This window comes from Lathyrus oleraceus, chromosome 7 (genome assembly GCF_024323335.1).
Source record: "Lathyrus oleraceus cultivar Zhongwan6 chromosome 7, CAAS_Psat_ZW6_1.0, whole genome shotgun sequence".
NCBI lineage: Eukaryota > Viridiplantae > Streptophyta > Magnoliopsida > Fabales > Fabaceae > Lathyrus > Lathyrus oleraceus.
This window is the reverse complement of record NC_066585.1, coordinates 18,545,899-18,617,987: the sequence shown is the minus strand read 5'-3', so window position 1 is coordinate 18,617,987 and position 72,089 is coordinate 18,545,899. Positions and strand designations below refer to the sequence as shown.

At 42.0% G+C, this 72,089-nt stretch overlaps 2 long non-coding RNA genes across 4 annotated transcripts; both read left to right on the top strand.

The window, feature by feature from the left end:
* The first annotated feature begins 14,422 nt into the window (after positions 1–14,422).
* On the top strand, positions 14,423–15,629 carry LOC127106892 (uncharacterized). 3 transcript variants are annotated; one of them, XR_007795529.1, is made up of 3 exons: positions 14,423–14,436; positions 14,664–14,879; positions 14,994–15,629. It is a non-coding gene; the product is annotated as an uncharacterized LOC127106892 (long non-coding RNA). The 3 variants fall into 3 exon arrangements; XR_007795527.1 differs by lacking the exon at positions 14,423–14,436 and having other exon boundaries at positions 14,503–14,692; positions 14,793–14,879; XR_007795528.1 differs by lacking the exon at positions 14,423–14,436 and having other exon boundaries at positions 14,449–14,879.
* Positions 15,630–64,174: 48,545 nt separating this feature from the next.
* Positions 64,175–65,044, top strand: LOC127106891 (uncharacterized). Its single transcript, XR_007795526.1, has 2 exons — positions 64,175–64,294; positions 64,409–65,044. It is a non-coding gene; the product is annotated as an uncharacterized LOC127106891 (long non-coding RNA).
* Positions 65,045–72,089: the final 7,045 nt, after the last annotated feature.

Genomic DNA, 72,089 nt, shown 5'->3' with positions numbered 1-72,089 from the left:
ACACGAGAATATAATACTTCCTCCATTCATTATTCTTTCTCTCACGAGATGCTGCTCTAACGTGGGAATATTTCGTGTTCTTATCTTGTGTAATATCTGCTTATTGTTAGAAGCAATATTCATTACTATAATCATACTATATTGCTAAGATATTTCCTCAAGTGACTTGTGAAGTCTGAAAAATTGATAGGGCTAAGGGATCATTATTCTCTTAGACGGTTGTTTGTGTAATCTTTCAAGATTAGTGGATTAAGTCCTTTTTGAAGGCGAAATCACCTTGGCCAAGTGGACTGGAGTAACTTTGAATTTCAAGCGAACTAGTATAAAATTTTGTGTTGATATCTTTTGTTTCTGCGTGTGTCTTAATTAGAAAAAGTTTTTATTCTCCTAAAACAATTCAAACCCCCCTTTCTTGTTTTTCTCTACCTTCAGAAGGAACATGATGCTAATGCTATTTCGCAAGAAAAGCGTAGGAGATCTCCTAGAAGCAGTCAACATCATCATCATGTGGCGTCGGTTACCCCGAATATTAATCCTTCTCTAGTTATTCAGTTAGCACCAAGTTATCAACCACGGTTTCAACAACGTACTCATCAACAGAATCAACAAAACTGTGTCTAGAGACTAGCATAATTTGATCCAATTCCGATGTCATACGCAAAACTATTTCCTCCTTTAATACAAAAGAGTTTGGTAAAAACAAGAACTCCGTTGGTTATTCCAAAGGAACTTTATTGGTGGTATAAACCTGATTATCATTGCGCATTCTATCGAGGTGCACCCGGTCACGACATTGAGAATTGTTTTTCTATGAAAGCTGAGGTGAGAAGATTAATGCAAATTGGTATTTGGTCTTTTGAAGACTCTGGTCCTAATGTGCAAGCCAATCCTTTGCCTAAACATGATGGTACAACTGTGAATATGGTTGGGGGTGTCTTGGAAAGTACCATGTTTTTCATGTAAATCTAATTAGAAGATCCTTGGTTGAGATGCACATAAATTTTTGCGAATTGAGTTATTATGAGCATGATTATGCTTCTTGCCATACCAGATCAAGAAACCCTCAAAGGTGTGATATGGTGAAGAGAGACTTGCAAGAGATGCTGGATCAAGATCTCATTTAGATTACGAGAGATAGGGATGAAGATGAGTATGAGTTGAATGTCATAGTTCCCCATTACAATATCCCATATCCTGTTGTGATTGCCTATAATAGTCAAAAGTTTGTTGTTTCTCTGTTGGTTATTCATTTGGAAAGTCCTACACCTTACGAATCTGATAAAGTTGTTCATTACAAGTAAAATGCTACCATGTTGGAAGATGGAAAGGAAGTTTATATTCCGTCTTTTTCTTATGTTGTGAATATTGTTGATTTAAGTGGTGTGACCCGAAGTGGCCGAGTACTTGCTTATGCGGCTCCTAAAAGAATTGAAGGTACTTCGGTAGGGAAGCAAACTCAGGTGGAAAATCTCATTGTACAGTCTGGCCAGTCCAACGGTCTGAACTAGAGGTCTGATGAGGATGAAGTGCTAAAGTTGATTAAGAGAAGTGAGTTAAATGTGGTGAATCAGTTATTGCATACCCCATCCAAAATATATATCTTATCTTTGTTGATGAATTTGGAAGCTCACTGAGAGGCTTTGCAGAAGGTCTTGGAGCAAGCCTATGTGGACCATGATGTAACAATTGTTCAGTTTAATCGCATTGTGGCCAACATTACTGTGTGTAACAATTTGAGCTTTAGTGATGAAGAACTGCATGAGCAAGGGAGGAATCATAATTTGGCTCTGCACATTTCCATGAGTTGTCAAAAATATGTTTTGTCCAATGTGCTGGTTGACACTGGCTCTTCTCTAAATGTTATGTCAAAGTCTACTATGTACAAGCTCTCTTATCAAGGTGCTCCGATGAGGTTCAGTGGGGTTGTTGTGAAAGCCTTTGATGGCTCGAAGAAAACTGTGATTGGAGAGGTTGATCTCCCGATGAAGATAGGTTTGTGCTTATTCCAGATCACGTTTCAAGTGATCAATATCCACCCCGCCTATAGTTGTATCCTAGGTCGTTTATGGATTCAAGAAGCTGGGGTAGTGACGTCATCTCTTCTTCAAAAGTTGAAATTTATAAAGAATGAAAAGTTAGTGATTATGGGTGGTGAGTAGGCCATGTTGGTGAGTCATATCTCTTCATTCTCGTATATTGATTATGACAAGGCTGTGGGGACTCTATTCTAGGCTCTTTCTGTTGATAATTCTGTTAAGAAGAGTGGGGCATCCATGACTTCTTTTAAAGATGCCCAACAAGTTATGAAGAATGGTCAAGTCGTTGGATGGGGTCGAGTTGTTCAGATTGTTGAAAACAAGAACATAGTTGGCTTAGGCTTCTCTCCTGGTTCAACCAGTAGAGAATTAAAGCATATTCAATAAGTTTTCCAAAGTGTTGGTTTCATCAAATCTAAATACCAATCTATTGCTACAATTCTGGAAGACGATCAAGAGCAAGAAGCGTCAAACTTTGTGACACACAGATTGATGTACCATAATTGAAATGTTGTTGATGTTCCCTTTGTTATTTGCTTGTCAAAGTAATTTGTTTTTGTCATTTAAAAAAAAATCCTTTCATTATGCCCAAGGTGAAAGTGAATATATGTAGGCTTTGTTTCAAATCTTATCATCATTAATAAAATGTTATTTTGTTTATCTATATTATGTTTTCTCTTTTATCTTTTTCTAGAAAATGGTAACATAAACAACTAAGATAATAATCACTTTTTATATCTGTGTAACAATGTGCATTTATTTGTTCATATTCTAAAACCAAATATAAAATCATTGCTTAGTCTTATCAAGATATTCCAGGTCTTGATACTGATATTGTGGAGCATAGATTACCATTAAAGCCAGAGTATGCGCCAGTTAAACAGAAGTTAAGAAGAACTCATCATGATATGGTTGTTAAGATCAAATAGGAGGTTCAGAAGCAGATTGATGTTAGTTTCCTTATTACTTCTGAGTATCCTCAATGGGTGGCTAACATTGTGTCTTCTCCGAAGAAGGATGGAAAAGTTTGGATGTGTGTTGATTATAGAGATTTGAATAAAGCTAGCCCAAAGGATGATTTTCCTCTTTCACACATTGACATATTGGTAAATAATACATCTAAGTTCAATGTCTTCTCCTTTATGGATGGTTTTTCCAGTTATAATCAGATCAAGATGAAACCCGAGGACATGGAAAAGACAACATTTATTACACCCTAGGGAACATTCTGCTATAGAGTGATTCCTTTCGGTTTAAAGAATGTTGGTGCAACGTACCAGAGAGCCATGACTACTATTTTCCATGACATGATCCACAAAGAGATAGAAGTCTATGTCTATGATATGATTGCTAAGTCGAAGACTGAAGAAGATCACATTTAGTATTTGTTGAATATGTTTCAGCATTTGAGAAAGTTCAAACTCCGTTGGAATCCAAATAAATGTACTTTTGGTGTCCGTTCAGGAAAGTTGTTGGGTTTCATTGTCAGCCAGAAAGGTATTGAAGTAGATCCTGATAAAGTCAAAGTTATCCAAGATATGCCTACACCAAAGATATAAAATCAAGTTATAGGATTCCTTGGGCGCCTGAATTATATCTCCAGGTTTATATCTCACATGACTTCCACATGTGGGCCAATCGTCAAGCTTCTCCGTAAAGTTCAAGGTTGAGTTTGGACAAAAGACAGCCAAAAAGATTTTGACAATATCAAGGAGTATCTGCTTGAACCTCATATCCTGTCTCCTCCAGTGGAAGGAAGATCGTTGATCATGTACTTAACAGTGTTAGAAGAGTCCATGGGTTATGTACTTGGACAACAAGATGAAACTGGTAGGAAGGAGCATGCCATATACTATCTAAGTAAGAAGTTTACAGACTGCTACTCTCGGTACTCCATGCTTGAGAAGACTTGTTATACTTTAGCTTGGGCTTCCAAACACCTGCGTTTATATGCTTAATCATACCACTTAGTTGATATCTGATCAGTCACCATTTGTGCTATAATTATAATCATGTTAACAGGTGAAAACAGGCGAGTTAGTTGCATTTTGCATACAATTTAAGTGGTTTTTACACCTTCTTAAATTATAATCATACCACTTAGTTGATATCTGATCAGTCACCAAGGAGAAGCGAACAGAATCGGAAAGAAGATTTCACGGTCCAGTAGGCTAGCTACGTCCCGTAGCAGGAAGCCCTGATTACATAAAAGAAACCAGGTCAAACAGAGACCTACTATGGCCACCTGTAGCACCGACTATGACCCGTAGTAGAGGGGCCTAGAACAAAAAGCAAATACCCACGGAAATAATGACCTACTAGGGCCACCCGTAGCACCTGCTATGTGCCGTAGCAGGAGACCTGGCAACAAACTTCTAAAATAGTGGCATGCTACGGCCACCCATAGCACCGACTATGGGCCGTAGCAGCCATGCATGAAAAAAGTTAAGTTTTGAATTTTCTGTATTATTCTTAAGTGAGGGACAGTTTGTTCAATTTAAGGGCGAATTAGATGGAAATTTGTGGATCTGTTTGAAGAAAGAAAGGACTTTTCTATAAGAGGGAAAAAATTTAGACAAGAAGGGGACCTTTGCAGAGAACAAGAATTTATACAATTCAGAATTCGAGAAATAAAGGTTTTGGGAGAAACACGATCTTTCATGAGCGGAAGCAATTGAAGATCAAAGTTCATCTGAATACTTGTAATGTCTCTATTTTATATTTTGCTTTGCTTGAATATTATGAGTAGTTAAACCCCCTAATTCTAACGGGGTGTCCCTGATTTGAATTTATAATGACTTTGAGTTTACATTTGCAATGATAATATTATTTTTCAGAATTACTGTAATCTTTTGATGTGTTTAATGATTTCTCTTTCAGAACAGTTGAGATTGTTGTATGATTATCAATTAGGTTGGACTGTCATTTATAATGTTTTCATAAGATTATTCTGTAGTAGATATCACCTAGCGCTAGAGATACACTGTATGAACCAGATTATTCTCGATATATTAAAGCTTAATTTCACCGATAATTTTCTATGGACATAGAGATTAGGGATGAATGATTAAAGGATTTCTCACCAAGACCTTAGGAGAAAATACCCTTGAGAACTGCTAGTAATTAATTGATATTTGTTGATGCAATAGGGACTTAGAGTTGTTATGGGGAAAAATTATACACCTTCCTTGGCATGTTCCTTTAACTTGAAAACCCTTTTTACAACATTATTTATTTTAGTTGCATTTATTTTTATAAATTTTAATCATAAAACCCCAACACAAGGTTTTGTTTAATTGAACAAAAAATCTAACTCAATATTTGCGAGTAATCCTTGAGATCGACATTCGGGGAGCTTTCTCCATTATTACTATACATGCAAAATAGTATAATCAAGCTTTTGGGAGAAACAAGATCTTTCATGAGCGGAAGAAGTTGAAGATCAAAGTTCATCTGAATACTTGTAATGTCTCTGTTTTATATTTTTCTTTGCTTGAATATTGTGAGTAGCTAAACCCCCAAATGCTAGGGGGTGTCCCTGATTTGAATTTGTAATAACTTCGAGTCTACATTTGCAATGACAATATTGTTTTTCAGAATTACCGTAATCTTTTGATGTGTTTAATGATTTCTCTTTCGAAACAATTGGGATTGTTGTATGATTATCAATTAGGTTGCACCGCCATTGATAATATTTTCATAAGATTATTCTACAGTAGATATCACCTAGGACTAGGGAGACCCTGTATGAATCAAATTATTCTCGATATATTAAGGCTTAATTTCACCGATAATTTTCTATGGAAATAGAGATTAGGGCTGAATGATTAAAGGATTTCTCACCAAGGTCTTGGGAGAAAATACCCTTGAGAACTAATAGTAATTAATTGATATTTGTTGATGCAATAGTGACTTAGAGTTGTTATAGGGACAAATTACACACCTTCCTTGGCATGTTCCTTTAACTAGAAAACCCTTTTTACATCATTATTTATTTTAGTTGCAATTATTTTTATAAATTTTAATCATAAAACTCCAACACAAGTTTTTGTTTAATTGGACAACAATTTTAACTCAATATTTGTGAGTAGTCCTTGGGATCAACATTCATCCCCATTATTACTATACAGGCAAAACAGTCCAATCAAGGTTTTGGGAGAAACACGATCTTTCTTGAACGGAAGCAATTGAAGATTAAAGTTCATCTGAATAATTGTAATGTCTCCATTTTATATTTTGCTTTTCTTGAATATTATGAGTAGCTAAACCCTCCAATGCTATGGGGTGTCCCTTATTTGAATCTGTAATGACTTTGAGTTTACATTTGCAACGATAATATTATTTTTCAGAATTACCGTAATATTTTGACGTGTTTAATGATTTCTCATTCGGAACAATTGATATTGTTGTATGATTATCAATTATGTTGGACCTCCATTGATACTGTTTTCATAAGATTATTCTGCAGTAGATATCACCTAGGACTATGGATGCCCTGTATGAAACAAATTATTCTCGATATATTAAGTCTTAATTTCATCGATAATTTTCTATGGACATAGAGATTAGAGCTGAGTGATTAAAGGTTTTCTGAACAAGGCCTTGAGAGAAAATACCCTTGAGAACTGGTAGTAATTAATTGATATTTGTTGATGCAATAGTGACTCAGAGTTGTTATAGGGACAAATTACACACCTTCCTTGGCATGTTCCTTTAACTTGAAAACCCTTTTTACAACATTATTTATTTTAGTTGCAATTATTTTTATAAATTTTAATCATAAAACCCAAACACAAGTTTTTATTTATTTGAACAACAATTCTAACTCAATATTTGCGAGCAGTCCTTGAGATCGACATTCAGGGACGCAATCTTTCATGAAGGGAGGCAATTGAAGATCAAAGTTCATCTGAATACTTGTAATGTCTCCGTTTTATATTTTGTCTTGCTTGAATAATATGAGTAGCTTAACCCCCAAATGCTAGGGGGTGTCCCTGATTTGAATCTGTAATGACTTTGAGTTTACATTTGCAATGACAATATTGTTTTTCGGAATTACCGTAATATTTTGATGTCTTTAATGATTTATCTTTCGGAATAATTGAGATTTTTGTATGATTATCAATTAGGATGGACCGTCACTGATAATGTTTTCATAAGATTATTCTGCAGTAGATATCACCTAGGACTATGGATACCCTATATGAACCAGATTATTCTCGATATATTAAGGCTTAATTTCATCGATAATTTTCTAAGGACATAAAGATTAGAGCTGAGTGTTTAAAGATTTTCTCAACAAGGCCTTCAAAGAAAATACCCTTGAGAGCTGGTAGTAATTAATTGATATTTGTTTATGCAATAGTGACTCAGAGTTATTATAGGGACAAGTTACACACCTTCTGTGGCATGTTCATTTAACTTGAAAACCCTATTTACAGCACTATTTATTTTAGTTGCAATTATTTTTATAAATTTTTATCATAAAACCCCAACACAAGTTTGTGTTTATTTGAACAACAATTCTAACTCAATATTTGCGAGAAGTCCTTAAGATCGAAATTCGGGGAGCTTTCCCCGTTATTACTATACAGGCAAAATAGTACAATCAAGATTTTGGGAGAAACGCGATCTTTCATGAGTGAAAGCAATTGAAGATCAAAGTTAATCTGAATACTTGTAACGTCTCCATTTTATGTTTTTCTTTGCTTGAATATTATGAGTAGATAAATCTCCCAATGTTATGGGGTGTCCCTGATTTGAATCTGAAATGACTTTGAGTTTACATTTGCAATGACAAGATTGTTTTTCAGAATTACCGTAATCGTTTGATGTGTTTAATGATTTCTCTTTCGGAACAATTGAGATTGTTGTATGATTATCAACTAGGCTGGAATGCCATGATAATGCTTTCATAAGATTATTCTGCTATAGATATCACCTAGGACTAGAGATACCCTGTATGAACCAGATTATTCTCGATATATTAAGACTTAATTTCACCGGTAATTTTCTAAGGACATAGAGATTAGGGATGAATGATTAAAGATTTTCTCACCAAGGTCTTGGGAGAAAATACCCTTGAGAATTGGTAGTAATTAATTGATATTTATTGATGCAATAGTGACTCAGAGTTGTTAAAGGGACAAATTACACACCTTCCCTGCCATGTTCTTTTACCTTGAAAACCCTTTTTAGAACATTATTTATTTTAATTGCAATTATTTTTATAAATTTTAATCATAAAACCCCAACACAAGTTTTTGTTTAATTGAACGACAACTCTAACTCAATATTTGAGAGCAGTCCTTGAGATCGACATTCGGGGAGTTTTCCCCATTATTACTATACATGTAAAATAGTACGCTTGCTATTTTTTTGATCAAGTTTTTGGCGCCGTTGTCGGGGACTGCCAAAATATAGTGTTTAAATTTAGTTCAATTGAAATTTTGTTGCTATGCAACTAAAATTTCATTTCTGTCATTTAATTTATTTAGACTTTTATCCACTAATCTGCCTCTGATATTTTATGTGAGGTAAGACCTCAACTGAATTTTCTTTTAATGCAGAAATTGAAAGAACTTTGCGTGCAAGACTCAGACAAGCTAGATTAGCAAAGCTAGAATCGAACAAAGAACAACCAATTCTTTATTCAGAGCCAGAAAAAGAGCCAGAAAGAGAGGCCGAAACGATGGGTGAAAATCCACCACCATCGGAAAGACTGTTAGGTGACTATAGGATGACAAATGCATCAGGCGGTAGGATAACTATTGTAAACCAACCGGTGAATGTGCCAAACTTTCAACTGTATTCCAACATTATTGATCAACTTGAGAGGAAACCTTTTTCGGGAAAGAACAACGAAGATGCCAAAAATAATTTACAAAGGTTTCTAACTATGAGCACCACTCTCAAAATAAAGGGGCACACGGAAGAGGAAAAGAAGCTACGAATGTTCCCATTCACCCTATCCGAAGATGCAGAAGAACGGTTCTACTCATTACCTGCTAGGAGTATTACCACTTGGGAACAAATGGAAACCTCCTTTCTGAATGAGTATTCCAGCTTCAGTTTTTCTCGGGAAAAGATATAACATCATGAACTTCGAACAAAAAGAAGGCGAATCACTTGGTGATTCATACAAACGATTCAAGAGGATACTTGTTGCTTGTCCTACACAAAACTTAGATCAATAAAAGCATATGCAAATGTTTGTCAATGGTCTCCAACTGAAAACTAAACAATTAATTGATACAACAGTCATTGGCTCATCAAAATTCTCAACAGCCACAAGTATTAAAAATATCATTGAAGCAATAGATGCAAATGAACACTTGAAGTTATATGATAGGTGTTTAAGCAAATCTGAAGGAATTATTAATTTGAAGCTTGAAACCAACAAAATAAGAATCGAAGACACAGTTGTTGCAGAAGGGGAGAAGAAACTAAAGGCTATGAATATTGGTACCTAACATGTAGCTCAAATTCAGCCAATCTAGAATGTAAACTGTGAAATTTGTGTTGGACCTCATTTTACTGTATACTGTGTTGCAACTGTGCAACAAGTTGAATAGATAAAATTTCTGAAGCAGAACAACCCTTACTCTAACACTTATAATCCAAGGTGGAAGAATTATCCAAACTTTTCTTGGAAAGATCAATAATGGAATGTTCTAAAGCAGGGTCCCATTTAATATTAGAACCAACCACAACAGTACCAACAACAACAATCATACCCACAACAACATCATCAATATCAACAACAAGCACCCAAAAATGCTGAATTGGAATTTGCCATTGAAAAGATGGCTGTATAAAATTCCCAGTTCCAAGAGGAAACCAGAAATAATCACAGGAACATGATCGCTTCCATCAAAAATATTGAAGTTCAGATGGGTCAGATAGCACAACAAATAGAAAGTTCTCGAATACCAGGTTCCTTACCAAGTGAAACAGTACAAAATCCAAGAAATCACTCGTAGAACCTGCTACGGTCACCCGTAGCACCTGCTACGGGCCGTAGCAGGAATCCCTGATTACATAGAAGAAACCAAGTCAAGCAGATACCTACTACGACCATTCGTAACACTAGCTACGGGCCATAGTAGGGGGTCTAACACAAGAAGCAAGTATCCACTGAAACAGTGGCCGGCTACGGCCACCCGTAGCAACTACTATGGGCCATAACAGGAGACCTGGCACAAAACTTCTAAAACAGTGGTCTGCTACGGCCACCCGTAGCACCGACTACGGACCATAGCAGGCATGCGTGAAAAAGTCCGGTTTTGACTTTTCTTATTATTCTTAAGTGAGGGACAGTTTGGTCAATTTGAGGGCGAATTAGATGGACTTTTGTGGATCTGTTTGAAGAAAGAAAGGCTTTTTTCTATAAGAGGGAAAATTTTCAGACAAGAAGGGGACCTTTGTAGAGAACAAGACTTGATACGATTCAGAATTCGAGAAATCAAGGTTTTGGGAGAAACGTGATCTTTCATGAGCGGAAGCAATTGAAGATCAAAGTTCATCTGAATACTTGTAATGTCTCTATTTTATATTTTGCTTTGCTTGAATATTATGAGTAGCTAAATGTCGCATTACGCGAAAAACCGGCGGGAAAACAAGAACAACAGAGCCGCCACCGTGCGTTATTTATCCCAAAAGAGGGAAAGGAAACGCTCAGAGTAAACCTGGAAAAGACATGGTCTCGCGACCAAAGAGAATGGGATCGGGAGTCGGTTATGCGAAGGGAAGGTATTAGCACCCCTACGCATCCGTCGTACTCGACGGGATCCACGCACAAAAGGAAGGAAAATGGTTGCTAAAAACGCTGCTCACAATCATCTACACAGGCTGAAAGAGACACAAGAGAACAAGAGACTGACTCGGCAGGATATCGTATCCTGGGCCTACTTAGTCTATCAAGCATAGACATCAGAGTCAGAGTAGTTCGGACTGGGGAAACGACACATGCTCGCTAGGATGTCGCATCCTATGCATACGTATCTCCTTTGGACGAAGGAGAATCAGAGCATTCGTAGCTCGGCTAACACGCACACAAGCAAACACAGGCAAAGGCAAACGTGGAGCCTGAATGCCAATCACTGGGCTTACATCAGCATCCGAACCAAAACACACACAAGGAGGCAAACGTGGAGCCTGAATGCCAATCACTGGGCTTACATCAGCATCCGAACCAGAACACACACTGGAGGCAAACGTGGAGCCTGAATGCCAATCACTGGGCTTACATCAGCATCCGAACCAAACACACGCACACTGGAACCCGAATGCCACTCGATGGACTTACATCAGCTTCCAAGCACACAACAACACAAAACGAAGACACAGGCAGAAGAAAGGTCTCGATTGCAACTAGGGCAAGAGAAAGGGAAGGTCTCAATCGCAACGAGGGCGAGAGAAAAGAATTGGTGTTAGTTGTTAGTTAAACTCGACAAGACATCGCATCTCGTGCCTACGTATCTCATCTGGACATGAGAATCATAGTTGCCGTAGTTCGGCTAAACTATTCCTGTTGGTTTGTGTTTTTTAAGTGGATAACGTCACTACGCAATCTACCGAATGCTCGACCTTCGGAGACTTACTCACCTGTAATAGAAGGAGTTAACGGATCCTTAAGAGGGGATAATGTTTGTTTGTGTTTTAGGAAAGCTCAAGTAAGAAAGGAAGTCCTATACGAAGGAACTGTGCTACCTTAATTGACATGCAAACGAGACTATGCGGAGTCTAGCAAACCTAGGGGATACAATCACACCACACAAACATATACAGCATGAAATAAACACACCAACAAGGGGCTCAAACATCAGGGCTAGGCTTTAGTCGAGGGGTCATATCAACCTCAACAAACAAGCCTCTGTATCGGGGTAAGGTTAGCTCTTAACCTTGCCATTGAGGGGCTAAGGTGAAGCTGATGAAAGGTGAGTGAAGATGAGACTTCACAGTTCTTATCCCTGACCAGGGAGAGCTTCAGACAAAGGAGCGTGGGTCCAGAATGGAGGGACCCTTCTACGCTCAAGACTCTGACTCGATTGTGCAACACCACAAGATCTTGGGTTTGTGTCCCAATGCATCAACACACAGCCGTGCGAGCAGAGGGACGACTCAACAGAATAGTGGGGGATAGATTGCATATCCCTTGGCTTCCACCAATTGCCTTAAATAAGGACTTTCCCTGCCTGGCACAAAATGTAAACAACCACAAACATCGCCTCTTAAGGAGGACTTCAGACAGTTGCCTGGCCAATTAACAGGCCAGGTCTTCCAGACTACATGAAGTCAGAAGATTATACCTCAGTGGTAAGCAACCACAAGCTAGCAAAGCAAAGTTCAAAATGAACTCAAAGCCACTTAGGTACCTGTGAAAAAAATCTAAAACAATCAGTTAAACTGTATAGACAAACAACCAACAGTCAATATTAAACAGACAGACAAAGCATCATCAGACAATGAGCAAGGCACAAGCACAAGTGAATTTGTTCTCAAAGCCTACAAAACAACACAATGTTAGCCAACATCAACCAATAATCAGGCTTAAATGAATGAGGCACTCCAATCATGGCAGTGTGCCCTTGAACCTGAAATCCATAATCCAAACAGTGAGTCCAAACCACTAGGTCAAAGCCTAGGGTCAAAAGAGGGAAAAAATCCAGAACAGAAGCTGATACTCCACATGAAATTCATTTACTCAAGTGATAACATGTCCTAAAATTAAGGGAGCATGCAAGACCGAATTATTTCTAAGCCTAGGGGTAGAATAGTCATTTCACAGTTAGGGAGTAATATTAAACTAAAATTCTATTATGAGATCCTAATTAGAATCAATTAAAATCTAAGTTAGATTTAATATTCTAAAAAATCCAAGAGATTACCTAATTCTAATAATATTTCTAATTGTTTCTAAAATTCTAGGCTAATATCCTAATTAACTTTTTCTAATTATTAACAGCAACTAAACAAGTAACCTACTAACCACACCTACTTATTTCAAAAAAAACTATTAGACTATTCTAAACATCATGCTAAATCAACAAATTCTAATTCTAATTTGACAAATAAAAATGATAAGATTCTGAAATTTATTTCTAATAATATCACAATTAATCCTAATTACTAGTTAACCTAATTAACTATTGTAAAAACCAAGCCATGGATTATTCAGAAATTCAGCAAACTGGGCCTAAAGGCTAAGCCCACACTGAGGGGGTATGGATAGCGAAAGGAGCATGGAAATACCGAAGGCTCGGGCCTAAGGCCCAACCAAACCCAAGGCTGCATCAACGGGATGTATATCCCTTCTTCGCCTTCCTGTGAACAAAATGTCTCTAAGGAAAAATGGAAACAACGCGTGTTTAAACAACTCCGCCACGCCGGAGCTCATCGCTGGTGACGGCGGAGCTCCTATCACCCCCAAAACCATGTCAATACAGCGAAATTCCAAACCGAACCTACGCACGGGAATAGTTTCCCTTAACTCTCCATAATCCGTCCGAATCGAGGATGTCCTTCCAAGAAACCAAACTCTCACAGGCGAAATCACACGGAGGATTCGCGTCAACTCAAACAACTAGCTTAGGGTTCACGATCTCTAAGAACGACTCCATAATACGGTGGCGAATTTATGCCGAACTAAAGGGAAAAGATAAATACCTCCGATGTGAATTCCGACGAGGATGAGCTGAAGAAGATGGACGTGGTTTTATTGACGGTGAAGCGCCGACGATGACCGAGTGAAGTAGACGCCGGTGTTGGATCCAGAGGCGCACGCGAGCAATCGAGGCGTATAATGAGTGATTTCTCCGTGTCGGACTTCCGTTTACATTCAGCCACAAGGAGGCGTTCGTCACCGGTTCAGATCGAACCGATACCGGTATTCCGAAGTCGTTAATGATGTTCACAGGTGATTATCCTTCCTCTTCCGTATGAATCTTTTACGCTATATTCCTGCTTCTTCCCTATGGATTCTTGCGGTTGTTTCTTCTTCTTCAGTTTCTTTCTTGGAGTGATTCTGGTGAGATGTTGATTGTTGATGGTGAAGGTGTCGTGAATTTGTTACGGTAGTCGAAGATTCTGTGAGTATGGTTGAAGATTGACACAGTGAATGTCGTTGAAGAATCGAGGTGGAAGTGGAGGTTGAAGCGGTGGTTTAGCTCTGCCGTGTAGAGCTTCGAATGATGAAGCTCCCACAACAATGGAGGATGAGCGTGTACTGAAGGTGAGGATTGAGTGCAGAAGCTTTTTGGGAATCAGGGAAAAATCTTCCGAACCCAATGATTGGCAATGATTGCCTCTTATATAGGCTTGATCCAAGGGGCAAATTGGAGAATTGGATCTGGGTTGTTAGATCCTGATTTTTGCCAGCTGGATTTAAGTGAATGAGAAGGTGAGTTTTGAATTAAGTCACGTGGGATTTAGAAAAATGAATAGCACGCTTCACTCTTTGATTTTTTCACTGAAGTTTGGATATTCTCATTGAACCAAATTGGTTTGGATCCCTTAACTTCCTGAACTGCTTATTGTTTTGGAACTCATTGCTTTGAACTGAACTGCTTTTTTTTTGGATTATATGTCTGTGTTGGTACGCTTAGACAACTTGCTCTGTTTCTGCAGGTTTTCTTGGTTTTTGATTCTGCAACAGGGTAATGGTTACGACTCAAATTCCATTTCTTGCCTTGCATTGCCAACTGTTATGGATTTTGCTGGTGTAGCCATTAGAATCACCTTGATCCTCTTTTGCAGGTAGCTCTGAAGTTGCAGTGGGATGCTTGGTTGATATGACTTAGCTCAAGTCAAATGTTCCAACTCTAGTCATTATGTATTGATCTGGTATGTATGGTTATGTATGCGTTGGACATGTTACCGTTTGTTTTGCTTGCTACCACATGATGCTTCTAACCCTGTTGTGCACTATTGATGCTGAATGGTGTTATGGATATGCAGGTTAGGTTCCTTGTAGCATGGCATTGCAGCAGGATAGGGTGTTTTAGTTCCCACCATTTCAGAAACTACACAATCAGAGATACAACTGTCACCTGCTAGGGAAGGTTTAACCACAACTCTGCAACATGATACGTGTCGGATTGCAGGTTGTATGCCCATGAGTTACTGCAGGAACGTGTTTGTAGCATGTAATGCATGTCCTGTTTTGGGTCTGCAATAGGGCTTGCTTGGATGTGACCAGCCTGCTGCAAGAATGTAATTTACTTGCAGTTTAGCTTGGTGCAGCTGCTGGCTCATGCTAGTTCTGCACAATAGGGTCTGCACCGTAATTCTGGTTCAGTTCCTTGCCATGCTCACTCCCTTGGCCTTGTTTCTTTTGGCAAGTCATGCTCCAACAAATCCATTTCTAAATGCTCTACATTACTTGGTGTTAATTGCCTTGAATTCTAGTATGTGGCTCACTTTTATGCAGGTTTTTGGTGGTATTTAAATGCAGAAATTTGGTTTTGGAATGCAGAATTTTTGCTGTATTTTATGCAGAGTTTTTGTGTGTTTTATGCAGAGTTTTTATGCAGAATTTTGGATGCACTTTAATGCAGAATTTTGTTTATGCAATGCAGAATTTCTAATGCAGAATTTTGTTAAATGCAATGCAGAATTTCTAATGCAGAATTTTGTTAAATGCAATGCAGAATTTCTAATGCAGAATTTTGTTAAATGCAATGCAGAATTTCTAATGCAGAATTTTGTTAAATGCAATGCAGAATTTCTAATGCAGAATTTTGGTTTTGTACAAATGGATATGGGTATGATTGGATAATGGCAATTGGTTTTAAACGGATAAACTAAATTGGATATGATTTGTGTTGAGTATTGGATAAAATGGATTATGGTAAAAAAATGGATATGAAATTGGATAATGATTAAATTGGAATAAAAGTGGTTTTGAGGGATATGGAATTTGGATAGCCGTTAAAAAATGGTTAAATGGATTTGGTTAACTAGAAATGGATATGGTAATGAACGGGTTCTAAAAATAAAAGTGGATTTAGATTTTGATTAAATGGATATGGGTTAAACCAAATGGATACAAATGGATTAATGAACTTGGATTAAAATTGGATAAATGGGCTTAATGGGCTTATGAGATTTTCAAGATGAGATATGGATATGAAAAAATGGTTAATGGGATAAACTTGTGGGCTTAACAAAGGGAATGAATGGGCTTAATGCAACCACGATTAAATTTCCACAACCAAATCACCTTTTCAGTGATCAACTAGGATCATCCAACTCAACTTGAATTTCCAAGATTAATTCGAGAAAAAGAACGAAAGGATTTCTTCTTCAAGATAAGTATTTGTAATGACAAACGACCTTCTTTGGGACATGAAGGAAGCGTCTCAAACCATCTCTCGACCTCCTAGCCCTTAGTTGACTTACAATTGACTTGTATGGACCTTAGATAACTTGGTCACGCACTGTGGACTTTGAGCCTTCAACACTTGGCCAAAATGCATCAGAAAGAACCTTGGATCACGTAAGCCCTCTAGAACACCCATAGACCTTTTCCATCATGAAAATCCCTTGCTCTCTTGCACAGATGACTTCTTCTGATCAGTCTTGCCTGATAAAATGCAATATGCTATGCAATGCTAAGGCAATGTTAATGACCTAAAAAATGAAATGGATGTACAAATGGGAGGGTGCAAATTTGAGGTGCTACAGCTGCCCCTATTCAATCAACTGGGAACCCGAATGGATGAGAGCAACGACTGTCAGACTTTCAGGGTAAACAGGGATTGAATACCAAGAACCATAGAAATTTGCACACTGCTGGGAATTTTTTTTGTTTTCTTCTTTCTTTTTAGGCTAAAGCACATCCCGACATCGACACACGATGAATGGGAACAACAATCATCTCAACTAGATGCCAACGGACAACTAGGAAACACTCCACGTTTACCAAAACCAACGGAGAGGTAACTCAACTCTACTGGGGATAACCAGGAAAGGATACAACCATACGTCAGCGGACGTAATGGGGAAAAACTCAACGTTTACCAAGACCAACGGAGAGGTAACCAATCATTAATGAATGACTGGAAGGATAGTGATACAACCATACGTCAGCGGACGAAATGGGAAAGACTCAACGTTTACCAAGACCAACGGAGAGGTAACCAGACATCATAGGATGAATGGGAAGACTCGACCAGACGTCATAGGACGAAAGGGAGACTCAACGTTTATCGACACCAACGGAGAAGGAGAAAACTCAGCCAGACGTCATAGGACGAAAGGGAGACTCAACGTTTATCGACACCAACGGAGAAGGAGAAAACTCAACCAGACGTCATAGGACGAAAGGGAGACTCAACGTTTATCGACACCAACGGAGAAGGAGAAAACTCAGCCAGACGTCATAGGACGAAAGGGAGACTCAACGTTTATCGACACCAACGGAGAAGGAGAAAACTCAGCCAGACGTCATAGGACGAAAGGGAGACTCAACGTTTATCGACACCAACGGAGAAGGAGAAAACTCAGCCAGACGTCATAGGACGAAAGGGAGACTCAACGTTTATCGACACCAACGGAGAAGGAGAAAACTCAGCCAGACGTCATAGGACGAAAGGGAGACCACAACCGGACACCAAATAGGACATCTACTGGGGATTCTGGCTGGGAAATCAACCAGACATTAATGAATGACTGGGAATAGGGTATACAATCAGACGTTCATGGATGAATGAGAAAAACACAACGTTTATCGAAACCAACGGGGAGGTAAATCCACTTGGGGAAGGGTACAACTAGACGTCATAGGACGAATAGGAAAAACTCGACGTTTATCGACACCAACGGAGAGGAGAAAACTCTGAGGGGAATCATATGGTATTACCAAATGATCTGTAGGGAATAAGCAACTAGACGTCATCGGACGACTAGGAAAAACTCGACATTTATCGACACCAACGGAGAGGAGTTTCAACTGGGGACGACCCTATGGGGAAAGATATCAACTATACGCCAACGGACGCATAGGAAAAACTCGACGTTTATCGACACCAACGGAGAGGAGGACTCTTCTGGGGAGAGTGAACACAACCAAATCATCAACGGATAATCGGGAAAAACTCGACGTTTATCGACACCAACGGAGAGGAGGAATGCTTCTGACTAGGGAAGGAAGGACGACGTTACGAACATCGAAAGATGATATTTACCGACATCAAAGAAGACCAGACACTACGCATGACTGGGAAAGCACCGAAAGATGGTGTTTACCGACACCAAAGAATACCAGACATTACGCACGACTGGAAATCACCGAAAGATGGTGTTTACCGACACCAAAGAAACAACACACGCGGGTGCTGACAGGATGCTGGCATCTACCAAATGACAGGGCAAGGCTGAACACTTGCGGGGGGTCTCACTGGGGAGAAGCAGGCTTTCCTTTCACCAACGGATGAGGAAATAAACCTCTGTGGGGATTAATCCAGAACACCATTAGGAGCAACTGTAGCAAACGTGCCGTACATGTTGAACAAAAATCCGCCTCTGCCGGGGATACGGTCTGATCGGGTTAACACATGAATGCATATGTTTGAATTTTTCTATGGCGTAATGCTCCACATCGAATGGAAATGCTACGCATTTTTGAGGATGCAATGATTACTATATGCAATGCAACATTGGCTAAACTGCCAAACTGATCAGATACTCCAACTCCGCGGGGAGACTCCGTTTGGAGAATACTCTACGAGGAGAGCCTTATTGGGGAATGCCTTGCGGAGAAAGCACCGACTTCTCATTCATACTGGAGAAACAACATTGTTGCCGGGAACAGGATAGACTTCGCTGGGGATATCCTTCACAGGACTCAATCCACTGGGGGACTCCGCTTGGGAAGCACTCAATACTCCGCTGGGGCAGATAACACCAAGCAACTCTTCGGGGAAAGTACTCTCTGGAGTAACAAGATCACCTTACTGGAGAATGATATAGCACTTCACTGGGGGAAGACTTAACCAAACCTCAGGTAGGACAACTCTGCTTTGGGGAATAACTTCTACTCCCCTGGGGACGATCCACACAATCCACAGGTAGACTAAACTCAGCTGGGGATACAAATACCGATCCGCCACGGAAACTCGTCCAATCCACAAGTAGGATGAACTCTGCTGGAGAAATATTTCTTTGAAAGCCGCTCCACTCGGGGAACTTGCTGAGGAACAAACCCACACCACTCTGCTGAGGAGAAACAACTCTGGTGGTGAGAGCAACCATTCTGTTGGGGATGCTAACACAATATGTCATACTGGAGACGAACCCCCACAACCCTGCTGGGGAGAAGCACTCACGACCCTGCTGGGGATAACAATATCACAAACCCAACTGCTGGGGAACCTGCCAACACAAGCCTGCTGGGGGTAGGAAATCCTTAGATCTGCCGAGGAAAGAAGATACTATCCACAGGCACCTCTGCAAGGGAACACAACTCTGACAGCTCTCAAACTTGCTCTGAGAAGGACCTGCTGGGGAGATGATCACAGAAGACGACCTGTAAAACAGCAAAACACAACGCCCCAGGGGTATATGGACAAGATACGCTCAAGTGTCCTCAACCTTCAAAATGATTTTCAAATGTTTCATCCTTCTGCAAGTTATTGTTTAGCCTTCATGTTTTATTATATGCAATGTTTATCAAAAATTTGGACGTTTTTGCAAACAAACAGTAAAAATAAAAACAAGAGAGCTATTTATCCGAATAACGACTTTTATTGATTGAAAATGTGCCTGAAAAGGCAAATACAATGGGAAGCAATTCCTAGAAAGAGGTAATTGCGCACAAGAGGAAAATAAACTATCCTAATGGCAATGTGAATACAGCATCCACTATTTCCCAATTCTGTTATAACTCACAGATCATCAGTTTTCCTCCCAACTCCTTGCTTTCTGAGAAGAATGACTGGACCGATCACATCTTTCGGGATGGTAGACGAACGAAGCGTGATGAAGTACAGATAACTCAGACTGTAGTCTCCGCTTTAATCCCTCTTTTGGCTGGATCGCCCTTTCGGGTTTTCAATCCACCGGGATACCCATTTTTGCCTAAGTCGCCCTTGCGGGTTTTCGACTTACCGGGTGTACAAATTCTTTTCATTTATATCCCTAATTTTTGCCCGAACCTTTTCTTTCTGTTTTTTGGTTCGCCGGGATGCCCCTTTTTGCCTGGACTCTTTTATTCCTTTTGTCCAGCGGGTCTATTTATGCGAAGTATTTTTTGACTACATCTGAGTTAACAGGGGACGGAAAATCTTCACCATCCATTGTTGTAAGCATCAAGGCTCCACCGGAGAAGACCTTTTTAACAACATATGGACCTTCATAATTAGGAGTCCACTTGCCCCTGTTATTTGTACCGGGAGGAAGGATCCTCTTCAAAACTAGATCACCAGTCTGAAATGTCCGAGGACGTACTTTCTGATCAAAGGCTCGCTTCATCCTTCTCTGATATAACTGCCCATGGCACACAGCTGCTAGCCGTCTCTCTTCGATAAGGCTTAACTCATTAAACCTTGTACGAATCCACTCGGCTTCGTCCAGCTTGACATCCAATAATACCCTCAGAGAAGGGATCTCCACCTCAACTGGTAGGACTGCTTCCATACCATACACAAGGGAGTACGGGGTTGCCCCGGTCGACGTACGCACTGAGGTACGGTACCCATGCAAAGCGAAAGGCAGCATCTCATGCCAATCCTTATACGTCACGACCATCTTTTGCACAATCTTCTTGATATTCTTGTTTTCCGCCTCTACAGCACCATTCATCTTCGGTCTGTAAGGAGAAGAATTGTGATGTTCGATCCTGAAATCTCTGCAAAGCTCTTTCATCATCTTGTTGTTGAGATTTGAACCATTGTCAGTGATGATTCTCTCAGGAACTCCATAACGACAGATGATTTCTTTCTTGATGAACCGGGCAACCACTTGTTTGGTAACATTAGCATAGAAAGCTGCTTCCACCCATTTGGTGAAGTAATCAATCGCAACCAAGATGAAGCGATGTCCATTCGAAGCAGTAGGCTCAATCTTCCCAATCATATCAATGCCCCACATGGCGAACGGCCAAGGCGAGTTCATGACATTCAACGGGCTTGGTGGTACATGCACCTTATCAGCATAGATTTGGCACTTATGGCATTTCCGAGCGTACTTGAAGCAATCGGATTCCATAGTCATCCAATAATAACCGGCTCTCAACAATTTCTTTGACATTGCATGACCACCAGCATGGGTACCAAATGAACCCTCGTGCACTTCTTGCATCAACACGTCTGCTTCGTGTCTATCCACACATCTGAGCAGGACCATGTCAAAGTTCCGTTTGTACAGCACATCATCCTGATTCAAATAAAAGCTTCCAGCTAGCCTTCTCAGGGTTTTCTTGTCATTCCTCGGCGCACCCTCAGGATACTCCTGAGTCTTAAGGAAGTTCTTGATGTCATAATACCACGGTTTCTCATCAATCGCAACAACAGACTCGGCTGCAAACACATACGCAGGCCTCTCGAGTCGATTCACTGCAACATGTGGCACATGATTCCACCAATGGACTTTTATCATGGAAGATAAAGTAACCAAGGCATCCGCCATCTGATTCTCATCCCGGGGGACATGATACAACTTCACCTTCTTGAAGAACGTCAGTATTCTTCTGGTGTAATCTCTATACGGAATCAAATGAGGCTGATTCGTATTCCAATCTCCATTGACCTGATTGATCACTAGAGCTGAATCTCCAAATATGTCAAGAGTTTTGATTCTTAAATCAATGGCTTCTTCTATTCCCATGATACAAGCCTCATACTCAGCTTCGTTGTTGGTGACATCAAATGTCAATCTGGCAGAAAAAGGTATATGAGCACCTTTGGGATTGATCAGCACTGCGCCAACACCGTTACCATTCACGTTCACAGCCCCATCAAACATCAATGTCCACTTGTCATCAGGATCCGGTCCTTCCTCGACAAGAGGCTCGTCACAATCTTTCATCTTAAGATACATGATGTCTTCATCAGGGAATTCAAACATCATAGGCTGATAGTCGTCGATCGGTTGTTCGGCGAGATAGTCTGACAAAACACTTCCTTTGATAGCCTTTTGAGACGTGTACTGAATATCATACTCAGTTAAGATCATCTGCCAACGGGCAACACGTCCAGTGAGAGCTGGCTTCTCAAAGATGTATTTCACTGGATCCATCTTAGAAATCAACAAGGTAGTATGGTTCAGCATATACTGCCTCAGTCGGCGAGCAGCCCAGGCCAAAGCACAGCAAGTTTTCTCGAGCAGTGAATATTTGGTTTCACAGTCGGTAAACTTTTTGCTAAGGTAGTATATGGCATGCTCTTTTCGACCAGACTCGTCATGCTGTCCCAATACGCACCCCATCGAAGTCTCGGTAACTGACAGGTACATTATCAAAGGTCTCCCAGGAACTGGAGGAATCAGGATTGGAGGTTTCTGCAAATACTCTTTAATCTTGTCAAAAGCTTTCTGACAATCATCATTCCACTTGATTGCCTGATTCTTTCTTAGTAATTTGAATATCGGTTCACACGTGGCAGTTAGATGAGATACGAACCTTGCAATGTAGTTCAATCTCCCTAAAAACCCACGAACCTGCTTTTCAGTTTTTGGTTCAGGCATCTCCTGAATAGCTTTGACTTTCGCTGGATCAACCTCAATCCCTTTCTCACTGACAATGAAGCCTAATAGCTTCCCTGACCTCACTCCAAACGTACACTTGTTTGGGTTCAACCTCAGTTTGAACTTGACCAACCTGTCAAACAGCTTCTGCAAATTAACCAGGTGCTCCTCTTCTGTCTGCGACTTCGCAATCATATCATCCACGTACACTTCAATCTCTTTGTGCATCATGTCATGAAAGAGAGTCGTCATAGCTCTCTGATAGGTAGCACCGACATTCTTCAGCCCAAATGGCATCACCTTATAACAGAACGTGCCCCAAGGTGTAATGAATGTCGTCTTTTCCATGTCCTCAGGCGCCATCTTGATCTGATTATAGCCCGAGAAACCATCCATGAAAGAGAATACCGAGGATTGAGCTGTATTATCCACCAATACATCAATGTGAGGTAATGGGAAATCATCTTTCGGACTCGCCCTGTTCAAATCCCGGTAATCGACACACATCCTGACTTTGCCATCCTTCTTCGGCACAGGAACGATGTTGGCAACCCACGGCGGGTAAGTTGTTACTGACAAGAACCCAGCATCGAACTGCTTCTGAACCTCTTCCTTGATTTTCACTGCCATATCAGGACTCGTTCTACGAAGCTTCTGCTTAACCGAAGGACAATCATCTTTGAGAGGTAGTCTATGAACCACAATATCAGTATTCAGCCCAGGCATATCTTGATAAGACCAGGCGAATATCTCAATATACTCTCTCAGCATCTCAATCAACCTGCTCTTGACCTCAGGTTTCAAAGCAGCCCCAATTTTGATCTCTCTTCTGGCATCCTCAGTACCAAGATTCACAATCTCCAACTCTTCCTGATGAGGTTGGATGACCCTTTCCTCCTGCTTCAACAATCTAGCCAATTCTTTCGGGAGTTCACTGTCTTCATCACTCTCCTCTTCAGCTTGGTAGATGGGATTGTCGAAATCATACTGAGCCATAACAGATTTGTTCATAGTGGATGCCATAAGATCATTTCTGCATGTTAATGCTTTATTTTAGAAAAAGAGTTCAAGAAAGTCACAAAAACAAAAACATTGCCATTTTTATTTTTTTGAAAATTAAAAACAAATAGAAAGACAGGGATCACAAAATTGTTCGCAAAACGTCCTTTATTAATGATAAACAATGAAAACATGTGGCCCTACAATGAACCACTACGCCTTGGGCAGAACGTAGGGTTTTGTGCAGAATGAAAAAAAACAAAAGAAAATTACTCTGTATGAAGAGTAACTTGGACTATATCCTCGGCAGTCCAGTTGTTGATCACCTCCCCTGGTGCACTCGGGCGGACCCAGCAGTCGAGATCACAATCGCTGTCGACATCTTCACCCTCAGTAGCAAAGACATCACCATGATTCATCAGCCCAGCGCTGGTAAAAGTACTCGGACCTGCTGCCCCCTGCTCTGCTCGGAGAGGCTTATAACCAATGCCAAATTTGTCTTCTTTGACGGGCAAGTCCACCATCTTGCCCCAGCCCTCAGCCCTACCAGAGTTAACCACCTCCTTAGCTTGCTTGTAAGAAGTGATTGAAGCACCTGGCTTCTTCTGCTCAGCGTAGGCCACCTTCTCAAGAGCCACTGTCTCAAACGCCTGGCATAGAGTCTCGTGGATCTCGCCATCCACCTCGACATATTTAAACGAGGACAAATGACTCACCAGGATGTCCTCTTCACCGCACACGGTCACAATCTGACCGTTCCAGACGTATTTGAGCTTCTGGTGGAGAGTCGATGAGACTGCTCCCGCTGCATGTATCCATGGACGTCCCAGAAGACAACTGTAAGCAGGCTGGATGTCCATGACATAGAAGACAATGTCAAACTCCTCCGGACCTATCCTTATAGGCAAAGTGATTTCACCAAAGACAGAACGCTTGGATCCATCAAATGCACGAACAACTAGGTCACTCGGCGTCAGCACAACCCCTTCAACCGGTATCTTCTTCAAGATCTGCTTAGGCAGCACATTCAACGAAGAACCGGTGTCAACCAAGACATGTGACAGCACAGCCCCCTTGCACTCCATAGTGATGTGCAAGGCCTTGTTGTGATTCCGCCCCTCAGGTGTCAAATCAAGATCTGTGAACCCCACGCCGTGTCGGGTACTCACATTAGCAATTACACCTTCAAGTTGATTGACAGAAATCTCCTGAGGTACATACGCCATATTTAACATTTTCAGCAAGGCGTCTCTATGTGCCTCAGAACACAACAGCAGAGAAAGAATGGAGATTTTGGAGGGAGTTTGATTGAGCTGATTTACGATCTTGTAGTCACTCTTTTTGATTATGCGTATAAACTCCTCCACGTCCTTCTCGAACGAGCCACCAGGCACATTCGCTTGAGCAGGGACTTCATCAACAACGGCCTGTTTGCCCTTAGCCTTAGCAGATGCCTCAGCATTGGCATGCCTCAACTGTTGAGGCGCAAACAGCCGACCACTACGGGTAAAGCCTCCTGGTCCACCCACGTTGTCCACGGCAGGACTCACAACGACCGGAGCTTTGCTAGCAGGTGCAAAAATTGTCACGGGCGCTTGATTTGAAGGCTTGACCCTGTTCTCAGCCTTTCTATTGCTTCGGTAGGCATTGTCGTACCTCCAAGGCACAGCATTATTGTCCACGGCCCTTCTAACCGGAGCGACGATTGTTGCCGGAGTGTTGGTAGGAGCTGGTGCGGAGATGGTAACCGGAGTACCACTCGTTGTAGGCGCACGCCCTTCAGATGGTTTGAAGAAGATAGTGACAGTAGACACTGCCCCATGATCTTTGTTATCGGCCCTACCAAACTGAACATGGCCCTGATCCATCAAACCCTGGATACCAGCCCTTAACAGATCACACCCATTAGCTGACTCTGCACAGCCCAAACAATTTTCATCACAACCCGGATGAACACCAGCTTTTAGCAAACGGTCTTTGACAACCAACAGAGACGTCTGAATCTCATCCACACGGATCACCAGATCTTCGGATTCAACCCCTTCAATACAGTTTACCCTAGGAGCACCATGCGCAGGCATAGGGTTATTCACAACATTCGGCACAGGGGAGAAATTGATCGCCTTAGAATCGATCAGATCTTGGACTTTATGCTGAAAAGCCCGACATTTCTCAATATTATGTCCTGGTGCTCCAGAGTGGAAATCGCACCGGACATTTGCATCGTACCCAGGTGGCAAAACAGTTGGTGGAGCCATGGTCCTTAATTCCACGAAACCCAATCTGAGCAACTCAGGCAATAGCTCAGCATAAGTCATGGGCAACGGGTCAAACCTTCTATCAGGTTGCAGCCTCTGCCTTGGCTGATAAGGACGCAGTTGTTGTTGTTGTTGTCTTGGTTGTTGCGGAGGTTGCCTTTGTTGCGGTGCAGGAATGGTCACTGCAGCAACTTGTCTATACTGATGTTGATTTCTGTTCTGACCTCGGCGGTGCTGAACAACATTAGTTTCACCTTCTCTACGGCGAGGTGCCCCAAAGAAAGGTTTCTTTGATGAAGAGGAACCCACATCATTGATCTTCCCGGCCTTGATCAAACTCTCGGTTCTTTCACCGCAGATAACAACATCAGAAAAGCTCCCGAATGGGCAACTCCCCATTCGATCCATGAACACTCCCTGAAGTGTGCCAATGAACATATCCGTCAACTCCCTTTCCAGCATAGGGGGTTGCACTCTGGCAGCAAGCTCACGCCACCTCTGGGCGTATTCCTTGAAGCTTTCATTATTTTTCTGGCACAGACTCTGCAGCTGAGTCCGGCTCGGTGCCATGTCCATGTTGTGTTTATATTGTCTGAGAAAGGCTTCTCCCAAATCCCTCCAACATCGGATAGAATCTCGCTTGAGTTCCATGTACCAATCCAAAGATGCCCCAGATAGGCTATCTTGAAAGAAGTACATCCACATTTTCTCGTCATCTATATATGCCGAGATCTTCCGATAGTAGGCCTGCACGTGAGTGCGAGGGCAAGAAGTACCGTTGTACTTGTCAAAGGTGGGTGCTTTGAATTTGTGGGGAATCCTCAGACCTTCTACCAACCCCATGTTCGTGACATCGAACCCAAGAGAGTTCTGGCATTCCATCGCCCTAATTTTTTCAGCCAGGGCATCGACTTTACGATCCCTATCCTCCATTCTGGCAACATCACCATCGTCCTCACTCATCATTGTGAACATGTCCTCTTGTCTGTCGACAAGAGGAGCTGGATGACGCACCGGAGCCTTGATAGCTCTAGCATTGGCCTCTGCAGCAAGAGGCTGACCATTGATTCTTATACCTTGGAGTTCTTCTCCCGTAGCATAACCATGACCGGGAGCAGCAGCAACATTAACATTTTCATAACCGGGTGGAGCAACGGGTGAACCACGGTTAGACGCCTGAATAACCGTTTCCTGTCTCTGAACCAAAGCGCGGAGCTCCTCCTGACCCTGAGCGACCCCTTGCATCATTGTCAGAAATTGGGCCATGTTCGTCCTCATCTCAGCTAGTTCAGTCTGAACCTGATCCATACTTCTTCGCTGATTTAGTCGTGTAGAATACCGGTGAGGTCGCTGATCAGCTATCCTGCCTGACACAGGAACCAGAGTGAGAAGTCGGCACAAGAACACCTGTTATGCAAATGTTATGATTATGATGCTAATGCATATGATGCACATGAAATGTTCATCTCTCAGGCATTCAGGGAGCCTGATTCATCTCAAGAAATGACAACCTGCAACAACACAAAGCAACAGGGAGATACATAATCATCATACAACAGGGTACTGAGTAAAGAGAAACCAAAAATCTCATCTATAAATGAGCAACTGGATCATACAACAAAGATCCAAATATCCAACAAGGTACAACAAAGAATCCCACCCAACAAGCCTGGGGTGATTCTCAACATAAACATCAGGAAATGCAAGCTAAGACAAGTTACTTCCAGGAATGAGCGTCTTCAAGTAGTGACACTGGTCTATCAACAGTTCACACTCTGAACATTCTGGCAAGGGAGTGATCTTCTCCTTCAACTGTCTTCTAAGCTCAATAACCTCTGCCCCAAGCTGGGTCTCTGATGCAAGTCTCTGGTCGACTTCTTTCTTCAACTGGATATCTTTGTCTCTGAGTTGCTTCTCCAAGTCTCTGATCTTCTTCAGATAACTGGCTTCGGATCTCTGCAACCTCAAACACTCTCTGTGCTCTGCATCTAGCAAATTCTCCATCTCTGAATAAGATCTCTTCTCGCTCCTCACCCCACCAACACCTGCACTCTGGGCATCTCTGAGCTGATGAGTCAAATTCAGCCTATCAGCTTTGGCCTGATACAACTCCATCTGGGCGTCTTGCTCTTTCTCCTTCAAGCGACGATTCTCCATCAAGGCTTGCTTATACTGCTCAGCTGGCACAGTATCAGCAAGAATCAAGGGTGGTTGCACTTGCAACGGATTCATCCTATCATAGGGCAACAGCAAAGTTTCCACTCTCTTCTTCACCCAATCAGTGTAATCAGGCATAGCAATGGCAAACTTCTTCCCTAAAACGGATCCATCTCTGACACCAATAGACCTCCAAGCTTTCCCGATCTGCTCCAATCTAACAGGGTCAGTACGCTTCTCAAAATACACACTCTCAGCTATCTCAGCTTCAAGTGGCCTTCTACTCATAATGAACCCCAACTGGCGAAGAGAAAGAACCGGGTTGTAATTGATGCAACCCTTGGTCCCCACAAGTGGCACGTTCCGGAATTCTCCACAACTCATAATAACATCCCGCACATCCATCCGGTATGACTGCCATCTGATATCATATGAAGTGAGAGACATCACCCTCTGAGTCCACCTATAAGTGCTCTGAGCATCAACAAACGGCCCACTGACTGGCAGGAGAGACATGAACCATCTGAGCAACAGTGGGAGACAACACCTGATGGCCCCACCCTTACCATGCCTACTGTGGATAGCATAGTAAGTGTCAGCTAACAGAGTAGGGACTGGATTCCCTCCAATGAAAATGCAGACTGCAGCATAGTCAACAAAGTTTGGCATACTCGGAAACAGAATGATCCCATAGATCATGACAGCAAGCTGGGCACGGAAAGCTTCCCAATTCCCTTTCTCTGCTTCTCCTCTAGCAACTCTCAGCAGAAACTTCAAAGGTAAGCCCACAACATCTCCACTAGTCTTCCAACTATCACTGATCTCTCGGATACTCAGATGAAGAGCTCTAGCAGTAACCCTGAAGTCAACTTCCTTCGGGACGTCCAAGAAAGGAATCTGATGCTGAATAGGGACACCCAACAGAATGGAGTACTCCTCGAGAGTAGGCGCCAACTGATAGTCCTGGAAAGTGAAACATCTAAGCTCCGGGTCATAAAACTGAAGAAGAGTCTGCAACGGCACTGGGTCGACTATCATCTTCAACAGAGTCAACAGATCCCCGTACTGGTCAATGAACCTCTTCAGATGATCATTGGTCATAAGGCTGCTCAACTCAATCAGAGACGTCAAAGGCTCACGGTGGAAAATGTAGGAACAAGTCTTCCGCTTCGGCTCGGGAACTGTTGCCATCTCTATCAATGAATCAAGCTTTGGAATGTACCTGAGAAATGATATGCATGCAGGGATTAGCTTTTTTTTTCTCTTTCTTTTTTCCATTTTTTTTTCATTACATTTTTTTTGAAAAATAAACATGCTATGATGCACATGATGCAGACACGACTGGCAAGCTGTGCATCTCTGAACACAGGATCGAAGCTTCGGCTCGAATTCTGATCACAATCATCTGAAACCCCAAAGTCAACTGGTTAACTGTCGTCTGAACCCAATCTGAGAAACTGAGTCACCAACAGAACCCTGAGTCACCAACAGAACCCTGAGTCACCAACAGAACTCTGAGTCACCAACAGTCACCATCTGTACCTGTTAAAATGATCATTCCCTCCCCACTCACGGGTGTCATCTAGGCCAGGGTAAGGTCGAGAGAAACGCAGGATAAACAACCCTTTCAAGAATATCATCCTGTGCACACCAGATGTATGCACCGATAATACCCCATCAGAGTCTGAACTGCTCGTGATATCAATGTTCCGCTAAGTGGCGTACACCACCCGCTTCCCATGAATCACTCTATTCCTAGGTTTCCTAGATTGCACTCATAGCCTGGGTATTGGGCCTTTTACCTCGAGTATCACCCACCCCCAATCAGAGAACACACAGCCAACACAGCAGATGAAATGAATGAATGCAAACATTAATGCACACATTGAATGCAAACAGTATATGAAATGAATGCAATAAATAACAGCAAAAAGCAACCAAAGCCCTAACCTAGAGAGCGCTAGGAGAGACTCGCTTAGGGAAGAAGGACCAGCACAGGTCAACTTCTCTATCATCCCCAGCAGAGTCGCCAGCTGTCGCATTACGCGAAAAACCGGCGGGAAAACAAGAACAACAGAGCCGCCACCGTGCGTTATTTATCCCAAAAGAGGGAAAGGAAACGCTCAGAGTAAACCTGGAAAAGACATGGTCTCGCGACCAAAGAGAATGGGATCGGGAGTCGGTTATGCGAAGGGAAGGTATTAGCACCCCTACGCATCCGTCGTACTCGACGGGATCCACGCACAAAAGGAAGGAAATGGTTGCTAAAAACGCTGCTCACAATCATCTACATAGGCTGAAAGAGACACAAGAGAACAAGAGACTGACTCGGCAGGATATCGTATCCTGGGCCTACTTAGTCTATCAAGCATAGACATCAGAGTCAGAGTAGTTTGGACTGGGGAAACGACACATGCTCGCTAGGATGTCGCATCCTATGCATACGTATCTCCTTTGGACGAAGGAGAATCAGAGCATTCGTAGCTCGGCTAACACGCACACAAGAAAACACAGGCAAAGGCAAACGTGGAGCCTGAATGCCAATCACTGGGCTTACATCAGCATCCGAACCAAAACACACACAAGGAGGCAAACGTGGAGCCTGAATGCCAATCACTGGGCTTACATCAGCATCCGAACCAGAACACACACTGGAGGCAAACGTGGAGCCTGAATGCCAATCACTGGGCTTAGATCAGCATCCGAACCAAACACACGCACACTGGAACCCGAATGCCACTCGATGGACTTACATCAGCTTCCAAGCACACAACAACATAAAACGAAGACACAGGCAGAAGAAAGGTCTCGATTGCAACTAGGGCAAGAGAAAGGGAAGGTCTCAATCGCAACGAGGGCGAGAGAAAAGAATTGGTGTTAGTTGTTAGTTAAACTCGACAAGACATCGCATCTCGTGCCTACGTATCTCATCTGGACATGAGAATCAGAGTTGCCGTAGTTCGGCTAAACTATTCCTGTTGGTTTGTGTTTTTTAAGTGGATAACGTCACTACGCAATCTACCGGATGCTCGACCTTCGGAGACTTACTCACCTGTAGTAGAAGGAGTTAACGGATCCTTAAGAGGGGATAATGTTTGTTTGTGTTTTAGGAAAGCTCAAGCAAGAAAGGAAGTCCTATACGAAGGAACCGTGCTACCTTAATTGACATGCAAACGAGACTACGCGGAGTCTAGCAAACCTAGGGGATACAATCACACCACACAAACATATACAGCATGAAATAAACACACCAACAAGGGGCTCAAACATCAGGGCTAGGCTTTAGTCGAGGGGTCATATCAACCTCAACAAACAAGCCTCTGTATCGGGGTAAGGTTAGCTCTTAACCTTGCCATTGAGGGGCTAAGGTGAAGCTGATGAAAGGTGAGTGAAGATGAGACTTCACAGCTCTTATCCCTGACCAGGGAGAGCTTCAGACAAAGGAGCGTGGGTCCAGAATGGAGGGACCCTTCTACGCTCAAGACTCTGACTCGATTGTGCAACAGCACAAGATCTTGGGTTTGTGTCCCAATGCATCAACACACAGCCGTGCGAGCAGAGGGACGACTCAACAGAATAGTGGGGGATAGATTGCATATCCCTTGGCTTCCACCAATTGCCTTAAATAAGGACTTTCCCTGCCTGGCACAAAATGTAAACAACCACAAACATCGCCTCTTAAGGAGGACTTCAGACAGTTGCCTGGCCAATTAACAGGCCAGGTCTTCCAGACTACATGAAGTCAGAAGATTATACCTCAGTGGTAAGCAACCACAAGCTAGCAAAGCAAAGTTCAAAATGAACTCAAAGCCACTTAGGTACCTGTGAAAAAAATCTAAAACAATCAGTTAAACTGTATAGACAAACAACCAACAGTCAATATTAAACAGACAGACAAAGCATCATCAGACAATGAGCAAGGCACAAGCACAAGTGAATTTGTTCTCAAAGCCTACAAAACAACACAATGTTAGCCAACATCAACCAATAATTAGGCTTAAATGAATGAGGCACTCCAATCATGGCAGTGTGCCCTTGAACCTGAAATCCATAATCCAAACAGTGAGTCCAAACCACTAGGTCAAAGCCTAGGGTCAAAAGAGGGAAAAAATCCAGAACAGAAGCTGATACTCCACATGAAATTCATTTACTCAAGTGATAACATGTCCTAAAATTAAGGGAGCATGCAAGACCGAATTATTTCTAAGCCTAGGGGTAGAATAGTCATTTCACAGTTAGGGAGTAATATTAAACTAAAATTCTATTATGAGATCCTAATTAGAATCAATTAAAATCTAAGTTAGATTTAATATTCTAAAAAATCCAAGAGATTACCTAATTCTAATAATATTTCTAATTGTTTCTAAAATTCTAGGCTAATATCCTAATTAACTTTTTCTAATTATTAACAGCAACTAAACAAGTAACCTACTAACCACACCTACTTATTTCAAAAAAAACTATTAGACTATTCTAAACATCATGCTAAATCAACAAATTCTAATTCTAATTTGACAAATAAAAATGATAAGATTCTGAAATTTATTTCTAATAATATCACAATTAATCCTAATTACTAGTTAACCTAATTAACTATTGTAAAAACCAAGCCATGGATTATTCAGAAATTCAGCAAACTGGGCCTAAAGGCTAAGCCCACACTGAGGGGGTATGGATAGCGAAAGGAGCATGGAAATACCGAAGGCTCGGGCCTAAGGCCCAACCAAACCCAAGGCTGCATCAACGGGATGTATATCCCTTCTTCGCCTTCCTGTGAACAAAATGTCTCTAAGGAAAAATGGAAACAACGCGTGTTTAAACAACTCCGCCACGCCGGAGCTCATCGCCGGTGACGGCGGAGCTCCTATCACCCCCAAAACCATGTCAATACAGCGAAATTCCAAACCGAACCTACGCACGGGAATAGTTTCCCTTAACTCTCCATAATCCGTCTGAATCGAGGATGTCCTTCCAAGAAACCAAACTCTCACAGGCGAAATCACACGGAGGATTCGCGTCAACTCAAACAACTAGCTTAGGGTTCACGATCTCTAAGAACGACTCCACAATACGGTGGCGAATTTATGCCGAACTAAAGGGAAAAGATAAATACCTCCGATGTGAATTCCGACGAGGATGAGCTGAAGAAGATGGACGTGGTTTTATTGACGGTGAAGCGCCGACGATGACCGAGTGAAGTAGACGCCGGTGTTGGATCCAGAGGCGCACGCGAGCAATCGAGGCGTATAATGAGTGATTTCTCCGTGTCGGACTTCCGTTTACGTTCAGCCACAAGGAGGCGTTCGTCACCGGTTCAGATCGAACCGATACCGGTATTCCGAAGTCGTTAATGATGTTCACAGGTGATTATCCTTCCTCTTCCGTATGAATCTTTTACGCTATATTCCTGCTTCTTCCCTATGGATTCTTGCGGTTGTTTCTTCTTCTTCAGTTTCTTTCTTGGAGTGATTCTGGTGAGATGTTGATTGTTGATGGTGAAGGTGTCGTGAATTTGTTACGGTAGTCGAAGATTCTGTGAGTATGGTTGAAGATTGACACAGTGAATGTCGTTGAAGAATCGAGGTGGAAGTGGAGGTTGAAGCGGTGGTTTAGCTCTGCCGTGTAGAGCTTCGAATGATGAAGCTCCCACAACAATGGAGGATGAGCGTGTACTGAAGGTGAGGATTGAGTGCAGAAGCTTTTTGGGAATCAGGGAAAAATCTTCCGAACCCAATGATTGGCAATGATTGCCTCTTATATAGGCTTGATCCAAGGGGCAAATTGGAGAATTGGATCTGGGTTGTTAGATCCTGATTTTTGCCAGCTGGATTTAAGTGAATGAGAAGGTGAGTTTTGAATTAAGTCACGTGGGATTTAGAAAAATGAATAGCACGCTTCACTCTTTGATTTTTTCACTGAAGTTTGGATATTCTCATTGAACCAAATTGGTTTGGATCCCTTAACTTCCTGAACTGCTTATTGTTTTGGAACTCATTGCTTTGAACTGAACTGCTTTTTTTTTGGATTATATGTCTGTGTTGGTACGCTTAGACAACTTGCTCTGTTTCTGCAGGTTTTCTTGGTTTTTGATTCTGCAACAGGGTAATGGTTACGACTCAAATTCCATTTCTTGCCTTGCATTGCCAACTGTTATGGATTTTGCTGGTGTAGCTGTAGCACCTCAAATTTGCACCTGTCATTGTACATACATTTTCATATTAGGTCATAGCATATCATGGTCCATTGCATAGCATTGCATTGCCTCTTTTGCCTCAAGTGCAAGCCAATCAAGGAATTATGTCAAACTGATCAGGAGATCAGTCAGACAAGCAAAGCAAGCACAATTCTCAAGGAGTCAAGGCCCTAGGGGTTTGTCCAACAAGTTCACATGACTTGGAGGTCTATTTGAAGTGTTCATGTCAAGGGTTGAAGGCTCAGAGGTCATCAGTTCATACACAGACAGTCAAAAAACCCTAGAAAGTCAACAGTCAGTCAAAGCAGTGGATGGTGGCCATTCTTGTGGAATTTGGGCACCATGATCAATAATCAAGAGTTCATACAACTTGGGACATCATTTGAAGTCAAGTTCTCAAGGAATTAGGGTTTGGAGTTCATCAGTCAATGCACAGTCAGCCAGAAACCCTAAAAGTCAACTGTTGGTCAACTGTCCATTTAATCAGTGATTTGATGATGGAAATTGGTTTGTGAGAGCTCATTCATGGCCAAATAGCCTTCATATATCATGTCAAACACCATCATGGAAGAATTTGAAGCCAGATCAAAAGTTTCCAAAAATGGAAACTGGACCTGTAACTGAAACTTACCAAAAATGGAAAGTCTTGATCCTCAAACTTACATCATGATACAAGCTTCAAATGAATTTTTGCCCAACATGAAAGTTGAAGATCTTGTTCTCCCATTTCCAAAAAGTCCAAGAACTCTTAATTCCCATGTGTGGCTGGCAAGTTATGATCGAATCGACTTCAGAAATTCTTGAACTTCAAAAGGCCATATCTCTCAAACCGTTTGGCCAATTTGGGTGGGGTTTTTTCCTACAAGTCACATTTGTTCCCCTCTTTCCAAAAATATAAATTTCATAAGCCAAAACTTCACCAATCAAAATGGCATTTTTTGACTTGTCTCATTTAAATTCAAGTTTGACCAAGAGTTGACTTTTTGATTTAATCATCTTTTAACCATTTGGCCATTGGAATATGTTCAGAAATGTTATTTAAAACTTGTTGGAAGCCCATTCCCATGAAGTACATACAGCCCATGCTAGTTTGCTTGATTTTTGGAAAGAAAGTACAAGTTTCACCAAACCACATCCCACAAATCCATGGACCATGCCTTGTACATCAAAAACAGAAGATTTTTACCTCATTTTCTGTCACAAAAAACCAGCTGCAGCCACATTTGACAGCAAGAAGGATTGGCTCACTCATTCTCTCAAAAGATCACATTTTTCACACTTTTGCAAAAGCTATCCAAAAAACTCTCAAAGGACCAAACTTGGCCTTGCCTAAAGCAACATCAAACAGCATATCAAAGATGATTTTCTGCCATTGTAAACACAAGTAGCAGCCAACATAACCAACTGAAAAAACCTTGTGCTCTCAAACTTCATTTTTGGGCATTTTTCCAAACTCTGTCATAAAAAAAAAAAACTCAAAAGACCATGAGCAAGCTTTGTTGGTTCACAATATCAAAACAACATTTTGAACTCATTCCAACCACTTCCCTCCATCTGTAAACTCCTTTTCCACTGCTGCTACAAGAGACATCAGCCATGGCATCATGCGTGTCCTTCCATTTCAAGCATCAGTGAGCAAAGTACTTCAAGCATCCATCATTTCAAAGCTTAAGGTGCATCTGTTCCAGGCCAAAGCTACCAAATAACAACCGAACCACGACTGTTCATCCAACTTGGTAAAATTTCGAACTTCTTCATTTGCAAAACCATGACACACACTTTGTAGATCACCTTTCCCTGATCACACTGCACTTTGAATGATTGAAAATGGTCGTTTATTTTGAAAGTTATGTTGGATTGAAGTTTGATGTGTGAACTTGTTTTGGCTCGGTTCATCCTCGTTAGTTCGTGTTAGGGTAAATTGATTTTGGAATATTGATGAGCATTAAGAGATGAACGTTTTGATATATCTGTTTTTGAATTTGGAAAAAAAAAAATTCGACTTGGGTTTGTAATTGTTGAAACGCTGCTACTGTAAGTGTTTTTCTGCAATATATTTTTCTGCAATATGTTACTGTAATACATTTTCTGCAATATGTTACTGTAGCGTTTGTATGTGCCTTGCCTTGTTTCTAAATAAATGCCAAAAGGCCTGGGGCGAAGGGGATTCGAACCCCAGACCTTTGCTTCAAATACCAAGTGTTTGACCACTGGGGCACAATGCCAATTCATTATTTAAACGCCTTCTATAAAAAATATATTAAAAAGGAGCGCTGCCATTGGTCCAAGTGAATTGCCATGCCGTCCTGCTATTGGCCATGTTGGCGCGTTGACCGGGGCGTTGACCCCCCCATTGTTTCTTTATTTATTCCATTAATCCATTTAATTTTCAATTTTTATTTCATTTAATCACTCAAACTTCCAAAACTCATAACTTGTTCAATTTTAATCCAATTTGAATGGGATTTTTTGCATTGCCTTCCCCATGATCCCTAGTTTTTTATCATTATTTTTCCAGAATTTTTGGATGGTTGGTTTTTAAATGGTGCTAGGGTTTGTGACATGTGACCAAATTTTGTACACTTTGCCAAATCAATTGTGAAATGATGAGAATGTATCCAATGGCTCCCAAATTTTCTGTGCTTAAACTAGACACACTCATGGTGATTTTGGTGTAAAGTTTGTGAATTTATCATTTGTGGTTTGAGAGTTATGATTTTTTGAATTAGGGTGTGACAATTTGTGTCACACCATTGATGTCCAACTTCATGATTTTCATTACCATGCTTCCTTACATCCAAATGACCCCAAATTTTGCATGAACCTACTCTTGTATGTCTAGTTTACATGTGAATTTTCTTGGAATTATTTGTGGCATTTCCTAATTGTTTGAGATTTTCTCCCCTGGTTGGTCAAATGTTGACTTTGTGTGACACATGTTCCCATTTCATTTGTGAAATTCTCATACTTTATTAGATGGACATGAAATTTTACATGAGATAACTAGACATCCGCATCTTTGCCATGGCTTTGATCCCATTCATTTATCATACACCATTCTTGACTTATGATTTTTCTAAGTTGATGCATGTTTGGTTGACTTCTTTGAGCATGTTCAAAATTGCCTTGCCTTTCTGATTTTCATTGACTGCCTTCTACTTGTCCAAATGAGATGAAATTTGACATGCTTACCATGCTATGGGTTGTGGTTGATCATGATTTATTTGGTGATTTTTGGAAATGTTTAAGATTGCTTTTGAGTTAAGTCTTGCTGTTGACTTCTATGAGCTTCTAAATGCCATACTTTGACCTAAATGGTTCATGAAATGATGATGATGATTGATATGAATGTGAACCCAATTGGTTTTGTTTCTTGATTGTTTGAACATGATTTTGGATACTTGCCCTTTGCTGTTTTGACTTTCTCATCCATTTTTGACCCTAGGCTTGCCCTAGTGGTCCTGTTACTCACCTTTGAGCTCATGTTTTCAGGTTGACCAACAATTGACCAATGAGACCACTTCTTTTTGATTGAGCTGGCTCAAATATCATTGCCTAACTTGTTTGTTTTGTAGGTGGCTTGGCTCACATGCCCTAAGCCTTGTGCCTTGCACATCCATGTGCCTCTAATTAACTGTTGGTGTCTGTTTCTTTTTGCTTTGTTTGAACTTACATACTAACATCTGCTTGACTGTTTCAGGTGCTTTTAGTTGCTTAGTTCCTTGTGAACTTTTTTGCTTTGCTTTGCTTGTATAAGCAATTTGAATTGAGGTATGTCTCTTTTACTTCATGTAGTCTGGAAGACCTGGCCTGTTACTTGGCCAGGCAACTGTCTGAAGTCCTCCTTAAGAGGCAATGTTTGTGGATGTTTAATTTTGTCCTTGCATAGAGTCAAAGACCTCCTAAGTGAAGAGGCAATTGGCAGAACCCAAGGGATATGCAACCTATCCCCTGCTATTCAATGTGTCTTCTGTTTTGCTCACACCACTGTGTTGATGCATTACAGATAAAAACCCAAGATCTTGTGCAATTGTACAGTTGAGTCAGTTTTAAATGTGTAGAAGGGTTCCCACTTTCTGAACCCACACATTCTTGTCTTAAGCTCTCCCAGGCCAGGGATAAGAGCTGTGAAGTCTTATCTTCACTCACCTTTCATCTGCTTCACCTTAGCCCCTCAATGGCAAGGTTAAGAGCAACACTCACCCCATTCCAAAGGTTTGTTTGTTGAGGTTGATATGACCCCTCGACTAAAACCTAACCCTTGTTTGAGCCACTTGCTTGTGTATAGTGTGTGCTATCTGTGCTTGTAGGATTGTTTGACTTGCTTCCTGTGCAAGTTAGGATTGTTTGACTTGCTTCCTGTGCAAGTTAGGATTGTTTGACTTGCTTCCTGTGCGAGTTAGGTTTTGCTTGGCTTGCTTCCTATGCAAGTTAAGTGTGTGTGTGGCTTGCTCCCTGTGCAAGTCATGACTAGGATAGGCTGGCTCCCTGTGCCAGTTAGCTAGAAACCTTAACTTAGGGATGATTTTGCATGATAACATCTAGGCTCGAGTCGTAGTCTCCCTAGTTGTGTCTCCCTCTGTTATCTGGTTAGGCTAGTCCTTTATCCCTGCGTAGGGGAACTACATCGCCCTGATCTTCATACCAGATGAAGTATGTAGGCAGGAGATTGAGCTGATCTCTCCGGGCGCCTTTTCTTTTCTTTTGTGTGTGTGCTTGACAGTTATAGGCTCGAGTCCCCGACTCCCTACTGACTTGTTGTGTTGTTGTGTGCTTGGAAGCTGATGTAAGTCCGTCGAGTGGCATTTGGATTCCAGTGTGCGTGTGTTTGGTTCGGATGCTGATGTAAGTCCAGTGATTGGCATTCAGGCTCCACGTTTGCCTCTTTGTGTGTGTTTTGGTTCGGATGTCAATGTAAGTCCAGTGATTGGCATTCGGGCTCCATGTTTGCCTTCTTGTGTGCGTTTTGGTTCGGATGCTGATATAAGTCCAGTGATTGGCATTCAGGCTCCACGTTTGCCTGTGTTTGTTTGTTTGTTTGTGTGCGTGTCAGCCGAGCTACGAATGCTCTGATTCTTCTCTCGTCCGAGAAGATACGTATGCATAGGATGCGATATCCTAGCGAGCATGTGTCGTTTCCCAGTCCGAACTACTTCGACTCTGATGTCTATGCCTGATAGACTAAGTAGGCCCAGGATGCGACATCCTGCCGAGTTCAGTTTCAGTCAGTTTCTTTTGTCTCTTTCAGCCAATGTGTGTGTGTGTTTGAGCAGTGTTTAGCAACCAATATTCCTTCCTTTTGTGCGTGGATCCCGTAGAGTACTACGGATGCGTAGGGGTGCTAATACCTTCCCTTCGCATAACCGACTCCCGAACCCATTCTCTTTGGTCGCGAGACCATGTTCTTTCCAGGTTTACTCTGAGCGTTTCCTTTCCCTCTTTTGGGATAAATAACGCACGGTGGCGGCTCTGTTGTTCTTCTTTTCCCGCCGGTTTTTCGCGTGATGCGACAGCTGGCGACTCTGCTGGGGAGAGAGAGAAGTTGACCTATGCTGGTCCATCTTCCCTGAGCGAGTCTCTCCTAGCGCTCTCTAGGATTAGGGTTTTGGTTGCTTTCTGCTTGTTGTATTTTATTGCATTCATTGTATATATGTACATTTATTGTTTGCATTGATTGTGTGCATTGATGTTTGCATTCATATTCATTATTCATTACTGGCTGGCTGTCTGTTTTTCTCTGTGTGGGGGGGGAGTCAGTTGAGGTAAAAGGTCCAATACCCAGACCATGAGTGAAAATCTAGGATGATTAGGAATAGAGTGATTCATGGGAAGCGGGTGGTATGGCGCCACTTAGCGGAACATTGATATCACGAGCAGTTCAGACCCTGGTGGGATACTGTCGTTACATACTTCGGGTGTGTATATGATAGTATTTCTGCGAAAGGTTATTTATGCTGCGTTTCTCTCAGCTTTACCCTGGCCTAGACTACACCCGTGAGTGGGGAAGGGTTATTTCATTACAGGTACCGTTGGTGACTCGGTTCTGTTGGTGACTTGGTTCTGATGGTGACTTTGTGTTCAGACAGTGTTCAGTTAACCTTAAGTGGGATTTATGTTCCGATTTTGACTGAAGCTTCGACCTAGTATCAGAGTTTGCACAACCAGCCAGTCCAGTCTGCATCATGTGCATCATAGCATATTTATTTTTCAAAAGAAACGCATTGAAAAAAAAAATCAAAAAAAATCATCAAAAAAAAAAAAAGGAAAAGAAAAGAAAAAAAACTAATCCCTGCATGCATATCATTTCTCAGGTACATTCCAGAGTTTGTTCACTGATAGAGATGGCAACAATCCCAGAGTTGAAGCGGAAGACTTGTTCCTACAGCTTTCACCGTGAACCTTTGACGTCTCTGATTGAGTTGAGCAACCTTATGACCAGTGGTAACCAGAAGGGGTTTGTTGACCAGTATGGAGATATTCTGACACTGTTGAAGATGGTAGTCGATCCGGTGCCGTTGCAGACTCTTCTACAGTTCTACGACCCAGAGCTTCATTGTTTCACCTTTCAAGATTATCAGTTGGCGCCTACTCTTGAGGAGTACTCCATCCTACTGAGTGTCCCGGTCCGGCATCAGGTTCCTTTCTTGGATGTGCCCAAGGAGGTTGATTTCAGAGTTGTTGCCAGAGCTCTCCATTTGGGTGTCAAGGAAGTCAGCGATAGTTGGAAGTCCAGTGGGGATGTGGTAGGATTGCCTTTGAAGTTTCTGTTGAGGGTAGCTAGAGAAGAAGCAGAGAAGGGAAGTTGGGAAGCCTTTCATGCTCAGTTGGCCGTCATGATCTATGGGATCGTCCTATTTCCGAGTATGCCCAATTTTGTTGACTATGCTGCAGTCAGTATTTTCATTAGAGGAAATCCAGTTCCTACTCTGTTGGCTGACACTTACTATGCTATTCACAGTAGGCATGGTAAGGGTGGGGCTATCAGGTGTTGTCTCCCGCTTTTGCTCAGATGGTTCTTGTCTCTTCTGCCAGTCAGTGGACCTTTTGTGGATGCTCAGAGCACGCATAAGTGGACTCAGAGGGTTATGTCTCTTACCTCCTATGATATCAGGTGGCAATCTTACCGGATGGATGTGCGTAACGTCATTATGAGCTGTGGAGGATTCCGTAATGTGCCACTCGTAGGGACTAGGGGTTGCATCAATTACAACCCGGTTCTTTCTCTTCGCCAGTTGGGGTTTGTGATGAAGGGAAGACCACTTGAGGCTGAGGTAGCTGAAAGTGTGTATTTTGAGAAGCAGAGTGACCCGGATAGATTGGAGCAGATAGGAAGAGCTTGGAAGTCTATTGGTATGAAGGATGGATCTGTCTTAGGGAAGAAGTTTGTCGTTGCTATGCCCGATTACACTGATTGGGTCAAGGAGAGAGTAGAAACTTTGTTGTTGCCCTACGATAGGATGGAGCCGTTGCAGGAGCAACCACCTTTGATCCTTGCTGAGAGTGTGCCTGCGGAGCACTACAAGCAAGCCTTGATGGAGAATCGCCGTTTGAGAGAGAAGGAGCAAGATACCCAGATGGAGCTGTACAAGGCCAAAGCTGATAGGTTGAATTTGGTTCATCAACTCAGAGGAGTGCGAGAAGAAGATGCTAGCAGACTGAGAAGCAAGAAGAGATCCTACGAGGAGATGGAGAGCATGTTAGATGCAGAACACCGGGAGTGCTTGAGGCTGCAGAGAGTTGAGGCCAGCTATCAGAAGAAGATCAGAGACTTGGAGAAGCAACTCAGAGATAAAGACATCCAGTTGAAGAAGGAAGTAGACTTGAGACAGGCATCAGAGAACCACCTTGGAGGAGAAGTGGTAGAGCTTAGACGACAACTGAAGGAGAAGATCACTCTTTTGCCAGAATGTTCAGAATGTGACCTGTTGATAGACCAGTGTCAGTACTTGAAGACTCTCATTCCGGGAGGCCGTTTGTCTTAGCTTGTATCTTTGATATGTATGTTGAGAATCACCTCCAGGCTTGTTGGATGGGATTCATTGTTGTACTCCGATTGTTTGGATTTTCTTTGTCGACTTTGTTGTATGATCCTGTTACTCATATAGATGAGGTTGTTGGTTTCACCTTGTACTCACCACCCTTATGTATGTTGTTTCTGTGCTTCTATGTGTTCGTGCTGCAGGTTGCCATCTTTGGAGGATGACTCAGGCTCTTTGAATGCCTGAGGAATGAACATATCATGTGCATCATACGCATCATTAGCACCATACTCATATCATTTTGCATAACAGGTGTTCTTGGTCGTGACTTCTCACTCTTGGTTCCTGTTCAGGCAGGATAGCTGATCAACGTCCGCACCGCTACTCAACAAGACTGAATCAACAGAGAGGTATGGATCAAGTTCAAGCTGAGTTGGCTGAGATGAAGGCTAACATGGCCCAGTTTATGAATATGATGCAAGGGGTTGCACAAGGTCAAGAAGAACTTCGAGCCATGGTTCAGAGACAAGAGGCTGCAATTCCACCGGTCAACCATGCTCCGCCAGAAGGAGGCCCAGTCAATGATAACAATGTTGCTGCTGCTGTACCCATCAACAACTATGCTGTAGGTGATGAGTTGGGGGGTATTCGAATCAACGGTCAACCTATTGCTCCAGATGCCGCTAATGCCAGAGTAGTCCGTGCCCCGGCCCGTAATCCTGTTCCGATTGTTGACAGACAAGAGGATATGTTCTCTCTGCTCAGTGAAGACGAAGACGTTCTGGGAAGGGTTAATGAGAGAGACTGCAAAGTTGAGGCTCTTGCTGAGAAGATCCGTGCTATGGAATGTCAGAATTCTCTCGGTTTTGATGTTACCAATATGGGGTTGGTGGAAGGTTTGAGAATCCCTCACAAGTTCAAAGCACCGTCCTTCGACAAATACAACGGTACTTCCTGCCCTCGCACCCATGTGCAGGCTTATTATCGAAAAATCTCTGTGTATACCGATGATGAAAAGATGTGGATGTATTTTTTCCAAGATAGTCTATTTGGGGCTTCTTTGGACTGGTACATGGAATTGAAGAGAGATTCGATCCGATGTTGGAGGGATCTGGGTGAGGCCTTTTTGAGGCAATACAAACACAACATGGACATGGCGCCTAGCCGGACTCAGCTGCAGAGTCTTTGTCAGAAATCCAATGAGAGCTTCAAGGAGTATGCCCAGAGGTGGCGTGAACTGGCTGCTAGAGTTCAACCCCCTATGCTGGAGAGGGAGTTGACAGATATGTTTATCGGTACTCTTCAGGGTGTGTTTATGGACCGGATGGGGAGCTGCCCATTCGGTAGTTTTTCTGATGTTGTCATTTGTGGAGAGAGGACTGAGAGTTTGATTAAAACTGGGAAGATCCAAGATGCTGGTTCCTCTTCTTCTAAGAAGCCATTTGCTGGGGCACCTCGTCGAAGAGAGGGTGAAACTAATGTTGTTCAACACCGCAGAGATCAGAACAGAAGTGAATACCGTCAAGTTACCGCAGTGACCATTCCGACACCTCAGCCTCGTCAACAACAACAACAAAGAGTTCAACCACCGCAACAACAACAACAACCGCAACGTCCGTATCAGCCCAAACAAAGGATGCCTGATCGACGTTTTGATTCGATACCCATGTCGTACGCCGAGCTGCTGCCCGAATTACTCAGGTTGGGGATGGTTGAGTTGCGTACAATGGCTCCGCCTACAGTATTGCCTCCTGGGTACGACGCCAACGTCCGTTGTGACTTTCACTCTGGGGCACCAGGGCATCATACTGAGAAGTGTCGGGCTCTCCAGCACAAGGTTCAAGATTTGATCGATGCCAAAGCAATCAACTTTGCTCCAGTGCCTAACGTCGTAAACAACCCTATGCCTCAGCATGGTGGGCATAGAGTGAACAATATTGAGGGGAAAGAAGCTGAAGATCTGGTTGTTAATGTTGATGATGTTCAAACTTCTCTGTTAGTTGTGAAGGGCCGTCTGCTGAATGGGGGTGTCTACCCGGGCTGTAATGAGGATTGTTGGGGCTGTGCAGAATCTGAGAATGGCTGCGACCGGTTAAGGGCCGGTATCCAGGGTATGATGGATGAGGGTTGTTTGCAATTCAGTAGGGTTGTAAAAGATCGTGGAACAGTGTCAACTATCACCATTTACTTTAAACCGTCTGAAGAACGTGGACCAAGGGTCGTTAGTGCACCTGCAGCAAATGGTACCCCAGTTACCATTCCCGTGCCTGTAACCATCAGTGTTCCAACTACTATCGTGGCGTCTGAAAGAAGGACTGTTGAGAATAGTAAAGCCGTGCCGTGGAAGTATGATAATGCTCACCGCAGTTACAGAAGGGCTGAAAGTCAGACAAGACCAGTGAATCAAACCCCAGTGACAATTGGTTTACCAAATAGAGTTCCTGCAACTGTTGGTCCGGCTGTGGATAATGTAGGAAGTCCAGGAGGTTTTACCAGAAGCGGTCGTCTGTTCGCACCGCAGCCTTTGAGGGACAATAATGCTGAGGCTCTCGCCAAAGCAAAGGGTAAGCAAGCTGTGGTTGAGGAAGAACCTGTCCAGAAGGAAGCGCCTGAGGGGTCATTTGAGAAGGACGTGGAGGAGTTTATGAAGATAATCAAGAAGAGTGACTACAAGATTGTGGATCAGTTGAATCAAACTCCGTCCAAGATTTCTATACTTTCACTGTTGTTGTGTTCTGAGGCACACCGTAACGCCTTGCTGAAGATGTTGAACCTAGCTTACGTGCCTCAGGAGATTTCTGTCAATCAACTGGAGGGTGTGATGGCCAATGTGAGCACCAGGCATGGTGTGGGTTTCACCAATCTAGACTTACCGCCTGAAGGGCGGAACCATAACAAAGCCTTGCACATCACCATGGAGTGCAAGGGGGCAGTGTTGTCTCACGTATTGGTAGATACCGGGTCGTCGCTGAATGTGTTACCTGAGCAGATTCTGAGGAAGATTGATGCGGAAGGGTTTGTGCTTACTCCCAGTGACCTGATCGTTCGTGCTTTCGACGGATCCAAACGTTCTGTGTGTGGGGAAGTTACCTTGCCTGTGAAGATAGGTCCTGAGGTTTTTGATATCATCTTCTATGTTATGGACATCCAGCCCGCCTATAGTTGTTTGTTGGGGCGTCCATGGATTCATGCAGCAGGGGCAGTCTCGTCGACTCTCTATCAAAAGCTCAAGTATGTCTGGAACGGTCAGATTGTGACTGTGTGCGGTGAAGAAGAGATTCTGGTGAGTCATCTATCCTCGTTCAAATACGTTGAGGTGGATGGCGAGATCCACGAAACCTTATGCCAGGCGTTTGAGACTGTGGCTCTTGAGAAAGTAGCGTACGCTGAGCAGAGGAAGCCGGGTGTTTCAATCACTTCTTACAAGCAGGCTAAGGAGGTTGTTGATTCTGGCAAAGCTGAAGGCTGGGGCAAGATGGTGGATTTGCCTGTTAAAGAAGACAAATTTGGTGTTGGTTATGAGCCTTTCCGAGCAGAGCAGAATGGTCAAGCGGGTCCGAGTACCTTTACCAGCGCTGGGCTGATGAATCATGGCGACGTCTCTGCAACCGGTAGTGAAGACTGTGACAGTGATTGTGATCTAGACAACTGGGTTCGCCCGTGTGCACCAGGGGGGTCTATCAACAACTGGACGGCTGAAGAAGTGGTTCAAGTTACTCTTCTGACAGAGTAATTTTCTGCTGTTTTGTCATTTTGCATGAAAATCCTACGTTCTGCCCAAGGCGTAGTGATTCATTTTGTAGGGCCTCATCATGTTTTAATGATTATCATTAATGAAGGACATTTTTTGAAATCAAACTTCGTGATCCCTGTCTTTCTATTTTTGTTTTCATTTTTCTTTTTTAAAAAACAATAAAAATGGCAATGTTTTTTGTTTTTGTGACTTCTTGAACTCTTTTTCTAAAAATAAAGCATTAAACATGCAGAAGCGATCTTATGGCATTCACTATGAACAGTTCTGTTATGGCTCAGTATGATTTCGACAATCCCATCTACCAAGCTGAAGAGGAGAGTGAGGAAGATTGTGAACTCCCTGCAGAATTGGCCAGACTGCTGAAGCAGGAGGAAAGGGTCATCCAACCTCATCAGGAGGAGGTGGAAACTATTAATTTGGGTACTGAGGACGCCAAAAGAGAAATCAAGATTGGGGCTGCTTTAGAGGACTCTGTCAAGGGAAGGCTGATTGAGATGCTGAGAAAATATGTGGAAGTGTTCGCCTGGTCATATCAAGATATGCCTGGTTTAGATACAGACATTATGATGCATCGATTACCTCTTAGGGAAGGATGTCCTTCGGTCAAGCAGAAGCTTCGTAGAACGAGTCCTGACATGGCAACTAAGATCAAGGAAGAGGTTCAGAAACAGTGGGATGCAGGTTTTCTGGCTGTTACCAGTTATCCACCGTGGGTGGCCAACATCGTTCCTATGCCGAAGAAGGATGGTAAAGTCAGAATGTGTGTCGATTACCGGGATTTGAACAGAGCGAGTCCGAAAGATGATTTCCCATTACCTCACATTGATGTATTGGTTGATAATACGGCTCAATCCTCGGTATTCTCTTTCATGGATGGTTTCTCTGGATACAATCAGATCAAGATGGCGCCAGAGGACATGGAAAAGACGACATTCATTACACCTTGGGGCACGTTCTGCTATAAGGTGATGTCATTTGGGCTGAAGAATGCTGGTGCTACCTATCAGAGGGCAATGACGACTCTTTTTCATGATATGATGCACAAGGAAATCGAAGTGTACGTAGATGATATGATTGCGAAGTCGCAGACAGAAGAGGAGCACCTGGTTAATTTACAGAAGCTGTTTGACCGGTTGAGAAAGTTCAAGCTGAGGTTGAATCCGAACAAGTGTACGTTTGGGGTGAGATCAGGGAAACTCTTAGGCTTCATTGTCAGTGAGAAAGGGATTGAGGTTGATCCAGCAAAAGTCAAAGCTATTCAAGAAATGCCTGAACCGAAAACGGAGAAGCAAGTCCGTGGGTTTTTTAGGGAGATTGAACTACATTGCAAGGTTCATATCTCATCTAACTGCTACGTGTGAACCAATTTTCAAACTGCTTAGAAAGAATCAAGCGATCAAGTGGAATGATGATTGTCAGAAAGCTTTTGACAAGATAAAAGAGTACCTACAGAAACCTCCAATCCTTATACCTCCAGTTCCCGGGAGACCTCTGATAATGTACCTGTCAGTGACTGAGAACTCGATGGGGTGTGTATTGGGACAGAATGACGAGTCTGGTCGAAAAGAGCATGCCATATACTACCTTAGCAAAAAGTTTACCGACTGTGAAACAAGATATTCACTGCTCGAGAAAACTTGCTGTGCTTTGGCCTGGGCTGCTCGCCGACTGAGACAGTATATGTTGAACCATACTACTCTGTTGATTTCTAAGATGGATCCAGTAAAAATACATCTTTGAGAAACCGGCTCTCACCGGACGTGTTGCCCGTTGGCAGATGATTTTAACAGAATATGACATTCAGTACACGTCACAGAAGGCTATCAAAGGTAGTATTCTGTCAGACTATCTCGCTGAACAACCGATTGAAGATTATCAGCCTATGATGTTTGAATTCCCTGATGAAGACATTATGTATCTTAAGATGAAAGATTGTGAAGAGCCTCTTGTCGAGGAAGGACCGGATCCAGATGACAAATGGACACTGATGTTTGATGGGGCTGTGAATATGAACGGTAACGGTGTGGGTGCAGTATTGATCAATCCTAAAGGTGCTCATATACCTTTTCTGCCAGATTGACGTTTGACGTCACCAACAACGAAGCTGAGTATGAGGCTTGTATCATGGGGATAGAAGAAGCCATTGATCTGAGGATCAAAACTCTTGATATATTTGGAGATTCAGCTCTAGTGGTCAATCAAGTCAATGGAGATTGGAATACGAATCAGCCGCATTTGATTCCGTATAGAGATTACACCAGAAGAATACTGACGTTCTTCAAGAAAGTGAAGTTGTATCATGTCCCCTTGTATCTTTGATATGTATGTTGAGAATCACCTCCAGGCTTGTGGATGGGATTCATTGTTGTACTCCGATTGTTTGGATTTTCTTTGTCGACTTTGTTGTATGATCCTGTTACTCATATAGATGAGGTTGTTGGTTTCACCTTGTACTCACCACCCTTATGTATGTTGTTTCTTCTGTGCTTCTATGTGTTCGTGCTGCAGGTTGCCATCTTTGGAGGATGACTCAGGCTCTTTGAATGCCTGAGGAATGAACATATCATGTGCATCATACGCATCATTAGCACCATACTCATATCATTTTGCATAACAGGTGTTCTTGGTCGTGACTTCTCACTCTTGGTTCCTGTTCAGGCAGGATAGCTGATCAACGTCCGCACCGCTACTCAACAAGACTGAATCAACAGAGAGGTATGGATCAAGTTCAAGCTGAGTTGGCTGAGATGAAGGCTAACATGGCCCAGTTTATGAATATGATGCAAGGGGTTTCACAAGGTCAAGAAGAACTTCGAGCCATGGTTCAGAGACAAGAGGCTGCAATTCCACCGGTCAACCATGCTCCGCCAGAAGGAGGCCCAGTCAATGATAACAATGTTGCTGCTGCTGTACCCATCAACAACTATGCTGTAGGTGATGAGTTGGGGGGTATTCGAATCAACGGTCAACCTATTGCTCCAGATGCCGCTAATGCCAGAGTAGTCCGTGCCCCGGCCCGTAATCCTGTTCCGATTGTTGACAGACAAGAGGATATGTTCTCTCTGCTCAGTGAAGACGAAGACGTTCTGGGAAGGGTTAATGAGAGAGACCGCAAAGTTGAGGCTCTTGCTGAGAAGATCCGTGCTATGGAATGTCAGAATTCTCTCGGTTTTGATGTTACCAATATGGGGTTGGTGGAAGGTTTGAGAATCCCTCACAAGTTCAAAGCACCGTCATTCGACAAATACAACGGTACTTCCTGCCCTCGCACCCATGTGCAGGCTTATTATCGAAAAATCTCTGCGTATACCGATGATGAAAAGATGTGGATGTATTTTTTCCAAGATAGTCTATTTGGGGCTTCTTTGGACTGGTACATGGAATTGAAGAGAGATTCGATCCGATGTTGGAGGGATCTGGGTGAGGCCTTTTTGAGGCAATACAAACACAACATGGACATGGCGCCTAGCCGGACTCAGCTGCAGAGTCTTTGTCAGAAATCCAATGAGAGCTTCAAGGAGTATGCCCAGAGGTGGCGTGAACTGGCTGCTAGAGTTCAACCCCCTATGCTGGAGAGGGAGTTGACAGATATGTTTATCGGTACTCTTCAGGTGTGTTTATGGACCGGATGGGGAGCTGCCCATTCGGTAGTTTTTCTGATGTTGTCATTTGTGGAGAGAGGACTGAGAGTTTGATTAAAACTGGGAAGATCCAAGATGCTGGTTCCTCTTCTTCTAAGAAGCCATTTGCTGGGGCACCTCGTCAAAGAGAGGGTGAAACTAATGTTGTTCAACACCGCAGAGATCAGAACAGAAGTGAATACCGTCAAGTTACCGCAGTGACCATTCCGACACCTCAGCCTCGTCAACAACAACAACAAAGAGTTCAACCACCGCAACAACAACAACAACCGCAACGTCCGTATCAGCCCAAACAAGGATGCCTGATCGACGTTTTGATTCGATACCCATGTCGTACGCCGAGCTGCTGCCCGAATTACTCAGGTTGGGGATGGTTGAGTTGCGTACAATGGCTCCGCCTACAGTATTGCCTCCTGGGTACGACGCCAACGTCCGTTGTGACTTTCACTCTGGGGCACCAGGGCATCATACTGAGAAGTGTCGGGCTCTCCAGCACAAGGTTCAAGATTTGATCGATGCCAAAGCAATCACTTTGCTCCAGTGCCTAACGTCGTAAACAACCTTATGCCTCAGCATGGTGGGCATAGAGTGAACAATATTGAGGGGAAAGAAGCTGAAGATCTGGTTGTTAATGTTGATGATGTTCAAACTTCTCTGTTAGTTGTGAAGGGCCGTCTGCTGAATGGGGGTTCTACCCGGGCTGTAATGAGGATTGTTGGGGCTGTGCAGAATCTGAGAATGGCTGCGACCGTTAAGGGCCGGTATCCAGGGTATGATGGATGAGGGTTGTTTGCAATTCAGTAGGGCTGTAAAAGATCGTGGAACAGTGTCAACTATCACCATTTACTTTAAACCGTCTGAAGAACGTGGACCAAGGGTCGTTAGTGCACCTGCAGCAAATGGTACCCCAGTTACCATTCCCGTGCCTGTAACCATCAGTGTTCCAACTACTATCGTGGCGTCTGAAAGAAGGACTGTTGAGAATAGTAAAGTCGTGCCGTGGAAGTATGATAATGCTCACCGCAGTTACAGAAGGGCTGAAAGTCAGACAAGACCAGTGAATCAAACCCCAGTGACAATTGGTTTACCGAATAGAGTTCCTGCAACTGTTGGTCCGGCTGTGGATAATGTAGGAAGTCCAGGAGGTTTTACCAGAAGCGGTCGTCTGTTCGCACCGCAGCCTTTGAGGGACAATAATGCTGAGGCTCTCGCCAAAGCAAAGGGTAAGCAAGCTGTGGTTGAGGAAGAACCTGTCCAGAAGGAAGCGCCTGAGGGGTCATTTGAGAAGGACATGGAGGAGTTTATGAAGATAATCAAGAAGAGTGACTACAAGATTGTGGATCAGTTGAATCAAACTCCGTCCAAGATTTCTATACTTTCACTGTTGTTGTGTTCTGAGGCACACCGTAACGCCTTGCTGAAGATGTTGAACCTAGCTTACGTGCCTCAGGAGATTTCTGTCAATCAACTGGAGGGTGTGATGGCCAATGTGAGCACCAGGCATGGTGTGGTTTCACCAATCTAGACTTACCGCCTGAAGGGCGAACCATAACAAAGCCTTGCACATCACCATGGAGTGCAAGGGGGCAGTGTTGTCTCACGTATTGGTAGATACCGGGTCGTCGCTGAATGTGTTACCTGAGCAGATTCTGAGGAAGATTGATGCGGAAGGGTTTGTGCTTACTCCCAGTGACCTGATCGTTCGTGCTTTCGACGGATCCAAACGTTCTGTGTGTGGGGAAGTTACCTTGCCTGTGAAGATAGGTCCTGAGGTTTTTGATATCATCTTCTATGTTATGGACATCCAGCCCGCCTATAGTTGTTTGTTGGGGCGTCCATGGATTCATGCAGCAGGGGCAGTCTCGTCGACTCTCTATCAAAAGCTCAAGTATGTCTGGAACGGTCAGATTGTGACTGTGTGCGGTGAAGAAGAGATTCTGGTGAGTCATCTATCCTCGTTCAAATATGTTGAGGTGGATGGCGAGATCCACGAAACCTTATGCCAGGCGTTTGAGACTGTGGCTCTTGAGAAAGTAGCGTACGCTGAGCAGAGGAAGCCGGGTGTTTCAATCACTTCTTACAAGCAGGCTAAGGAGGTTGTTGATTCTGGCAAAGCTGAAGGCTGGGGCAAGATGGTGGATTTGCCTGTTAAAGAAGACAAATTTGGTGTTGGTTATGAGCCTTTCCGAGCAGAGCAGAATGGTCAAGCGGGTCCGAGTACCTTTACCAGCGCTGGGCTGATGAATCATGGCGACGTCTCTGCAACCGGTAGTGAAGACTGTGACAGTGATTGTGATCTAGACAACTGGGTTCGCCCGTGTGCACCAGGGGGTCTATCAACAACTGGACGGCTGAAGAAGTGGTTCAAGTTACTCTTCTGACAGAGTAATTTTCTGCTGTTTTGTCATTTTGCATGAAAATCCTACGTTCTGCCCAAGGCGTAGTGATTCATTTTGTAGGGCCTCATCATGTTTTAATGATTATCATTAATGAAGGACATTTTTTGAAATCAAACTTCGTGATCCCTGTCTTTCTATTTTTGTTTTCATTTTTCTTTTTTAAAAAACAATAAAAATGGCAATGTTTTTTGTTTTTGTGACTTCTTGAACTCTTTTTCTAAAAATAAAGCATTAAACATGCAGAAGCGATCTTATGGCATTCACTATGAACAGTTCTGTTATGGCTCAGTATGATTTCGACAATCCCATCTACCAAGCTGAAGAGGAGAGTGAGGAAGATTGTGAACTCCCTGCAGAATTGGCCAGACTGCTGAAGCAGGAGGAAAGGGTCATCCAACCTCATCAGGAGGAGGTGGAAACTATTAATTTGGGTACTGAGGACGCCAAAAGAGAAATCAAGATTGGGGCTGCTTTAGAGGACTCTGTCAAGGGAAGGCTGATTGAGATGCTGAGAAAATATGTGGAAGTGTTCGCCTGGTCATATCAAGATATGCCTGGTTTAGATACAGACATTGTGATGCATCGATTACCTCTTAGGGAAGGATGTCCTTCGGTCAAGCAGAAGCTTCGTAGAACGAGTCCTGACATGGCAACTAAGATCAAGGAAGAGGTTCAGAAACAGTGGGATGCAGGTTTTCTGGCTGTTACCAGTTATCCACCGTGGGTGGCCAACATCGTTCCTGTGCCGAAGAAGGATGGTAAAGTCAGAATGTGTGTCGATTACCGGGATTTGAACAGAGCGAGTCCGAAAGATGATTTCCCATTACCTCACATTGATGTATTGGTTGATAATACGGCTCAATCCTCGGTATTCTCTTTCATGGATGGTTTCTCTGGATACAATCAGATCAAGATGGCGCCAGAGGACATGGAAAAGACGACATTCATTACACCTTGGGGCACGTTCTGCTATAAGGTGATGCCATTTGGGCTGAAGAATGCTGGTGCTACCTATCAGAGGGCAATGACGACTCTTTTTCATGATATGATGCACAAGGAAATCGAAGTGTACGTAGATGATATGATTGCGAAGTCGCAGACAGAAGAGGAGCACCTGGTTAATTTACAGAAGCTGTTTGACCGGTTGAGAAAGTTCAAGCTGAGGTTGAATCCGAACAAGTGTACGTTTGGGGTGAGATCAGGGAAACTCTTAGGCTTCATTGTCAGTGAGAAAGGGATTGAGGTTGATCCAGCAAAAGTCAAAGCTATTCAAGAAATGCCTGAACCGAAAACGGAGAAGCAAGTCCGTGGGTTTTTAGGGAGATTGAACTACATTGCAAGGTTCATATCTCATCTAACTGCTACGTGTGAACCAATTTTCAAACTGCTTAGAAAGAATCAAGCGATCAAGTGGAATGATGATTGTCAGAAAGCTTTTGACAAGATAAAAGAGTACCTACAGAAACCTCCAATCCTTATACCTCCAGTTCCCGGGAGACCTCTGATAATGTACCTGTCAGTGACTGAGAACTCGATGGGGTGTGTATTGGGACAGAATGACGAGTCTGGTCGAAAAGAGCATGCCATATACTACCTTAGCAAAAAGTTTACCGACTGTGAAACAAGATATTCACTGCTCGAGAAAACTTGTTGTGCTTTGGCCTGGGCTGCTCGCCGACTGAGATAGTATATGTTGAACCATACTACTCTGTTGATTTCTAAGATGGATCCAGTAAAATACATCTTTGAGAAACCGGCTCTCACCGGACGTGTTGCCCGTTGGCAGATGATTTTAACAGAATATGACATTCAGTACACGTCACAGAAGGCTATCAAAGGTAGTATTCTGTCAGACTATCTCGCTGAACAACCGATTGAAGATTATCAGCCTATGATGTTTGAATTCCCTGATGAAGACATTATGTATCTTAAGATGAAAGATTGCGAAGAGCCTCTTGTCGAGGAAGGACCGGATCCAGATGACAAATGGACACTGATGTTTGATGGGGCTGTGAATATGAACGGTAACGGTGTGGGTGCAGTATTGATCAATCCTAAAGGTGCTCATATACCTTTTTCTGCCAGATTGACGTTTGACGTCACCAACAACGAAGCTGAGTATGAGGCTTGTATCATGGGGATAGAAGAAGCCATTGATCTGAGGATCAAAACTCTTGATATATTTGGAGATTCAGCTCTAGTGGTCAATCAAGTCAATGGAGATTGGAATACGAATCAGCCGCATTTGATTCCGTATAGAGATTACACCAGAAGAATACTGACGTTCTTCAAGAAAGTGAAGTTGTATCATGTCCCCCGGGATGAGAATCAAATGGCGGATGCTCTGGCTACTTTATCCTCTATGATCAAAGTTCATTGGTGGAATCATGTGCCACATGTTGCGGTGAATCGACTTGAAAGGCCTGCGTATGTGTTTGCAGCCGAGTCTGTTGTGATGAGAAAGCCGTGGTACTTTTGACATCAAGAACTTCCTCAAGACGCAGGAGTATCCTGAAGGTGCGTCGAAGAATGACAAGAAAACCCTGAGGAGGCTAGCTGGAAGCTTCTATTTGAATCAGGATGATGTGCTGTATAAGAGAAACTTTGACATGGTCTTGCTCAGATGCGTGGACAGACCCGAGGCAGACATGTTAATGCAGGAAGTTCATGAAGGTTCCTTCGGTACTCATGCCGGCGGACATGCAATGGCTAAGAAGTTGTTGAGAGCGGGTTATTACTGGATGACTATGGAATCCGATTGTTTCAAGTATGCTCGGAAGTGCCATAAGTGTCAAATCTATGCTGATAAGGTGCATGTACCACCAAGCCCTCTGAATGTCATGAATTCACCTTGGCCGTTTGCCATGTGGGGCATTGATATGATTGGGAAGATTGAGCCTACTGCTTCGAATGGACATCGCTTCATCTTGGTTGCGATTGACTATTTCACCAAGTGGGTGGAAGCAGCTTCCTATGCTAACGTTACCAAACAAGTGGTTACCCGGTTCATCAAGAAAGAAATCATCTGTCGTTATGGAGTTCCTGAAAGAATCATCACCGACAATGGTTCGAATCTCAACAACAAGATGATGAAAGAGCTGTGTAAAGATTTCAAGATTGAACATCACAATTCTTCTCCTTACAGACCGAAGATGAATGGTGCTGTAGAAGCGGCGAACAAGAATATCAAGAAGATTGTGCAGAAGATGGTCGTTACGTACAAGGATTGGCATGAGATGCTGCCTTTCGCTTTGCATGGGTACCGTACCTCAGTACGTACGTCGACCGGGGCAACCCCTTACTCCCTTGTGTATGGTATGGAAGCTGTCCTACCTGTTGAAGTGGAGATTCCTTCTCTGAGAGTTTTATTGGATGTCAAGCTGGACGAAGCCGAGTGGATTCGAACGAGGTTTAACGAGTTGAGCCTTATCGAGGAGAGACGGCTAGCAGCCGTATGCCATGGACAGTTGTATCAGCGAAGGATGAAGCGAGCCTTTGATCAGAAAGTGCGTCCTCGAAGCTATCAGATCGGTGATCTAGTTTTGAAGAGGATCCTCCCTCCCGGTACAGATAACAGGGGCAAGTGGACTCCTAATTATGAAGGTCCGTATGTTGTGAAGAAGGTCTTCTCCGGTGGAGCCTTGATGCTTACAACTATGGATGGTGAAGATTTTCCGTCTCCTGTTAACTCAGATGTAGTCAAAAAATACTTCGCATAAATTGACCCGCTGGACAAAAAGAATAAAAGAGTCCAGGCAAAAAATGGGCATCCCGGCGAACCAAAAAAACAGAAAGAAAAGGTTCGGGCAAAAATTAGGGATAAAAAATAAAATTGTACACCCGGTAAGTCGAAAACCCGCAAGGGCGGCTTAGGCAAAAATGGGTATCCCGTGGATTGAAAACCCGAAAGGGCGATCCAGGCAAAAGTTAGGGATTAAAGCGAAGACTACAGTCTGAGTTGTCTGTACTTCATCAAGCTTTGTCGTCTGCCATCTCGAAAGATGTGATCCGTCCAGTCATTCTTCTCAGAAAGCAAGGAGTTGGGAGGAAAACTGATGATCTGTGAGTTATAACAGAATGGGAAGTAGTGGATGCCGCGTTCACGTTGCCATTAGGATAGATTTTTCCTTTTATGCGCAATTACCTCTTTCTAGGAATTGCTTCCCGATGTATTTGCCTTTTCAGGCACATTTTCAATCAATAAAAGTCGTTATTCAGATAAATAGCTCTTTGGTTTTTATTTTTACTGTTTTGTTTGCAAAAATGTCCGAATTTTTGATAAGCATTGCATATAAGAACATGGAGGCTAAACAATGACGTGCAGAAAGATGAAACATTTGAAAATCATTTTGAATGTTGAGGACACTTGAGCGTATCTTGTCCATGTATCCCCTGGGGGCATTTTGTTGTGCTGTTTTTTCAGATTGACATCTGTGAGGACGTTTCCTCAGCAGATATTTTCCCCAAGCAAGTTTGGAAGCTATCAGAGCTATGTTCCCCTGCGGAGACGTCTGTGGATAGTGCCTTCTATTCCCCAACAGATCTAAGGATTGCCTATCCCCAGCAGGCCTGTATTTGCCGATTTCCTCCCCGAGTAAGGCAGGTTCATTGAATTTATCTCCAACATTTATCTTATCTGTGGACTGAAGGATATCCCCAGCGGAGTTTACCTTTTCCCAGCAGCAGTGCTATTCTTCAACATGAGTGTGAAGTCGCTTTACCATTCCCCAAGCAGAGTTCCCCGCAGAGTATTTCCCCAAGAGGAGTCTCCCCACAGAGTCAGAGTATCTGATCATTTCGGCTCCCCAGCCAGGGTTCATTTGCATTTTGCATGTAGTAATCATTGCATCCTCAAAAATCGCGTAGCATCTCCATTCATAAATGGAGCATTACGCCATAGAAAAATCCAAACATATGCATTCATGTGTTAACCTCACCAGACCGTATCCCCGGCAGAGGCGGATCATCTCATTCAACATCAGCACAGCAAGTCTGCTACAGTTGCTCTTGACAGCGTTCAAGATTGATATCCCCACAGAGTTTTATTACCTCACCCGTTGGTGACAGAAAGTTTGTTTCTCCCTAGTGAGACCCCCTGCAAGTGTTCAGCCTAGCCCTGTCATCTTGAGAATGTCAGTATACCCTGTCAGCACCAGTGTCTGGTATTCTTTGGTGTCGGTAAACACCATCTTTCGGTGATTTCCAGTCATGCGTAAGTGTCTGGTCTTCTTTGGTGTCGGTAAACACCATCTTTCGGTGATTTCCAGTCATGCGTAAGTGTCTGGTTTTCTTTGGTGTCGGTAAACACCATCTTTCGGTGATTTCCAGTCATGCGTAAGTGTCTGGTCTTCTTTGGTGTCGGTAAACACCATCTTTCGGTGATTTCCAGTCATGCGTAAGTGTCTGGTCTTCTTTTGATGTCGGTAAACATCCTCTTTCGATGTTCATAACGTCGCTATCCCTTCCCTAGTGAAGATTACTCCTCTCCGTTGGTGTCGATAAACGTCGAGTTTTTCCCCGATCATCCGTTGATGATTTGGTTGTGTTCACTCTCCCAGAAAAGTTTCCTCATCTCCGTTGGTGTCGATAAACGTCGAGTTTTTCCTATTCATCCGATGATGTCTAGTTGTACCATTCCCCATGTGGATCCTCCTCTCCGTTGGTGTCGATAAACGTCGAGTTTTTCCTAGTCATCCAGTGATGTCTAGTTGTACCCTCCCCATGTGGACTTACCTCTCCGTTGGTTTCGATAAACGATGAGTTTTTCCCATTCGTCCGTTGACGTCTGGTTGTGTTTCTCTTATTCCCATTCATTTGTAAATGTCTGGTCAATCTTTTTGGTGTCTGTAAACATCATTTTTCGATGTCTGTAAACGTCGAGTTTTATCCCATTCATCCGTCGATGTCTGGTCGAGTTTTATCCCATTCATCAGTAAATGTCTGGTCGGTCTTTTTGGTGTCTGTAAACATCATCTTTCGATGTCTGTAAACGTCGAGTATTCTCCCATTCATCCGTTGATGTCTGGTCGAGTTCTCCCAGTCATTCATTAATGTCTGGTTACCTCTCCGTTGGTTTCGATAAGCGTCGAGTTTTTCCTGGTCGTCCCCAGTTGGTTACCTCTCCGTTGGTCTTGGTAAACGTTGAGTTTTTTTTCCCATTTCGTCTGTTGACGTATGGTTGTATCCCTCCCAGTCATTCATTAATGTCTGGTTACCTCTCCGTTGGTCTTGATAAACGTCGAGTTTTTCCTAGTTGTCCGTTGGCATCTAGTTGTGATTTCTTTTCCCATTCATCGTCGTCGCGATGTCTGGATGTGGCCGTACCCTTTGAAAACAAAACCAAAAAATATATACCCAGTAATAAATATCAAATCCCAGTGGACGTTTCCATTGGTGGATCCCTGTATTGTGCAAATTCTACGGTTCTTGGTATTCAATCCCTGTTTACCCTGAAAGTCTGACAGCCGTTGCTCTCATCCATTCGGGTTCCCAGCTGATTGAATAGGGGCAGCTGTAGCACCTCAAATTTGCACCTGTCATTGTACATACATTTTCATATTAGTTCATAGCATATCATGGTCCATTGCATAGCATTGCATTGCCTCTTTTGCCTCAAGTGCAAGCCAATCAAGGAATTATGTCAAACTGATCAGGAGATCAGTCAGACAAGCAAAGCAAGCACAATTCTCAAGGAGTCAAGGCCCTAGGGGTTTGTCCAACAAGTTCACATGACTTGGAGGTCTATTTGAAGTGTTCATGTCAAGGGTTGAAGGCTCAGAGGTCATCAGTTCATACACAGACAGTCAAAAAACCCTAGAAAGTCAACAGTCAGTCAAAGCAATGGATGGTGGCCATTCTTGTGGAATTTGGGCACCATGATCAATAATCAAGAGTTCATACAACTTGGGACATCATTTGAAGTCAAGTTCTCAAGGAATTAGGGTTTGGAGTTCATCAGTCAATGCACAGTCAGCCAGAAACCCTAAAAGTCAACTGTTGGTCAACTGTCCATTTAATCAGTGATTTGATGATGGAAATTGGTTTGTGAGAGCTCATTCATGGCCAAATAGCCTTCATATATCATGTCAAACACCATCATGGAAGAATTTGAAGCCAGATCAAAAGTTTCCAAAAATGGAAACTGGACCTGTAACTGAAACTTACCAAAAATGGAAAGTCTTGATCCTCAAACTTACATCATGATACAAGCTTCAAATGAATTTTTGCCCAACATGAAAGTTGAAGATCTTGTTCTCCCATTTCCAAAAAGTCCAAGAACTCTTAATTCCCATGTGTGGCTGGCAAGTTATGATCGAATCGACTTCAGAAATTCTTGAACTTCAAAAGGCCATATCTCTCAAACCGTTTGGCCAATTTGGGTGGGGTTTTTTCCTACAAGTCACATTTGTTCCCCTCTTTCCAAAATATAAATTTCATAAGCCAAAACTTCACCAATCAAAATGGCATTTTTTGACTTGTCTCATTTAAATTCAAGTTTGACCAAGAGTTGACTTTTTGATTTAATCATCTTTTAACCATTTGGCCATTGGAATATGTTCAGAAATGTTATTTAAAACTTGTTGGAAGCCCATTCCCATGAAGTACATACAGCCCATGCTAGTTTGCTTGATTTTTGGAAAGAAAGTACAAGTTTCACCAAACCACATCCCACAAATCCATGGACCATGCCTTGTACATCAAAAACAGAAGATTTTTACCTCATTTTCTGTCACAAAAAACCAGCTGCAGCCACATTTGACAGCAAGAAGGATTGGCTCACTCATTCTCTCAAAAGATCACATTTTTCACACTTTTGCAAAAGCTATCCAAAAAAACTCTCAAAGGACCAAACTTGGCCTTGCCTAAAGCAACATCAAACAGCATATCAAAGATGATTTTCTGCCATTGTAAACACAAGTAGCAGCCAACATAACCAACTGAAAAAACCTTGTGCTCTCAAACTTCATTTTTGGGCATTTTTCCAAACTCTGTCAAAAAAAAAAAAAAACTCAAAAGACCATGAGCAAGCTTTGTTGGTTCACAATATCAAAACAACATTTTGAACTCATTCCAACCACTTCCCTCCATCTGTAAACTCCTTTTCCACTGCTGCTACAAGAGACATCAGCCATGGCATCATGCGTGTCCTTCCATTTCAAGCATCAGTGAGCAAAGTACTTCAAGCATCCATCATTTCAAAGCTTAAGGTGCATCTGTTCCAGGCCAAAGCTACCAAATAACAACTGAACCACGACTGTTCATCCAACTTGGTAAAATTTCGAACTTCTTCATTTGCAAAACCATGACACACACTTTGTAGATCACCTTTCCCTGATCACACTGCACTTTGAATGATTGAAAATGGTCGTTTATTTTGAAAGTTATGTTGGATTGAAGTTTGATGTGTGAACTTGTTTTGGCTCGGTTCATCCTCGTTAGTTCGTGTTAGGGTAAATTGATTTTGGAATATTGATGAGCATTAAGAGATGAACGTTTTGATATATCTGTTTTTGAATTTGGAAAAAAAAAAAATTCGACTTGGGTTTGTAATTGTTGAAACGCTGCTACTGTAAGTGTTTTTCTGCAATATATTTTTCTGCAATATGTTACTGTAATACATTTTCTGCAATAAATGTTTTTCTGCAATATGTTACTGTAGCGTTTGTAGCGTTTGTATGTGCCTTGCCTTGTTTCTAAATAAATGCCAAAAGGCCTGGGGCGAGGGGGATTCAAACCCCAGACCTTTGCTTCAAATACCAAGTGTTTTACCACTGGGGCGCAATGCCAATTCATTATTTAAACGCCTTCTATAAAAAATATATTAAAAAGGAGCGCTGCCATTGGTCCAAGTGAATTGCCATGCCGTCCTGCTATTGGCCATGTTGGCGCGTTGACCGGGGCGTTGACCCCCCCCATTGTTTCTTTATTTATTCCATTAATCCATTTAATTTTCAATTTTTATTTCATTTAATCACTCAAACTTCCAAAAATCATAACTTGTTCAATTTTAATCCAATTTGAATGGGATTTTTTGCATTGCCTTCCCCATGATCCCTAGTTTTTTATCATTATTTTTCCAGAATTTTTGGATGGTTGGTTTTTAAATGGTGCTAGGGTTTGTGACATGTGACCAAATTTTGTACACTTTGCCAAATCAATTGTGAAATGATGAGAATGTATCCAATGGCTCCCAAATTTTCTGTGCTTAAACTAGACACACTCATGGTGATTTTGGTGTAAAGTTTGTGAATTTATCATTTGTGGTTTGAGAGTTATGATTTTTTGAATTAGGGTGTGACAATTTGTGTCACACCATTGATGTCCAACTTCATGATTTTCATTACCATGCTTTCTTACATCCAAATGACCCCAAATTTTGCATGAACCTACTCTTGTATGTCTAGTTTACATGTGAATTTTCTTGGAATTATTTGTGGCATTTCCTAATTGTTTGAGATTTTCTCCCCTGGTTGGTCAAATGTTGACTTTGTGTGACACATGTTCCCATTTCATTTGTGAAATTCTCATACTTTATTAGATGGACATGAAATTTTACATGAGATAACTAGACATCCTCATCTTTGCCATGGCTTTGATCCCATTCATTTATCATACACCATTCTTGACTTATGATTTTTCTAAGTTGATGCATGTTTGGTTGACTTCTTTGAGCATGTTCAAAATTGCCTTGCCTTTCTGATTTTCATTGACTGCCTTATACTTGTCCAAATGAGATGAAATTTGACATGCTTACCATGCTATGGGTTGTGGTTGATCATGATTTATTTGGTGATTTTTGGAAATGTTTAAGATTGCTTTTGAGTTAAGTCTTGCTGTTGACTTCTATGAGCTTCTAAATGCCATACTTTGACCTAAATGGTTCATGAAATGATGATGATGATTGATATGAATGTGAACCCAATTGGTTTTTTTTCTTGATTGTTTGAACATGATTTTGGATACTTGCCCTTTGCTGTTTTGACTTTCTCATCCATTTTTGACCCTAGGCTTGCCCTAGTGGTCCTGTTACTCACCTTTGAGCTCATGTTTTCAGGTTGACCAACAATTGACCAATGAGACCACTTCTTTTTGATTGAGCTGGCTCAAATATCATTGCCTAACTTGTTTGTTTTGTAGGTGGCTTGGCTCACATGCCCTAAGCCTTGTGCCTTGCACATCCATGTGCCTCTAATTAACTGTTGGTGTCTGTTTCTTTTTGCTTTGTTTGAACTTACATACTAACATCTGCTTGACTGTTTCAGGTGCTTTTAGTTGCTTAGTTCCTTGTGAACTTTTTTGCTTTGCTTTGCTTGTATAAGCAATTTGCATTGAGGTATGTCTCTTTTACTTCATGTAGTCTGGAAGACCTGGCCTGTTACTTGGCCAGGCAACTGTCTGAAGTCCTCCTTAAGAGGCAATGTTTGTGGATGTTTAATTTTGTCCTTGCATAGAGTCAAAGACCTCCTAAGTGAAGAGGCAATTGGCAGAACCCAAGGGATATGCAACCTATCCCCTGCTATTCAGTGTCTCTTCTGTTTTGCTCACACCACTGTGTTGATGCATTACAGATAAAAACCCAAGATCTTGTGCAATTGTACAGTTGAGTCAGTTTTAAATGTGTAGAAGGGTTCCCACTTTCTGAACCCACACATTCTTATCTTAAGCTCTCCCAGGCCAGGGATAAGAGCTGTGAAGTCTTATCTTCACTCACCTTTCATCTGCTTCACCTTAGCCCCTCAATGGCAAGGTTAAGAGCAACACTCACCCCATTCCAAAGGTTTGTTTGTTGAGGTTGATATGACCCCTCGACTAAAACCTAACCCTTGTTTGAGCCACTTGCTTGTGTATAGTGTGTGCTATCTGTGCTTGTAGGATTGTTTGACTTGCTTCCTGTGCAAGTTAGGATTGTTTGACTTGCTTCCTGTGCAAGTTAGGATTGTTTGACTTGCTTCCTGTGCGAGTTAGGTTTTGCTTGGCTTGCTTCCTGTGCAAGTTAAGTGTGTGTGTGGCTTGCTCCCTGTGCAAGTCATGACTAGGATAGGCTGGCTCCCTGTGCCAGTTAGCTAGAAACCTTAACTTAGGGATGATTTTGCATGATAACATCTAGGCTCGAGTCGTAGTCTCCCTAGTTGTGTCTCCCTCTGTTATCTGGTTAGGCTAGTCCTTTATCCCTGCGTAGGGGAACTACATCGCCCTGATCTTCATACCAGATGAAGTATGTAGGCAGGAGATTGAGCTGATCTCTCCGGGCGCCTTTTCTTTTCTTTTGTGTGTGTGCTTGACAGTTATAGGCTCGAGTCCCCGACTCCCTATTGACTTGTTGTGTTGTTGTGTGCTTGGAAGCTGATGTAAGTCCGTCGAGTGGCATTTGGATTCCAGTGTGCGTGTGTTTGGTTCGGATGCTGATGTAAGTCCAGTGATTGGCATTCAGGCTCCACGTTTGCCTCTTTGTGTGTGTTTTGGTTCGGATGTCAATGTAAGTCCAGTGATTGGCATTCGGGCTCCATGTTTGCCTTCTTGTGTGCGTTTTGGTTCGGATGCTGATATAAGTCCAGTGATTGGCATTCAGGCTCCACGTTTGCCTGTGTTTGTTTGTTTGTTTGTGTGCGTGTCAGCCGAGCTACGAATGCTCTGATTCTTCTCTCGTCCGAGAAGATACGTATGCATAGGATGCGATATCCTAGCGAGCATGTGTCGTTTCCCAGTCCGAACTACTTCGACTCTGATGTCTATGCCTGATAGACTAAGTAGGCCCAGGATGCGACATCCTGCCGAGTTCAGTTTCAGTCAGTTTCTTTTGTCTCTTTCAGCCAGTGTGTGTGTGTGTTTGAGCAGTGTTTAGCAACCAATATTCCTTCCTTTTGTGCGTGGATCCCGTAGAGTACTACGGATGCGTAGGGGTGCTAATACCTTCCCTTCGCATAACCGACTCCCGAACCCATTCTCTTTGGTCGCGAGACCATGTTCTTTCCAGGTTTACTCTGAGCGTTTCCTTTCCCTCTTTTGGGATAAATAACGCACGGTGGCGGCTCTGTTGTTCTTCTTTTCCCGCCGGTTTTTCGCGTGATGCGACAGTAGCCATTAGAATCACCTTGATCCTCTTTTGCAGGTAGCTCTGAAGTTGCAGTGGGATGCTTGGTTGATATGACTTAGCTCAAGTCAAATGTTCCAACTCTAGTCATTATGTATTGATCTGGTATGTATGGTTATGTATGCGTTGGACATGTTACCGTTTGTTTTGCTTGCTACCACATGATGCTTCTAACCCTGTTGTGCACTATTGATGCTGAATGGTGTTATGGATATGCAGGTTAGGTTCCTTGTAGCATGGCATTGCAGCAGGATAGGGTGTTTTAGTTCCCACCATTTCAGAAACTACACAATCAGAGATACAACTGTCACCTGCTAGGGAAGGTTTAACCACAACTCTGCAACATGATACGTGTCGGATTGCAGGTTGTATGCCCATGAGTTACTGCAGGAACGTGTTTGTAGCATGTAATGCATGTCCTGTTTTGGGTCTGCAATAGGGCTTGCTTGGATGTGACCAGCCTGCTGCAAGAATGTAATTTACTTGCCGTTTAGCTTGGTGCAGCTGCTGGCTCATGCTAGTTCTGCACAATAGGGTCTGCACCGTAATTCTGGTTCAGTTCCTTGCCATGCTCACTCCCTTGGCCTTGTTTCTTTTGGCAAGTCATGCTCCAACAAATCCATTTCTAAATGCTCTACATTACTTGGTGTTAATTGCCTTGAATTCTAGTATGTGGCTCACTTTTATGCAGGTTTTTGGTGGTATTTAAATGCAGAAATTTGGTTTTGGAATGCAGAATTTTTGCTGTATTTTATGCAGAGTTTTTGTGTGTTTTATGCAGAGTTTTTATGCAGAATTTTGGATGCACTTTAATGCAGAATTTTGTTTATGCAATGCAGAATTTCTAATGCAGAATTTTGTTAAATGCAATGCAGAATTTCTAATGCAGAATTTTGTTAAATGCAATGCAGAATTTCTAATGCAGAATTTTGTTAAATGCAATGCAGAATTTCTAATGCAAAATTTTGTTAAATGCAATGCAGAATTTCTAATGCAGAATTTTGGTTTTGTACAAATGGATATGGGTATGATTGGATAATGGCAATTGGTTTTAAACGGATAAACTAAATTGGATATGATTTGTGTTGAGTATTGGATAAAATGGATTATGGTAAAAAAATGGATATGAAATTGGATAATGATTAAATTGGAATAAAAGTGGTTTTGAGGGATATGGAATTTGGATAGCCGTTAAAAAATGGTTAAATGGATTTGGTTAACTAGAAATGGATATGGTAATGAACGGGTTCTAAAAATAAAAGTGGATTTAGATTTTGATTAAATGGATATGGGTTAAACCAAATGGATACAAATGGATTAATGAACTTGGATTAAAATTGGATAAATGGGCTTAATGGGCTTATGAGATTTTCAAGATGAGATATGGATATGAAAAAATGGTTAATGGGATAAACTTGTGGGCTTAACAAAGGGAATGAATGGGCTTAATGCAACCACGATTAAATTTCCACAACCAAATCACCTTTTCAGTGATCAACTAGGATCATCCAACTCAACTTGAATTTCCAAAATTAATTCGAGAAAAAGAACGAAAGGATTTCTTCTTCAAGATAAGTATTTGTAATGACAAACGACCTTCTTTGGGACATGAAGGAAGCGTCTCAAACCATCTCTCGACCTCCTAGCCCTTAGTTGACTTACAATTGACTTGTATGGACCTCAGATAACTTGGTCACGCACTGTGGACTTTGAGCCTTCAACACTTGGCCAAAATGCATCAGAAAGAACCTTGGATCACGTAAGCCCTCTAGAACACCCATAGACCTTTTCCATCATGAAAATCCCTTGCTTTCTTGCACAGATGACTTCTTCTGATCAGTCTTGCCTGATAAAATGCAATATGCTATGCAATGCTAAGGCAATGTTAATGACCTAAAAAATGAAATGGATGTACAAATGGGAGGGTGCAAATTTGAGGTGCTACACTAAACCCCCCAATGCTAGGTGGTATCCCTGATTTGAATTTGTAATGACTTTGAGTTTACATTTGTAATGACAATATTGTTTTTCAGAATTACCATAATCTTTTGATGTGTTTAATGCTTTCTCTTTCGGAACAATTGAGATTGTTGTATGATTATCAATCCGGCTGGACCGCCATTGATAATGCTTTCATAAGATTATTCTGCAGTAGATGTCACCTAAGACTAGGGATACCATGTATGAACTATGTTATTCTCGATATATTAAGGCTTATTTTCACCGTTAATTTTCTATGGACATAAAGATTAAGGTTGGATGATTAAAGGTTTTCTCACCAAAGCCTTGGGAGAAAATACCCTTGAGAACTAGTAGTGATTAGTTGATATTTGTTGATGTAATAATGACTCAGAGTTGTTACAGGGATAAATTACACACCTTCCCTAGTGTAAGACCCCAATTTTGTCCCTAAGATCCCTCAAGGCATCATATCATATCATATCATATCATTGCCTCAAGGATCATTGTGCACCTTTGCTTGCCTCCTAGTGGGTGGGTTACCTTGTGAGTGTGATTCTTGATCACCAAGCATGTATTGCATTTGTATATCATTGCTTTTCATTTGTTTACTAACCAAAAGTACAAAAAATATTGTCATCTAACCTTGTTTCTTGCAGATGAAGCAAACTAGGTCAAAACAGTCAAATCAGCCATTGAGCAACAGATGGTGACCATTCTTGAAGAATTTGGGCACCATGATCATTCATTAAAAGTTAATATGTGTTGTGATATCATTTTGGATCAAGATCTCATGTGGTAGAGGCTTGAAATTCATCAAAGCATGGCTCAGTCAACCAAAACCCTAGCAAAGTCAACTGTGGTCAACTGTGCATTTAATCAGGAATTGGAAGGTGTGAGATGGTTGGAAAGGTCTCATTCATGTCCATATAAGCTTCATTTGGCATTTCAAAGATCAAGAGTGAAGGATTTGAGGTCAGACAAAAAGTTTCCCAAAATGGAAATGACCTGTAATTTTCACCTGCCCAAAATGGAAAGTCATGCTCCTCAAAATTACATATCCAAGAAAGCTTCAAATCAAAATTTGTCCAACATGAAAGTTGAAGATCTTGCTCTCACCATTCCAAAAAGTCCAAGAACACTCATTTCTAATTTATGGTTGGCAAGTTATGATCAAATCATTTTCAAGAATTTTGGAATTTCAAAGTGCCATAACTTTTGAATGGAAAGGCCAATTTGGTTGATTCTTTTTTGAGCAAACCACATTTGATGTGTACTATCCAAATCCATCATCACATTTCATCAAAAACCTTCACATAAAAAGGTCATTTTTGAAGTGAACCATTTAATTTTTGGTGGGAAGAAAAGTCAAATTTCAAAATACAAAGGATTTTCACACCAAACCAATTCTATTCACTTCTAAATGTGATTTATGACCTGCTTCAAGTGGAAAATTACTGTTACATTGCATGGAAGTGCATGAGGGCAAATTGACCAATTTCCATAACAAGCTCAATTCACTAATCACTCCAAATTTGGTTAAGCATGATTAAGGCATGGATTAAGTGATACTATAAAGGCCTAATCCTAACAGAAAGTTCAGAATCAACAATCATTTTTCAGATCAAATCACAAAAACTCACAAATTCTCTCAATTTCTCACAATTTGCATACACACTTTTTTCACTCATTCATCAAATTTCTTCACTCTTTGTGTTGTATCTTGCTTCGATCTTCATCTGCAGGTGTTTTAGAAGATCTGTTTGAAGCAAGAATTGGAAGAACTGTGCAAATTCGCAGCTGTTGAAGATCTTGAGCTTCCATGGCAATTCGCGATTTCTCCATCTCCAAGCATTGTTGAGCTGAGCAATCATTCCCAATCACCTTCCTGAGCATAATAGACGATCTGTTTTCATCAATTAGGACCAAACACGCACGGATTCCACAGGTGCACATCAAGAAGGTAAAATCTCGATTCCTTCGATTCTTAAAATCAACATGTGGTTTAGGTAGAGCGCGCAACATAGCTCATTCTGAAATTCGAATCGTGCGAATCCATTAGGTATTGAGCTAGATATGTTGATCTGAATATTTGTGTGTGAAACTTGTTTCGATCGGTTCATAGCACGTGGTTAGAATTAGGAGAAACGCTTGTTAGATTCATGATCTAGGTTGAACGCCGGTTCCAATGATGTATAGCATGATGATTTTCATGATGATTTGCTCATAAGCACGATTTCTGTGCAAGAATGCGAAGAACACGAGTTTGTGTTCAAAATTCCGTCCAGTTTCGCGTGTTTGATCTTCGTGGCTTGGCTTCATGTTCAAATTCTTGTTTCCCGCCGCGCCTGGCCAATCACAAGGCGCCATTTCATTAAATGAAACGGGCGCATTTCGCCCTGGTCCATGATAATTACGCAATTGCCATTCAGCATCATTTAATTCATTTTAAAACTTAAATAATTATTTCATTTTCTAATCAATCTTCTAAAAATCATAATTAACTCATTTTTAATCCAAATTGCATGGGGATTTTTGTGTTGAGCTCCAAATTTCCTCTAGTTTTTTTTAGGCATGATAATGAAAGTTGTGCCTGGTAGATTTTTTGGTTTTGCCTAGTGATCTTGATCGTGTATGCTATGTACATATGTTTTGCCTTATTGATCATGAAATCTTGATGCATTATCCAAAATGAATGAAATTTTATAGGCATGTTCTTGACTCTTTCCTGGTGATTTTGATGTATAGTTTGCTATTTTTGAGTCCCTGGTTAGAGAGATATGATGTGATCTTTTTGAGTGTGACAATGTGTGTCACACTATGTTATGTCAACTTCATGAATTTTGTTTCCATGCTTATTGAATGCCATTTGCTCTGGATTTTTGCATGTAATTACATCTGTATGTCTAGTTTAACCATGATTTTTTGTAGGATTTGTTGATACATTTCCTATTTGATTGGTATTTTTGTTTGCTGTTTACCATTTTGTGAACTTTCCTTGAGTGATCAACTTACATATGTTGTAAAATGTTCATACCTTATCATATGAGGATGAAATTTGGTGGAGTGGTTCTTAACATGTTTAACTTCATCTGGGATTCGGTCCCATTCATTTATCATTTGGTTTCACTGTTTGTCATTCATTTGAAGTTGGCACATGATTTGTAGCCCTATTTGGAGTTGCATTTGCATACCATGACTTCCTGATTTAATTCCTCTACTTCCACTTGTCCAAATGCTATGAAATTTGATATGTAGCTCATTGAATGTGTCCTGTTTGAGCTGGAACTTTTGTGGAATTTATTGAGTTGTTTTGATATTGGTTTGATTGTGATCATTCTGTTTGCTCCATTGTGATTCCAAAATGCATAGTTTGACGTGTTATGTGTATAAAATGCAATTGGTGAATGTTTTGGACATGGGACCAACTGGAATTTATTCTTGTTTGATAAATCTTGATTTTGATCAATTTTCACTTGCTGTTTTGGATTTTTTACCTCCTCTTGACCCTAGGCTTGTCCTAGTGGTCTTACTTCTCACATTTGAGCTGTTTTTTTTCAGGTTAAGAAGCAAAATGGTTTGAAGAGTTTAATTCAAGTTGATTGATTTTGGTTTATTTGATTGTGATGAACTAACTTGGTTTGTTTTGTAGGATGCTAACTCATTTCATTTGAGTTTGTGCTTTGCACACATGATTGATTGTGTTGTCTATTGGTTCATAATTTGTCTGTTTTGACTTTGTGATTGGGATGCTGATTATATTTGATTGATTTCAGGTACCATAGTCGCTTTAGTTCCTTGAGAACTAGCTATTGCTTTGCTTTGCTTAAGCATTGAGGTAGACTCTCTTGTCTCCATGTAGTCTGGAAGACCTGGCTTGTTATTTAGCCAGGCAACTGTCTGAAGTCCTCCTTAAGAGGCAATGTTTGTGATTGTTTATTTTTGTCCCTAAGCAGGTAAAGACCTCATGTGAGGCAATTGGTAGACAAAAGAGATATGTAGCCTATCTCCTACTATTCTGTGAGTCACTCACCTTGCTCACACTACTTGTGTTGATGCATAGTGAGTAAAAAACCCAAGATCCATTGAGTCTATACTTTGGGGAGAGAGTTCCATCTTTCTGAACTCCCCCACCTTCTTATGTTCAATGCTCTCCCTGACCAGGGATAAGAGTGATGAGGCACACCCCTCATATCCTTTCATCTGCTTCACCTTGGCTCTCAATGTCAAGGTTAAGAGCGCCATTGACCCTACTCCAGTGGACTTTTAAGTCTAACCCTTTGATTGAGCCTAATTGTTTGGTTATAGTGGGTGCTAAATGACTTTGTTTGATTGATTGCTTGTTGCATATGTATATGTTTGCTTGCATACTTTGTGCATTCTTTTCATCACTAATTGCTCACTATTGCATGATCATTATTGCACATCCTTGTGATCTTTGTTTGTTTGCCCATTGAGGACAATTGTAAGTCCATGTTGATTGGCTTTTGTTCCCATGATATGGAAGGATAGAGTGTAAGACCTCATTGGTCACTCATGTGGCATTTGTATTCCTATGACCATGCTTTGGAGGTTGGTATAAGTCCAGATAGATTGGCATCCGACATCCAAGTTTTGTTTATTTTAGGAGATTGGTGTAAACCCATTTATTGGTATCCGACATCCACTTTTGCTTTGTGAGATTGGTATAAGACCATTGTTGGCATCCGGTATCATTGTTTTGTTTTAGGAGATTGGTGTAAATCCATTTATTGGTATCCGATATCCGCTTTTGTTTGTGAGATTGGTATAAGACCATTGATGGCATCCGGTATCACCTTGCTTTATTTTTACTTGCATTGTTGCCTATTCCTAAGGACACACTTGAATCATCTTCTATATGATTTCAAGAGGTGAACCTTTCTAAGAAGTCTTACATTCCATCATCCATACCCTCTTTGTCCTAAACCTTTTCACACTTTGCTTTCAAAAACTTTTGACTTGTTGTGCAAACATCTTCATGTCTTTTCAAATTAGAAACCTGGACCATAAGTCCTTGACTTTTTCAAACTTCACTTCTCATAACACTTCTTTGAATCAATCTTAATCATACCTTGACCATATTTTGTGAATAATCATAATCAATTAACTTCACCCATTCAATTGTTTTGGCTTTGTCCGTTGTTAATATGTTTTCATACATTAGCCGTAGGTTTCAATTACCATAGTGGTTGATGTAAATCTTACCTTATCCTTAGTGAGTTGATTGTAAGTCTTCCATACTTATTATAGGGTTAACCCCTCACTAGTATGTTGAAGCCGTCCTCGCATGGTGGATTGTTGATGTTGGTTGATTTTTCTCCCATTGGTAATGAAAAGCCTTAGTGCTTGTGTTTTAAAATTGAACTCACAAATTTTTGGAAATCTTTTAGCCAAACTACGGCGTTTTGATCCTTACCTTTGATGGAAGGTACGTAGGCAACGGGTTCATCCGTTCGAACACAAAAATAACTAACTTGTACATTCTTTTCTCATCTTCCCATTCATGTTTGCACAATATGTCAAAAACAAATAAACATTTTTATACAACAAGTGTGAAAAGGGCTCCCTAGGAGTACCTAGGACGTGATGGGTGCCTAACACCTTCCCATTGCGTAATTTACCCCTTATCCAGATTCTCTGATCTTTTTCATTAGTTTTCTACGTGTAAAACTTCTTAGGTTTTTGTTCGCTTTTTAACCAGTCCTTAGGATAAATAAAAGTGCGGTGGCGACTCGATTCATTGTATGCTTTGCTTATGGTTTAATCAATAAATCATATAGCGACGAATACACCGCTACACCTAGCATGTTCCTTTACCTTGAAAACCCTATTTACAACATTATTTATTTTAGTTGCAATTATTTTTCAAAATTTTAATCATAAAACCCCATAATAAGTTTTTGTTTAATTGAACAATAAT